Source organism: Stegodyphus dumicola, chromosome 6 (assembly GCF_044657685.1).
Source record: "Stegodyphus dumicola isolate Sdum_Otavi_A_Nest chromosome 6, ASM4465768v1".
NCBI lineage: Eukaryota > Metazoa > Arthropoda > Arachnida > Araneae > Eresidae > Stegodyphus > Stegodyphus dumicola.
Genome location: NC_140773.1, coordinates 86,924,612 through 86,985,559, shown reverse-complemented (window position 1 = coordinate 86,985,559; position 60,948 = coordinate 86,924,612). Strand labels below are relative to the sequence as shown.

At 33.7% G+C, this 60,948-nt stretch overlaps 1 protein-coding gene across 1 annotated transcript; it reads left to right on the top strand.

Annotated features, from left to right (window-relative positions):
• Window positions 1–18,761: 18,761 nt before the first annotated feature.
• On the top strand, window positions 18,762–53,699 carry LOC118194147 (uncharacterized). The gene is made up of 4 exons (XM_035365336.2): window positions 18,762–19,216; window positions 39,411–39,513; window positions 41,988–42,069; window positions 53,409–53,699. The coding sequence occupies exons 2-4, from the start codon at window positions 39,411–39,413 to the stop codon at window positions 53,611–53,613; spliced, it is 390 nt and encodes a 129-aa protein (XP_035221227.1). The 5' UTR covers window positions 18,762–19,216; the 3' UTR covers window positions 53,614–53,699.
• Window positions 53,700–60,948: the final 7,249 nt, after the last annotated feature.

The window sequence follows — 60,948 nt, the reverse complement described above, 5'->3', positions numbered from 1 at the left end:
ACTAACATAACAGCGTTCTAAAATACAGCTGAGATTCAGCAAGCTTACTGATTAAGCAGTTGAAAGATTCTATGAACTGCTGAGATAGGCACACAGGCCCAAACGCGCGGTTCTTAAAATTTCTACCTAGCAACCTTCACGTTCGCGATTCAAGAAGCACACATATAATCTCGTTTCCCTTCTATTTAAACTCAACTTACTTCTGCTAAAATTTGAATATACTGCGCGTTCTACTACAATTTACATACTCTGGCATTGGCAATTCTAGGGGAAAGTAAAGGCTTGACAGGAAAGATAGCTTAAACTTTAAATAAATGTTAGTTAAAATAAATATAAACCCTACAACCATTTCCAGAGCTTTTTGTTGAAGGAATTAAACAATTGATTTTCCCACTTCCGTATACTCCTTCTTTCATTGCTTCATTACTAATTACGTTTCCTTCTCTCATTAAGTTTTACACTGTTCACATATGTAGTAAAAATGATTAAAAAATAGAAAGGTCCAGGAGCATGATTTAAAGCAAGCTAAAATGCATCGGCAAAGAACCGACATTCATCAGACTTACGTTTTCACTTATCGACTCATGTCACAGAAAATTTGATCAACCCCCTACAGAAAACGAAAGATTAATGGCTAACTGCTTCATAATGCATGAAGGACGGGGGAAAAGATGTTTTTCTTTTTATAGAACAATTTTATGAACAAAGAAAATTTTATCTGTATAACATTTGGTAAATAAAATTTATATTCAGAAATAAATGTTGTAAGAATAGTTATAATAACAATGAACAAGATTGTAACCCAGATTCTTTGCAAACTGTTGGAAGCTTGTCTAAAGTATTTCAATAATCTTTAAGATTTTGCTTCAATAAAGTGTTTGAAATACGATTATAAATAAGATTTTGTCCAAACCTGACTCCAGAAAAAGTACGTTTTTAACAGCTATTAGCTGTTGATAACTGAAAATAATGTCTTTGCTATTATTTTGGGTTTCATTCTAAAATAATGCCGAGTCTCAGATTAATTTCTTTGGACTGCTTAATATAATGATATTACGTAGAAATTGGTGGTATTATTTGAAAGTTTTTAACGTCTTGGAATTTGTTTAAGGTATTGTATATACTCGCATAAAATTCGTTCTATAGACCCGAAACATCGATCATACCATCAAATATCCATTTATACTAGCTTTAAAGTATAAGATATTTTTTACATAGTTTTAGACATAGGTGCCTAGATAATATATAAAATTGTTATTTTTATTATAGCTACCAATGCAATTTCTCGAAAACATTTTAAGTTAAAAAACTGTATAGTTATCACAATTGTACTATATTTTAAAATGGAACAGAATATAAATTTACATTGCCGAACAAACAAAAAATAAATTGTAGTTTCTAAATCAATTTGTAAATAACTTCATTTTAAAAATCAAACAAAAATTTACTTTGTTTAAGCTTAATTTTATCATATTTATCTGGCATTGGAACCTCATCCTTTCTATTTACTATTTCATCATGAGGATCCCGATCATTTTGTTCATGCCCATAATGTATCGCATAATTTTCTTTTTATTGCTTTTGAAATTCCACAATTTTGAAACTATTTTATTACAGTTTCATTTTTGATTTTAACCATATGTTTAAAATGTATTGTCATAAGTTAATTAACGTTATAGCTCCCAATTATTCAAGATTTGATGCATGATTTGTCAACTAATAATACATAGTTAGTTAATTCTTTTGGTGCATGGTCTTGAAATGTTTTCACTTGTTAAGAGACAGAAAGATCAAATAGTTGTAAAATTAAGGTTAATCCTACGTGCATGACAACTGCTACATTTTTGTTTCTTTTAATGGTTTTCTTTCTTGGTTCTGTCAGTAGGGAGACTGAGAATTATGTCTATTAACTAACAAGCATTTACTGACTTCAGTGTTCTGTCATTCTTTCACACACTCTGCATCCATAAATTTATCCTATTTTCATCCACCCAACGGTTTTCATAAATATGTACACAGATGCCAGGAAGAAATTAAATTTCTTTTGTTTTCCTCTTAAATATCACCATAAGAATCAATTTTTTTCAATCTGCTAAACAGAATAGCACCACCGCAATGTCTTGACCTGTGCTCTCCACCGGAACCAGTTTTGTGCCTATGCAATTTTCATGTTTGATAAAACTAAAGGTAGTTTAATACTTTACATCTACTTTACATACTTTTTTGGACATTTCAAATATTTTTAAAGTCTTTACAAAAAGTTATGGCAAGAAACGTCGTCTTTAAAATATTCTAATAAAACTTTGGAGTGTCCGAGCTATTATGAGAATTACTTATTAACACTCTTCGAAGAAATAAATTTATCGCAATAAATATAGTGAAGCAAGGTTAAATAGAGAGAACAAACAGAATATACCAGAAAAAACATTGAAACTTATATTTCAATACAAGATCTATACGATAAATTTTAGAAATGCAGGTGTCCAAAAAGCACGTTTGAGCCACTGTAAATTCATTTAACAGTAACGACGCTAAAGTCTTCCAACAGCGAAATTCAATTATTTTCAATCTTGTGCGAGTGACATAATTTTGGTACGAATATTTCAAACGGACGAATGTCATGAAAAAATATAATTTAGAATTAAATGATTAAGTAACATCTCTGCGCTATATATGACGGTTCTAGCAGTAAAACACCATACACAATCAGATTAAAAGCAGTGCATTATTGTACAGTCCTTTAACTAATAAATTTATCATAAAAGCAAATTCTAAATAAGAAGATATAATAACTGCTTCGTAACATAAATAGCTCAAATATTACATTCGGTTTAGTACAATAATTCGTACAACCCACTTCATTCTAGTTTGAAATTAAGATAAAAAAATTACCAAAATTCCAAAATGCAAAAGTATCTTTCGGTAGAACAAAATCTTTAGAAATTGTTACAAATGTGCTTGCTAAAAAATATTAGGAATACTTTTGAACAAATTAAGAAAAGTCATGATCTCCCTCTACATTTTTTTATACTCGTGCTTCAAAAGAATTCTGAAAGGATTCATATTTATACTGGAGGGCTTCTTGAGGTTTTAACGCTTTTGTTGAGCCCGAAAGTTCCGCAGTTTACCAGTCCGCTCTTAGACTTACTCCTCTAACGCAAACTGTTTGTCTGTTTAACTTTATTATTAAAATAACTGAAGTTACCGGCGCCTAAGCGGTTTTATTCTGAACAAAGAGTCTTCATTTAAGGGGATGTAAGTAAGCTTCTCAAAATCTCAAGTAAACAAGAATTTTCGTCCTATTCTGATTCAAAAGGAATTGCGCAAAAGTTTACCAAGCTTGAATAAATCTGTAGATCAGTGCATAACTAACAAGGTTACATGTGATGATTTTAATAAGAACTGATAAATGCTTTGTTATCAATTACCCCGGGCAGACAGCATTAAAAAAACACACTAAAGTTCATTATTAGAGCAAAAGACAAGCCTAAACTCAAACTTTGATGGGGTATACCGGCGGTTTCGATTGCTCCCTTCTAGTGAGCCCCCATCTCTTGCCTCTCAGTCGCCTCTCCACCTCACTCCTCGATTCATACGGAGTCCTTATATCGATGACCGATGACATACTGTACCTACCGCATATATTAGAGGACACGACTCTAGCTGAAGTCACGCCACCATATGGCAATTTTAGTAAGAACTGTAACTTTCTTTGTCATCAATTGTAAATTCTTCGGAAATGTACTCTCACTCATGAAAATCACCATCCACGTTTCCCGGTTTCTTCGCCATTTTCCAGATATTCACGAAAACATGATAAAGAGGGCACTAAAAAATTTTATACTGTTCTAAATTAGAAACGAACGGGGCGCAATCTAAAGGTTTTAGTAAGAAATGAAAGCGATAACCTAACAACGGCAATGTGAACGTAAAACGGGTGTTGTATACACAACATCGGTGTCGTAACCACAACGCCTTGATATAAACACCTTGAGTGCAGACCCCTCGGGTCGTTTTTCGAATGTGGACAATCAGCTTCTTGTTTTGACGGTAAAGTTTTTAAAATTTTATTAGTTCTGAATAAAATTGTAGATTTATATGAATCATCCACACACAAACAAACGGACATGCTTCTTTGCTTATATATATGTAAAATATAACAAAATATGATAGCTGTTTTAAAAAAATAATTAGCGACCTCAAAATTAACATTCTAAATTTGGTGATCTGCCCCTAAATTCATCTCTTCTCACAGGTTCCAGATTTTTCTATCTTACGTAACGTTTTAAAGCAGATGCCTCTTGTCCAATCAAATTAATTGTAAACCAAAACTCTGAACTGAAACTTTCCCACTCCCAACCTTCTTCCTCTGAAAGTATTATAACTCTTCCCTTTTCCGCATAAGCTCTTCTGCCGGTAAGATGCTTTTCATGTATGCTGCTGCCACTTACTTGCTTAAAACGACGTCGTACTTCAAAATGCAAGTTCTGTATTCAAATATAACTAGGAAACATCTTGCCTGAAAAAAGGATGATTTGATATGCGTTAAAAAATAAAGATTGCGATATTTCAAGATACGTTGTGCTAAATTGCGTCATCATGCTTCCCACTCTGCCACCTTCAAGCCACTAAAGCCTTCTCGGTCATCTACGCAGTATAAGCTGTTAAAGTTCCAGTGTCCTTCATCTATGCATTTTGAAATCATTCATATATATATTTGAATTTAACAAATATTCTCTATTCGTATAAAGCAAATATAAAATTAAAAATCATTCATATATATATTTGAATTTAACAAATATTCTCTATTCGTATAAAGCAAATATAAAATTAAAATTAAAAATTTAATTAAGAAATTTTAATTGCAAAGAAATAAAAAATAAAAGTATTATTATTGCTGCGAACTGATTTACAATATCATTTAAATTCTAAGAGCATATGTAAATTAATTGCACTTATCTAAAACCATGAAAAAATAAATTATTCCAAAAAATTAAATTGCATAAGTGAATAACTGTTGAGCAGGCAGGAGACAAACTTATCAAGGGGAAGTTGTCCCCATATCTAACTCTTCAATTACTCAATTCGTGTTTCGTCATGCATATAGGCAAGGGTAAAAGTAAAATTCAAAACCAAAAGTAAAATCAAATGTTGTGAATTACAAAAAAAAAAAAAAAAAAAAAAAAAATTTAAATAGTGGAATTTTGAGAAAATAGCAAGTAAATGACTGCAGTTAAAACTAATTAAATTAATTCAGAGTAGAAAATCAAATTTTTTAGAAAACCAGAAATTAGTAATTTAAAAACTCTTGCTTGCAGGAAACGTTTCCAACACGAATTATGCATGTAACCTAAAATAAACTTATACAGCAGTTAAATTATATAAAAATAAAAAATAATAAAAAGACTAGTAAATAGCAAGTTTTAATTTAACTTACTTAGTTACATATTATAATTTCTGAGCTGTACCAGCATTTGCTAAGCATGTATATATATATAATGTAAATACGTAAATATATATGTATATATATTTGATGAATCTAGTTATTAATTAATAACAACTGAAATCAATCTGCGTTTATTCATTTTAAACCGCTTAATTTGTTAATTAGTAATAGAACTAATTTGACAGATAAATTAAATTTCTCTCATTTTGCTTAGAGCCAGTTGCGTGGAAGGTAAAATTACCTTAATTCCGGTAGTAGTAACACATTTCGTTTAAAAAAGATGAGTTTTTATATTAAATTCGAGAGACAAAACATATCGCGTTTCGCCAAGTTGTAAGACAGTTCTTTTATATATCTGAGATTTTTGATTAAATTTGGAACACAAAATTCTTGCGCCAACAGATCAGAATGGTAACTCAAAGCTTTTGACCTGCTGTAGTTTTAATAAAAATTTCATTAAATTCTCACAAAATTTACCTATCTGTCTCGTATATAAAGATTCTACGGACTTTTTTTTTTTAAATCTTTTGTAGACAGTGACCTTTCAATTGTTTTGAAGGTCAAGTGTGCAAAAATTCCTCAAATTCCTCAAGATTGGAATAAAACGGGAAATTTGTATAAATTACACGCAAACGAACGGGCACTCTTTGAAAACATCGTTTCCTTAGCACTTGTGCCACATAAAGTCAGCAGGAAAATATTAAGATATTTAAAGATAACATATTTTAGGTTCCCCGGTAGAGTGTTACCATACTTTTTTTTAATATTGGCTATGTTATTTCTTTAAAAATCATACATGACAATAACATGTAACGCAAACATTTGGAAAGTGATACTGACAGAAAAGTGAGATCTGGGATTAATAGCAGCTCTGGTGGTGAGAAATGAAAATATTTCGAGTGCGTGTTCAGTATATTAATATGGATTTCGGTATAGTGAATTATATACAATGGCTACATTTTTTTAGCTAATTGTATTTTAGAAATTTATTTACCTAGATATTCTACTAGGTATTGAAACACTTATGATTTTTATTATTTTCCCTTTATTATTGCAAAATAAATTTCATGAAAATATTCCTTATAATAAAGTAATTTATTTAAAAAGTGTTAATCAGTAACTCCCCTAATAATTCGGACCCTCAAAAATTTTGTTCAAATGTTTTGGAAGACGATTATTTTAGCTCAAATGGGCGTTAGCCCAGACCGGCTATTAGTCTCGAAATGACATTTTGCGTCGAACCCCTTTAAATGCCCGAATCACTTTTCAAACCGTTTCAAATAAATATTATCGCCCTATATTATATTTACAGAAACTAAATAATAAAGAATCTACATTAATGCATGTGTGTTTCTCGAACTGTTAAAAAACAACGTTACCTAGTGCCATCAAAGTTTGAGTAACATATTCCTCCACCCGAACTTGGGCGCCTGGAAGCCCTAATTTGGAATTTGGAATTTGTTTTATTGTCTATTTTATATTTTGTAAAATGTAAACGAATTTTTGATTAAAAACTCAACAATTTCAAAGTAAACTCCTCAGAGCATAAAACATTTTTATCACCAGCATACGAGACTATCTATCAGAAATTCTAAAGATACGCTGCTTTTAAATATTTTTAGTGCTACGTGGCGTTAGCCCAAATGTTCACGAAACGTGCACGTGTCTGTTAAGTGAAAAAACGCCCGTTTGAGCGTAATATAAAATTTGAAATCTTTCAGATCGTTTTCGTCATAGTTTCTTGTTTTACGTGAAAATACAATACAAGAATTACCGTATGGATTTAAAAATCATCACTTATTTGGAAAAATATATTAACAGTTCCCTACCTGATTTTAACAAGATAAGAGGTTATTAAGTTTGGCTGGATTAAACCTCTCTACCACGTTTTCTGACTGGGGATGTAAAGGTGTCGTTTGGGTTTTGTCGATGCCGAGCAGCCTGAAGAGTTCTTTACAGCCGAGGTAAAATTTCTTCCTTTATTGGAATGCAACTGAACAGCCCCTCAGAACCTGAAAATCCAGAGCTGTATGTAACTCTGCTATCGTTACGGTCTGTTGATCAGGAATAGAATGTACTTCAGGCCACTTTGTGAAGTAATCAGCAACAACGAGGGTACATTTGTTGCATCAACAGTTCGTGACAGAGGTTCCAGGATGTCAAAGCTGCAGTAACAATACTGGAGCGCCTTTTATTCAAATTTCTGCAATGAGTGACGGTAGTAATGAACTGTTCATCATAGGACATATCAATGGCGTTCCTTGCAATATGACCATCGACATAGGAGCCAATGTTATCATCATTCGAAAAGACTTGACTCAATTAGAAAGTAAACTCATCTGGAAGCTGCTCTTCGCTGCACTCCAGGTTGTGTCGAGGAATAAAATCGCTATTGACAGAAAATTAAACATTAACATCACGTTTGGAAGTGCCGCTTACTATCACACCGCATATATGCAAATATAACAGACCTTGCATACTCGGATTAGACTTTCGACGAAAATATAATTTTCCTTGGACTTTAACGAACTGCATTTTGCCTCTGAGGACAACCATGTTTAGAATCAAAGATAAAGGAGTAAATTCGTCCACCAAAATAAAAGCTCAAAACGATATCCAGGTACCAGCAGGAACAGAATGTTTACTATCCTAGATCCATAGCTGATAATAAAAATTTCTGATATGGCATAGAGAACATTCTAAGAACTGTAACAGCCCGAAAGGAGTACCGGTAGCCTCGGCACTCGAGTATTTAACGAGGACCGTCATTACATTTTTGACACCAAAACCTGTTGCCTGAGTACGGGTTCGGAATAGATTGTATATATGCATAACTAATGATAAGTAAAATGACAACTTTACAGTTTTAGAACTTCCCTCAACAAATATTCGTAGAGTTCTACTTAGTATCGCAGCACAATTAGTAGTTACGCTTAAATTGGATAGAGCGTTAAAAACATCTCAATGCAAAGGGATTTTAAAAGGTGAAGTTTTCACCGAAATCTCAGTACTCCGAATTCAGCTCTCAACTAACAACACTTGAGAGCAGATGCTCTTAATGGTCTTACACAGTTTTCACACGGCCGCTGATAAATCTCTAGTTCCTTCCATTTCTCGAAATTACTGGAAGACATATCAGATCTGGATCAGGTTAGTTTCATATCTAGATTACTTACATTTATTGAGTCACAATATCAGTTAAGAGTTATACAACCACCACACCCAAATGTCGCCAAATGCTTGCTAAGGTTGACTACTTTTGATGACAAATTTCGTGACAAAAAATAGTCGGCAAAAGCATTGCCAGCTTGGCAATATCTCGCCAATTTAGCGAGATAAACATTAACTCAATAGACGTGCTCCTGTATTCTTACTGTTCAGGCAAAGCTTCATCTCTTAAGATTTTCATATTACATTTACAAAAAAAATACTGCAATTTCACTAAAATTATTTACACATGAAGGAAAATCGTAACAATATATTTGGGTTCAGTTGAACGAATCAATGTGACTCGAATGAAACTCGATTGAATCTGAAAAACTTCTTTGTTACTGTTAAGCAGGGGAGTGGAGGTGCAATGGTTTGGGGATATTTTGCTGCCTGTGGGATGTGAAATTTTGGTTTTAAAAAACGTGTGAGTAGTATAAGGACATAAATATTTTTATTAAATACCTGAAAGCATATGCAAGAAAGCCTGAAGCGCAAAATATGTTCCAATTCTCTCAGGATATTATTTCTAAACGTTAAAAACACCCAAATATTTGCTTGTGGTTATTATTGGACAATTCTGAAATTATCAAAATTCCTCCATATTCCTTGGAAGTAATTCCTGTCGAGCATGGATGGAGTGAGTTAGAGAAAAAATAAAGAAACATGATATTTCTTTGAAAGTTCTATTAAAATCAATTCTGAAGGAGAAATGGAACTAAAGGTAATATTTTTACTCGAAGATATTAATTAAATCAATGTCAAATCGCATGAAAAATGTAATTTTAGCTAAAGAATATTAAAGAAATATTGAATGGTTTGTTGATTTCCAAGTTTTAGGAAACTGTTCGTTCACAGGAAGGTCAATTCTAAAACTTTATTCGAATAATTTAGAATAATAGAAGGAATTAATATAAATACATGTTATAGTGTTCTATATTGTGACTCGATTAAGTTGGCAAACCTAAGTACAGCATACATTAATCACACAGAGAATAAACAGAAGGTTTTACAGGACTGAAAACATCTTCATTTTAAAAATCATTTAGGATTTAACTCAAATGAAAATAACAATAAACACATTAAAACTTAAATATAAAGATTGTGTAAGTTGAGGTCAGTGAAAATGTTTAATCTGAATAAGAGAGATTCTAATTTTAATTATTTTCATATGTGGTTATAAATATGTTGCATTTCATAAATTAATCAAAATTTGCATTGCAATCGTCGCATATCTGTAGCTATAAAATATTTAATAGCGATTTTCTGAAGTACAGCAACCGATTTCAAATTATCAATAAGAAAATCAACACTGTGAACTATCACAATTAATGACTGTATAATGCCAAATACAAAGAAAGAAATGATAAAGGAAAGTCGCAATCACCAACTGATGTTTCAGAGAAAAATCAATCTCGAAACGCTTCTGAAAATGTTATATTTCGGTCAAAAATGTCAGGAAAGAATTATTCTTATAGCGATTTCTCTTTATTCGATTTCCAGCGCAGTCTTGATATATAGATAAAATTACATCTCACTGTGTAACGATTCGAAGATGCGCAGTCTTGATTTTTCATCCGTTGCCATTTTTCATCGATGAAAGACAAAGAAAGCTGAACGCAGACGAATGAAAAAGAGAAACAATTTTAAGAAAGAAGCATTGGCAGCAGTCCAATCCACCATCGCAAAGATGCAAGCGAATGTACAAGAAGGATGAAATTCACTCTATGACAGATGTTGCATTTTGTTTCACAAAGAAATAAGAGAATGCCATTTCGTTAAAATATTTTTAAAACTAAAAAAAGAAAGCAGAACAACTCTTCGATGTTTTGAAATTTTCAATTTCTGTGAGTGGATGAACATCGAAATGGAAGATATATTGCTGTAATATTGGTTTATACGAATAGCTACTATCTAAAGGTTTATTCTTTTGACATTTTAAGAATGGAAGGGCTTTGTAAACATTTGAATTTTATTTGGAAATATATATATTATTATCGTATAAAACCAGTTTTTTTCATTATAAATTATTTTAAATCGTAACTTGCGAATATAATTAAAGGATAATACATTTGAATAATAATTATACATTATTAAGCATATTAATTATTTAAAATGAATTAAAATTGTTCTAAATTTGATGTAATTTTGTGGCTTACAATATGAGGTAACATAGCAATTATATAGTTAATATTTTTCAGACATTGTGTGAATTCTCAGAACATATTTCGGAAATTTATGAGTATATAATGTTGTCTAAGGGTAATTACCATTTAGACGGATGGCCATACAGTGGCTCCCAAAAGTGTTCGCACAATTTAAGAATTTGGAGAAGAAGCGCTGTAGCCCGGAAATTAATTCGAATATAAAACCCAATATTTTTTAATATCATCTCCATGTGATTTGAAATAAAACTAAAATTTTTTTCATACTGATTTATTTTCTTTTTCTAAAATTGAAAACTTGAAGGAGGCATAGATAAAACACGCCACAAAAGTGATCGTACACCGAAATAGTTTCGTAAAATTTCATAAATAAAACTATCTAATGTCACTTTTTTAATTTTTGCATTTTGATGACGTTTAAAAATTCGCTTGGCTTTAGCCTTTGCTTGCTTACTACATTATATTTTATTTAATATTTAAGAATGGGTCGTAGTCTTTCGGAAACAACAAATATCATTGAAAAACTGATTATATTTTTATCGTAAGGTTGGGAAATCGATTCGGGGATAAAACTAAATTAGTAAATTTATCCCATTTTACAGTGCAAGTATGTGATAAAACGTTTTAAAGAGAAAGAACGCTTTAAAGAGGTGGTTCGGCAAAGTTAACTCAACGTGATCAGATATTTATAGTTAAAATATTTGAGTGCTGTAAAGATTTTTAGAGAATTTACGGAAATATTTTTTACTTCGGTTTTACCTGAACCTGTTCGACGAGTATTCAGATTAAATATTTTAAAATCATCCGCCCAAAATTTGAATATTGGAAACAAATTCATTTTCATCAGGAAAAAGATGCTAAGCACACGGCCCTCTACGTTCGCCTTTGGTGTGTCCACAAGTTCTGGAAACACCACATCAGGCACTATCCTAAAACCCGATAGAACACATTTGGAGAGAATTAAAGTACGAAGACACAATATAAGAACAAAAACCGAACTAAAAGCAGGAATAACGAAAGAATGGAGGAATATTGATGCAGATATTACCGGAAAAAACTGGTGAACTCTTGGACCAGACGTTTGAAAGCTGTCATAAGTTCTGGGGATTTCCAACAAAATGCAAACTAACATAATAATACAACATTTACTAAAATTCGCAGATGTTTTTAAAGTGTACGAAGACTTTTAGGTAAATTTTCTGTTACTTTTTTATTATTGAGCTTTTGAAAAAACTTTCACTATATTCATAAAACAACTAATGTATTTTTCCTAAAAGAAATTTGCAGATATCATTAAAATTTCTCATTCTCAAATATTAATTTTTACTGATGAATAAATCAATATTTCACCAAAAGTCGTAAGTGTACGAACACTTCTGGGAGCCACTGTATTTATGAGATACAGTGTCTCAGAAAAGTTACAGGACATTTTTCTGTCAGAATATTTAAATGCATTAACCTGAATTATAAAATAAAATTTCTTTGAAGTAAGTGTTTACTTTTATTCTTATTAAACAAAAAGCTTTCAGCTCAAAAATTAATATTTTGTTTCTGAACTGAAAACATTATGTAACAGAAGTCTTCGGACACTGTTTTGGACTGCAAACAAACTTATGTGTAACAAATACAGTATGCATCGAAACTTAATAAGCAGTACATCGGTTTGAATTTTTCAATAATGGTTTTCTGCAATATATTAATTTGTACGGACTATTAGGTTATTTAAGGAAAGAAACAGGAGAAAGTTATTATGCCGTCGATGGAATTATAACTACGGATCTTTCAATAGTGGGACTGATATGCTAGCACATGCACTATCAGAGGATGCAGAGAGAAATGTGAAAATTCCTTATGATTTGAATATTTTATTATCATGGCCTCTTTATAAAAGTATGTGTAATTGAAAATTTTCTAAATTTATTTTAATGTTCAGATAGGAATACGAAATATATTTGAAAATTACTGAAATGTTTATTTAAGGAATTTATCAATTTTTGACCCAATTAAGGATTACCTAAAGCATGTGAAAATTCAGAATGAAGGATCACTTGTGAAACCATGCAGGATGTCCTTTCGCTTATAGTTATACATTGCTGTACCCTTTGTGCAAGCACTTAAACGTGTTTTGTACAATTTTTTATTGTATTGTTTGCATGCTATTTAGATCTTTTGTGTAAAACATTAAACATTTATTTACTTTATTATTAAAAATATTATTAAAAATTAATTATTATTAAAAATTAAATTTATTATTAAAAATATCCCCAAACTCCTCTTTTCTATGCCTGGGAAGACTACATCACTGCTTGGTGGCTCCAGTCTCACACTGGGATCATCAGCAGTGAAGCGTAAGAGGACCTCGCAAAGCAAGATTCAGTCCTGACTTCTCCATCACACAGTGCTTTCAATATACTATTAAAAGCATCCTATATGAAGGAACACACAATTCACTGTGCTAAAAGTGACAAGAAAGATAAAATTCAAGCTTGACTGGTCGGAATACTTACATATAGAAATATGTAAGTACTCCGAGTCCGAATTATAACCTAATGTTTTTCCCTCTTCTTCTATTATTAATTTCAACTATTGTTTTAAAAGACACTGGTTATTATTAAATAAGGAACAAACATAAAGATTACGGTTACTCAAAAAGTTACACTTTAATAAAACTGACCCATAGTATACAACACATATTAAAATGTAAAATTATATGAAAAGGATTTACCAGACAGTTATGGTACATATGTGTAAAATGAGCAAATAAGATGTGTCAATTTGGTATAGGAACAGTTTCTACAATGTGGAGATTGATCTTCCCTAGGAGCAACGCAGCACATACAGCAACGGGTGATGCTGTCAATTAATTATACGGTCTATCAGTTCCGTATGAAATGACAGCCATTCCTCTTGCAAAGCACTTGCAAGTGCGGCAAAGATCTTAAGAAGAGGGTTGAGAGCAGCAGTAATGCTCCTTAAAACATCCAATTATGCTCGATAGGATTCAGGTTAGATGATCGAGCTGGACACTCCATGTGCTGAATTGTTTGCTGCTAAAGATAATCATCCACGATGGTTATCTTCAGTAGCTTACAATTTAGCCACGATGCAAAACATCATCCACGATGACACCTGTGCGACTAACATTGTCGTCCTGTAGCAGGAAATTATCACCTGTTGCCCCGCCATAAGGACGCACATAAATATCAACGTTGATGTCTCTACAGGCCTGAGCATTCATGGTTCCACATGTAAAGACACGGGGATCTGTGTATCCACCCAAACAGATACCACCCCAAACACAAACATTGCCTCCTCTCTTTCACGAATGTTTGATAGATGACAATAGGTTCTACGTCCTTTCCCAATCAAATAATGCCTACTATTGCTTTGGAAGATAAACCTGGACACATCCGTAAAGAGAACAAATCTCCACTGATCAGCTGTTCAGAGTACATGTTGACATGCCCACCTCAAATGTTCTCTTTATGACATGAATTGAACGGCACGGCAAGTGGCTGGTGTTCTCGCGCACCGACCTCCTTCATGAAGCCTTCTACGAACAGTTGACGTTGATAACAGCCTTATGTTGGTTGCAGCATGAGAGGATCTGAATTGAGTCGGAAATGCGGTTTTATTTTTTTGTGCGCATAAAAACAGCTGTTGGTCATCGGCTCACGTCGGAGCGGTTGGCCGTCCTTGGCTGAACCTCTTGGATGCTAGATCTGTGCTTAGAAATTTTTACCAAAGTCTATGAACAACAGAACGACTCACATTTAGCCATCTGGCTACGTCTTTCTGACTTGTCCTGCCATTCACCCAGTAGTTCTCCATCGCAGTTCTTCAGGCAGATGATGCCGGGTCATTTGCGCGAAGGTCATTGTTACGAAGAGGCTATACCACATTTCGTATCTCTGCGAAATTTACATGCTTTCTCTCAAACATACAATTTTATCCTCCTTGCAGATGACGCAATAGGATTTAGACTTTGCATGCTGCAGTTTTAAACAACAACTCTTATTTGACAACATATTAAAATTTTATACGGATTGACCTAATTTTGAACATGTTTTCTCTAATTTTGTGACTTTTCTGAAATTTTTGGAAATCAGTGTATATATCTTGTTTTGCAATTTTATATTTCTTTTTAGCCAAAGGTGCTCGATGGGGTATACTTCTGGCCGCCAAGGAAATGGTTGAGCATTTTAAGAACTGCAAATTTGTAGCTTTATCCTGAAAAACCTCAAATATACACATTTTCAAATGATTTCCACAATTTTGGCCGCTACTGTATTTTTTGTTTGGGAAATGGTTCTAGAACCCTTGCTTTTCTTTGCATTTTATTTAATTACACATACGTTCGGAGAAATAGCCCAAAGTATTCTTGTTCCTTGAAGAAGAGAAGCCTGCTCTGTCTCTCTCCAAATACGCAGAACTTCTGTTTAATAAATCTAACACGAATAAAAGGTTAAACTTCATCTAATTTTAACATGATATTGCTGTTCTCTTCTGATATTTATTAGTATCTGTATGAAATAAATATTTATTATTATCAAACTTTCGCTAGAATGTGAGAGAACGCCATTCATTTGTACTAAAATGTGTATCTCTAAATATTTCTAAAATGAAGTAAACAAATCTTCCTTCTTTCTTCTTTCTTTCTTTCCTATTCATTTCGAGTCACTGCCTGTTTCTAATATTAAGGTAGCATTTTCTAATTGATATCGAATTCCTAATTCAGACTGATTAGCAATAAATACCTAAAATGTTACTGATTTCACTATTTGTATTAAACGTCAACAATTATTGTTGCCTCAAAATTAATATTACTCGGGAAATTTAAAATCTTTTCAAATAAATTTACAATTAAAAAAGTGCATAATTTTTGAGAAAATAAAAAATACAAGAAAGAAACATAGAATTTTGATTACTTTTTCCTGATCCAGTATGAAAAAAGAACAATTATTCAAAATCGTTCCTTTCCCTTTATTTGGATTTCTTTCTATATATGTTTTTCCTTCCACCTAGAGCATGAAGCCAAAACTCAGATTTAATGAAATTATGCAATGAAACTGCTGACGAGAAAGTGCAAACAGCAATTTTGCGAATAAAACAATTTGATTGATGAGAAAGGTAAATGAAGTAAATTGATTGATAAAAAGTATTCAAACAATCGGATTAAAATACAGGAGCACGCGCATTTAATAAATATATATCTCATAATTGATTTTGCTTTCCAGAAAACTCGAGAAATAAAAATTATCAGAATATTCTCGTGCATGATTGAAAAGCTTACAAAAGCCGGATAGAACATCTCAGTTTTGTTGTGTACTTAGTGCTGCTACTGAATGTAGGGAATTCGCGGTATCTTTTGCAGTGTTTTGAATTAAGTTCTATTCAACGTTTTAGAAATTTATATGAATTAGTTCACAGGGTTTTTTACTTGGTAAGCTGGTCAAAGAAAGGGCAATACGTTTTTCTAATGTGTTTAATACACTTTCTTTAAACATTGCGTAACCCAAGAAAGGAGTAAATATGTTTTTTTTTTAATCTTTAATAGAAGCAACATTTGTTATATCTAGTAATATTTTGCTTCTGAACACTAGAAATCCAAGATAATTAATTTTATTTTGAACTAATTCATATTTAGAGGAATTAATTTTTAAAGCAAAATTAGCTACTCATGTAAAAATAAATCCACTTTGTACAAAGGGGTGATAAAATGTTTTTGAAGAAATAATCACATCCTTCGAACAGAGAAATTAAGTTCCTTTAGTTCAGTTAAAATCTTTGGTATTCTTTTAAAGGAAGAAGTGGCATTTTTAAATACCTGTGGTAAACTATTTCAATGGAATAACCGAAATTCAGCGCAAAAAGCCGTTCTGTATCTGTCACGAGGATCAAGCTCCATCTGCCAATATCCTTCTACAAAGATCGAATGACGAAAATAAAGTAGCACTTTCTAAGGAATCGAACGGATCCGAAAATAAGGAGAAAGGTAATGGCTCAGTTTTGACATCAAGTTTAGTATAATCCCGCGCTAAACGATGTGCATTATTTTTCTTCTTGATATGAATTACATGAGGGGCATATAGTGAGTGAATATTTGGCTGAAATTATTTCTATGTGTAAAAGCTGATTTATTTGTGTTCAAATGATGTGGGGTTCTGGAAGATTCAGAACGGACGGGTATATATCGTGAATCAAAAGTATTCTGTGGTGAATTTATTATAACTTAAAGCTTCTAAAATTGAATAAGCAAAAATGTGAGAATGCTGGTTTAATAATTTAAGCATTTTAGTTATTTATGTTAAATTTAAAATTACCAAATCATATATACCGTCAAAATGCTCATCAATATCCTTAAATGATTCCTCTTAATGAGTGTTAATTTCAGTACGGTCAACGCATTAGACTTCTATTTTCTCTAAGGATAAAGGTTGTAGAGACATTAAGTTTTTTGTTTTGGAAGCAAGAGAGATAAAAAATTAGCCACGCCTTCACGGGAATCGAACCGCGGACCTCTGGAATACGCGCCCAGGGTGCAGACCACCACACCAGGAAGGCATGTCAAAAAACCGGAGAAATAAAAGTTTAGCGTTTTTAATTGATATGAATTAGTTCTTAAGCAAAATTTTTAACTTTTATAAAACAATCATTATCTTTGTTACTTTGTAAGCCTCCTCTATATTAAGATACATATATATACAAGATATTTGATGTTTTGGATCTTTACTGTAACTTTTCTCTCCCGTTTTCACGCCAGAATGCAAATTAGTTCGTGTGTATTTAAGGTTAGTGTTTTGGATTGTAAGACAGAATGTCTAGTTATCTTATCTAGCAGCCTCATAATGTTGCCTCTCGAAGCAACGTTACTAGGTTGCTAGATAAGATAGGATTTGCATTATAAATGCAGGTAGCTGATATCCACGACAGTTACATTTTGATCCATTTTCGCGTTAAAATGATCTGTGTAGCGTTTAGCCACTAGCTTATTTGAATTTAAATTTTACATTTGAATTTTTAAGTTATCGTGATTGGTTTAGTTGCAAGCACAGAATATGCCCTTTATTCTTATTTAGTTTTAAATAAGAATTAGAAGGGTCTTTTATACTCTTCTCAAGTCGTTACTTAGCGATAATTCGCTTAACGTCTATCAAGAGTCTAAACACTTTGGATGATTGCAAGACACACAAGATGTTATAATTTTACTGCAAAAGATACTAATCAAAGGCTGACTGAAAATGATTAGGTAGTTGTATCAAAACATTCGTAGAAAGCGTTAAGGACACTAGTTTCCTCAAGAGTAAGTAATACTGATTTGGGTGGAATTACGTGCTTACATTTTATATATTACAAAAGAACCTCTTCGCTAGACATCACCTTTATTCAGGAATGGTTTCTTCATGGAAGTACAATTTGCATTCCGAACAGCTTGACCATCAATAGAAACATTATCCTTAATAAAAATCCAATCCTGAAATTAATTATATTTAGATTTGTAAATGTTTTCAAAAACAGAAAGATCAGTATCACTATGAAAGTTTTAAAGTGAGCCTTTGCATTTTTTATAACACCTGTTACCTCAACTGTACAGTTCTATGTAGTTAGAATTAAAGATTTGTCTTTTAGTGCTGCATCTACTTTATCTTTATTGATCTTGATGCTTATAGAAAGAAGTACCAGTATCGATTAGAACTGGAAGAAAATGATCACGTATTTGTATAACTGCAAAGGGTAATCTGTAGTTCTCAGTAAACCGGACTGAGTATAAACGCACTTCGGGGGAAATTCAGAGATGTTTGTGCGTCATAGGCCTTTTGCTCTGTCTTTAAGGGGTTAGAATTGTGTTTAGATCTTGGCGACTACTTTCTGTCTACGAGAAGAAAAGCCCTCGCCACAGTGTAGTCGCTATAGTAACAGGGCTAGTATATTTCAAATACGAGCGAGCTGAGAGTTGCTTTATTGTTATTTTGTGTTTGGTGACTGTTGGCTGAGGGGAAACGAGTTATTCGTCTTCAAGGCACCCCTACGGAAAATGGGTCAAGGCTTGTTTCTACGGCAACAGACAGTTGTAGACTAACTTGCGAGAGGTTTTCTTAAGATAGACAGACTGTAGACTGATGAATACATTAAGCTTTTTTACTTACTGTGTTATTTCTGAGATTTTTATCACTATCTATATATGCAGTTTGGACAAACAGTTTAAGATCTAGAAATTCTATCGTGATTTCGTTATTTAACATGAACATAGCTCCGGCTACATTGATTAGTGCAAATTCCTTTTCTCACAGAGAGCATTGCTGAGCTGAAATTATTAGTTTCATAACTCGTCGTAGAATTTAGGTTTTTGCATCGTTATGAACCTTCCAAAGTCCCGCTGCAATCCAGGCAATCACTGGTGAGTCAAAAGTCTTTCTTTAGAATAATTCTCCTTCGATAAATATTTGTGCAATAGTGCTAATAATTTAGATAAAAAAGGAGGTGCAGGTTCTGCTCAACGTTGCACTTCCGTCATGAACTAAAGCAATTAACTTCGTTTCAGTTTTGAATGTCAAGTCTGTATATTGGTATCTATTCAAAACGTTTACAATCAGATCCAGCTGTGGCTGGGATTTAATAGAATTCATATTTTCAATTTGGCTATAAACAGAGTCTACTAATATCATTTCATTCAACATATAAAGCAATTTCCGATACCTTATGAAAAAATCTTTAATAGATGCATCAATGTCTTCACTCGAAAAAAGAGAAATAAGATAGATATATATATAAATTATTGTTCGTCATTTTAACGATTATTTCTTTCAGTAATTATTAATGCTAACAATTAGTAATTTAAGGAATCACTGCCTTTCATATATAGTTATATCACATATAAATAGGCTTGTAACTCTATAAGGCATAAATATATGCATTTAAAGACAAATTTAAAAACAGCCGTAAGTTCATCAAAATAATGTTTTTTAATTCACTGGCGGGCACTTGCCTATGCAGCATTGGCCACTCCTAAAGGCCAGAAAGGCCAGAAGATTTGTCCATTTTACTGTGGAGGTGTGGAGGCACCTATTAAGCCACCACCGTTGTCTCCTATGAAAAGATAAAAAGATCGACAGTTACAACAGTGCCTTCTCCGTGATTCGAACCTTGGCCTATCGACACCGCAGTAGTCTCCCCTAAACACTAAACCATCTGAGAGGCTTCAAAATAAAAATATATGGCAAGAAACAGTAACAATATATATATTTACTTTTAATAATTTTTAAAACACTCTAAGATAAAAACTAAAATTATTTGTTTTGTAATTCTATAACTTATATATAATTTACAGATTTAATTAGAGATCACATTTAATCAGAAATTTAGACACACAAATAAGTTGATCAAAATAAACATATATGGCAAGAGATAACAATATGTATGTTAACTTTTAATAATTTTTTAAAACACCCTAAGATAAAAAAAAACTAAGATTATTTACTATAATACAACCTGTAGCAAGTTCCGGATTATTCATATGCCAGCAAAACAGAAATAAATTTTTGTTCATTAATTTAGAAAGTTTAAACTTTTGTTTAATGTCATTTAGTTCAAATATTTAACTGACAAACAGAAAAAAAAAAAAAAAAAAAAAACTACTGCTGTTGTTAATTTCACAAGCACTAACTGAGAGAAATAAGACAGCAGCACAAAAAAATAAAAAGTAGTTCTAATACTAAATAACATATTTATTATTTTTGAATCATTATTTAAAACTCTTTATAATTCTTAAGATATATCTTTCCCGTCCAAAAAAGGACTTTATTTCTGATTAAACTTTTTCACAAAGAAATGAAGGAACATGCTATAGTTTGCAGAAACTAGAAGATAAAGCAAAAGCTTGGAGATGAACTTCACTAAGCTTGCATTTTATTCAGAAAATAAGCTCATAAAATTAAGATACCTCACTTAATAGAAAAACTAATAAATTTAATCTCTGCAGATATGATGTCAGCTGTGCTGTAGAGCTCAGACATTGAAATGGCCTTTAAAATGCTTCAGTCCAAACCTATATCGTCTTAACTCTGAAACAGAAACGTAATATTCGTGGATTCAACGAATTACCTAAGGCATAAAAAATTAATAAAACTGATATTATTAGCAAAATCAAAAGTCACTAAAATATATATCGCAGTATAAACACGAAATCTAAGAACTTACTCATATTAAGATCTCAATAAAGTAATTATGTGAAACATACTTATACGCAAGCGTAAAAAGTAATTAAAAATATGTTCCGCGCAAAATAGTTGAAGTTTAAAAAAGAAATGCTATTTTAAAGACCCTATTTGTTAACGAATTTGCTGTCAAGAACTCTTCAACTACTTTATGGAAACTATTTAATAGCTCATCTGTTGTTTCATGTTTCGTTATTAATTTTGCAGCTAGAAACAACTGTGGGTTATTTTGCTCATTTCTTTTGATGTATTATATTTGATTACTGTAACACTTGTTTATGATTCACATCCTTCTGTCGTGCGAAGCATAATATCTTTCATTTGCAATTGACGTAGCCTGAGGAGGAGGAGTCATTTAACTTATCAATTATATTATTTCACTCAGTATATTCTTCTTCATACGAATGAATGTGATATAGCCTAGATCAGTTTTAAGCTAGTTTTAATAATAGATTACGAATTAAGACGAATGTCTTCCCTCAATTTAATTAATATTTATTAAACATCCTCAATCCTTCAGGTAAATTATCACCATAACGTTGAATTAATCACGGCTATAGAGATCTGTTAATCACTGCTAAACATTCAGTATGTTTTATCATTGTAAGGTGTAGGGTTTATATTTATTTTAACTAACATTTATTTTAAGTTTAAGCTATCTTTCCTGTCAAGCCTTTACTTTCACCTGGAATTGTCAATGCCAGAGTATGTAAATGTTAGTAAAACGCGCAGAGTATTCAAATTTTTAGCAGAAGTAATTTTGAGTTAAATAGAAGGGAAATGAGATTTGTAGGTGAGCTTCTTGATTCACGAGCGTGAAGGTTGCTTGGTAGAAATTCAAGAACCGCACGTTTCAGCCTGTGTGCCTACTTCGGCAGTTAGTTGAATCTTTCAACTTCTTATTCAGAAAGTTTGCTGGATCTCAGCTGTATCTTAGAACGCGGTTAAGATAGTTACAATTATAGAGCCTCGTATATAGTGACTTCGTTAGTTATTCATCTTCTCATTCATTTTTAGTTGTACTTTCCTATTTTTGTTTAACTGCCGGGTCGGCGTAGTTTGTGAGCGTCAACTGAACCCAACTGTAATTTCTAAAGTGAAATAAAAAGGGATTAAACCCTTCTTACGAGTTTGTGTAACTTCCAGTTCATAGCAGTCACTACTACTGTTGCGGACAAGTTGGGGCCACGCAACATCACATTGGTGCCCGAAAACGTTTCGAATTGAAATGGCCGAAAACTGGATGGAAGCTCCTGTACAAGTCCAACAACAAGAAAGGGCGAACCAATTAGAAGGATTTGGATACCTGGTCCAGACGATGAGAGCATCAATCAAGCCAAACGTCAATTTCGACGGAAAAAAATCGGTAGCGATATTCTTAGAAGGCCTAGAAAATCATTTCCAGCTATACGCTGTGCCTGAAAGACAAAATGTTGCCATTGCCACGTCTGCACTAAGAGGACAGGCCTCACTATGGTGGAAGAATATAGGGAAATTTTTATTAGGGGAATTCGGAGGCCAAACATATACCTTTCAAAATTTCAAAAGATCATTATTAAAGGCCTTCCCCATAGTGAAAGACCGAGAAAAGCTAGAAGCCGAGCTATACAATTTTTATCAACGGAATATAGAAGAGTTGACGGACTTTATTCTGCGAAAAATTAAGCTGACGGATATGCTGTATGGGAAGAAACCCGACGCGGAGATTATTGAAATAATCTTACCAAGATTGCTACCTGCTGTCCAAGATTACTTCGAAATTCGAAATCCAAGCACCTTGCAGGAACTCTTCAAGTTGGCGGTCAAGTTCCAAAATCGCAAAACAGCGGAAAAAGCTAGAGGGGCATCGTATTCTCAAAGTTTCCGAAGGCAATCCTCAAATCAACAGACCAGAAACACAAATCGCTCTTATGGGGGAAAGAGCTATCAAGCTAACTCATCGAAGCTCGAAGGTCAAGGCCCAAAAAGGAAATTTGAAAACAACCGTCTGCGTACCCAGAAGACAGAAGTTGAAAGGTAAGCTTTAAACGAGTAGAGGGGCCTGTAAAAGCGAGGGTCCAGACCCCGGAAGTCTCGAAAAAACCCTCAAGAAGATACCTAAATACGGTCGTGGTAAAGAACTCACAATTACCGATTATACAAGTCCTGGTTGGCGATGTACCAGTAGAAGCCCTCATCGATACAGGGGCAGAAGGTAATTTTATGAGTGATACATTTTTAAGAAGAATTTTAATAGGTTACGATTATTTAAAAATAGAAACACAGAAATCATAGCAGCGTAAGGAAAAACTTGTCAATGCATTGGGAAATTATCATTACAAATACAGGTAAATGATGAAAGCCTCAAAGTATTAATTTTTGTGGTCAAAAATTTGCAGAGTCCAGTCATTTTAGGCATGGAGTTTTTAAAGGCCGTGAAAGCCAAACTGAATTTTCAGGAAAATTCAATTATGCTGGAAATGGATAGGAGGGTGGAGCCAGTGAAACAATTGCAAGTGGACCTTAGCCATTTGAATGACCATGAAAGCCAAGCCATCCAGCAAGTGGTGAGTACTTTTTTGAACTTCTTTTCAGAACGGCCTGGTAATTGTCAAATTGTTACGCATGATATACAGTTAACTGCCGACAAACCCTGTAGGACTAAACCTTACAGGTATGATAAAAAGAAAGAACAAATAATTGAAGAACGCATTAAGGAAATGTTGAAGAACCAGATAATAACGCCCATAAATACTGAGTACGCGAGTCCAGTCGTACTATGTAGGAAAAAGAATGATTTCCCTCCCTCGGAGAAAAGGGCTTGGAGGTTTGCTATCGATTACAGAAAGCTTAATAGTGTTACTAAATTCCCAGTTTACCCTTTGCCGGTTATAGAGGAAATTATTAGAAAGATTAAGTCTACGAGATACATGACTACGTTGGACTTAACATCTGTCTACTACCAAATAGCTATGAGACCTGAAGACATACATAAAACCGCGTTTATCACAAAATCGGGCACTTATGCATTTTTACGCATGTCCTTTGGGTTGTGTGGGGCTCCGTCAACATTCCAGAGAGCTATGGACATTCTTCTAAAACCTGTCCTAGGAAAATCGACTTTAATCTATCTAGATGATATAATTATAACGAGTAGTACGTTTGAACAACATATTAAAGATTTAGAAGTTGTGTTTAAATTATTAAAAGAGGCCGGTCTTACAATTAACGCATCAAAATGCAAGTTGGCGACTAAAGAACTTAAATATCTGGGTTATAAAATTTCGCAAAAGGGTATAGAAACTCAGGATTCAAAAATAAAAGCCATCAAGAATTTCTCACCTCCCAACACCGCCCGGAAACTTTCTTCTTTCCTTGGGTTATGTTCTTATTATCGGTCGTTCATAAAAGAGTTCGAGAACATTGTTGAACCGCTGTTAGCAATTAAAAGAAAGAAAAGTAAGTTTACGTGGACAGCAGAAGCAAATACTGCATTTGAAAGGTTAAAAGAAGCACTCATCAATGCCCCTGTTTTGAAATTCTCGGAAGGGGACGAAAACCTGGAAACTGCAGCAGATGCGTCGGACTATGCCGTAGGTGCGGTTATCATGCAAAATGGCCATCCTTTGGCATTTTTTCGTAAAACTTTAAACTCACGCAGAGGAATTATACAGCTACAGAGAGAGAAACATTAGCCGTATTAATGGCTGTACATAAATTTCGAGTTTATTTCGGCAAAGCGCCAGTAACAGTCTTTTCGGATCATGCGGCTTTTGGTAGGCTTTACTCGGGGAAAAACCTAACGCCCACGTTAATGAGATGGGCTTTAAAACTTCAAGAGTATAACCTAATAATTAAATATAAACCGGGTAAGGAAAACAATGTTGCTGACGCACTATCTCGTATAAAACTGGGCGATGAAGGCAATGAACTGAAATGTGCTATGTTGATTTCAAAAATTTTAGATTCTAGAGAAACAATTATTGCTGAATTGAAAGCTGATCCTGAATTTGGAAGTATCTATGCGTATTTGAAATACCCCGAAAGCTTTGAACACACAGATATCGTTGCAATAAGAAATAGAGCAGAAAACTATGAAATAATAGATAATTTGTTTTATACGAAAGCAACAAACGAAAATTTCGAATATAAACCAGTCATCCCAGCCTCGCTTCGATTAAGCATTTTGAAGGAATTACACGACGCGAAAACAGCGGGTCATTTAGGGTAACAGAAAGACTTTAAAAAGGGTACGCGAGGCGGTATATTTCCCGCAACTATACAAAATAGTAATTGCGTATGTCAGGTCCTGCAATCAATGTCATTTAATAAATGATATTAATTACAGCCCGGCCGGGTACTTAAATAGCATTCGCGCTACATTTCCGAATGAAATTTTAGGCATAGATCTTCTTGGTCCTTTTCCCCAGAGTGAGTTAAATAAAAATCGTTTTCTTTTAGTAATTGTAGATCATTTTTCAAAATGGACAGAAATTGTTCTACTTAAACGCGCGTCAGCCAAAACAGTCGCAGATGCATTCTTACACAGATACATTATAAAATGCGGTGCACCGATAAAAGTCATTAGCGATAACGGTAAACAATTCGTTAGCCAAATATTTGAAAACATTTGCACTGGACTTGGCATACGCCATATCAAAATGGTTCCGTATAGACCACAGGCAAACATTGCAGAAAGAGTTAATAAAAATATTGTAAAAATAATTCGAAGTTATGTTAGCACACATCACAAGCGCTGGGATGGCTACATAAATGAGTTAGCTTATGCTTTAAGAACAGCAACTCATGATACGACGGGAAAAACTCCAGTAGAATTATTTTTAGGACGGAAGTTAGTTACGACACTAGATAAATTATTCTTTGTGCAACAAAGAGAGGAAGAATTCAAACAAAAAGATATACAGAAACTCATTGATCAGGCGGTTAAAAGTTCGGATACGGAAAGAAATAGGCAGAAACTGTACTATGATCGAAAACGCCGTGAAGCAGATTTTTAAATTGGGGATAAAGTGTTAAAGCGGAAATTTTCTTTATCAAAGTGAAATTGTATAATTTCACTGCAAAGTTGGCTCCGAAATTTGAAGGCCCCTATGTAATTCAGGAAATCAAGGGAGTCGTATTGTACCTTAAGAACGAGAGAGGGAAAATCTGTAAAGCAAGTCCCGACTAGGTGAAAAAGTATTATAATCAAAATGATTTTGAAATCCTTAAAACGTTTTTGCAGGACTCAAGCGCAAAAGAAGTGGAAGGTCCAGAAGTAACGCCACCCGCTCCACCACCCAAGAAGCAGAGAACAGAAGAAGAACCTAGCCCTTCTACAAGTCATGCTACGGTCCCAAAAAGAAGAAAGGAAAATGGTCAGACTCCAGCATTCAAGAAATACAAGAAATCAACGCCGCCGCGTAAAGAATCTTTGGTAGATAGGAAAAGACTTACAACGTCCCGCAGTAGAAATTCTGCGTCGAGGAAATCACTTCGAGGGCCAGATAGTCAGGAGCAAACAAGGCCGCCGTTCACGAGAACAAAAAGACAGAAGGAGGAACGAAAAGACTGCCACCAGCAGAAGAAATTCAAGCAAGATTCCAGACCGGAGGCCGCCAAGACCAGCCGTCCAGGGGCAAAACGGAAAAGACAGGAACCCGAAGACTACCACTCCAAGAGGCTGGCGTACAGAGGGCGAAAAAGAAAAGTCACCATGGACGAAACTCGAAGAACCCAAAGGCGAAGATTGACTTCTGTGAATTCCATAACGTGGGATCAATTCTGCCAGAAGAGGATGTCGAAGTTTCAATCATCGAAAACTCAAAGATGCTGGAAGGAAGAGAACAGATTGATTGCTGAAGTCCAGGAAAGGTTGCTGTAAGAAGAGAGGGTAAAATAAGTATCTACAGAAATTTATTCTCACTTTTGTGAGAAAACAGTTTTTTTTTTTTTTTTTATGTAAACGAGGCTCTTAAATTTTAGCTCAGAATTGTGGAAACTTTTCAACAGGTCGTTTCTAGGACCTGTTGTTTTACCAAATTCTGGCAGCGGCAAATGTAGGGTTTATATTTATTTTAACTAACATTTATTTTAAGTTTAAACTATATTTCCTCTCAAAGCCTTACTTTCTTCTGGAATTGACAATGCCAGAGTATGTAAATTTTAGTAGAACGCGCAAAGTATTCAAATTGTCAGCGGAAGTAATTTGAGTTAAATAGAAGGGAAACGAGTTCGAAAGTGTGCTTTCTTGCTTCCCGAGCGTGGAGGTGGCTAGGTAGAATTTGAAGAACCACGTGTTTCGGCCTGTGTGCTTGCCTCGGCAGATAGTTGAATCTTTCAACTTAATATTCAGAAGTTTGCTGAAATATCAGCGGTATCTTAGAACGCGGTTAGGTTAGTTAGGTTTAGAGAGGCTCGTAGGTAGTAACTTGTTATTATTCATTTTTAGTTTCTTATTTTTATTTTACCGCAGGGTCGGCGTAGTTTGTGAGCGTCAAGAGCACGCATATGTAATTTCTAAAGTTGAATAAAAAGGGATTTAAACCCTTCTAAAGACTTTGTGTACTTTCCAGTTAATAGCAGTCACCACTATTGTTGCGTGCAGGTTGGGGCCGTGGAACATTACAAGTTGAATCTTCCAACTTCTTATTTAGAAAGTTTGCCGAATCTCAGCTGTATCTTAGAACGCAGTTAAGATAGTTACAATTATAGAGCCTCGTAGATAGTGATTTTGTTAGTTATTCATCCTGTCATTCATTTTTAGTTGTACTTTCCTATTTTTGTTTAACCGCCGGGTCGGCGTAGTTTGTGAGCGTCAAATGAACGCAACTGTAATTTCTAAAGTGAAATAAAAAGGGATTAAACCCTTCTTACGAGTTTGTGTAACTTCCAGTTCATAGCAGTCACTACTACTGTTGCGGACAAGTTGGGGCCACGCAACATCACAAGGTAACTAAATGATATGCCTTCGTGCTTTTAAAACTTATACGATTAATATTCTGGTTGAAGCCAACGGAAAACATATGGATTGAAAAGAATTAATGTAAAAATTTCTACATGGGAGCAAATGAATTTTTAGTCCTATAAATCTCTGCACTATATTGTAATAGAACTTTTGAAAACATACGTATCGGATAACAGTATATTTCTTTCTATTGAATTGTCACTTAAAACAGATGTTGAGAAAAGTTATGCAATAATGATTCACATCATTTTGAGTTTTTTAGGATAATGTTTTTAATCTTTTAAAATCCGTTCGAAATTTATAATATCTTAAATTGACATATCAATTTAAAATGTGACATTCATAAAAATTGCTGCAACAGATGTACAAACACGACAACAGATGTTAGCTATAAAATCATTTATCGTATAAAAATAACGGTAGCCGCTTTTTATTATTACTTCTTATCCTCTGAGCATCAAGTAGCATTTCAAAGGTAATACGCCTTATAATATGAATCATAAATCACAGTTATTAGCCACTTTATATATAACTGTATTTATATTTATATTTTTACATATTGAAGTTGCGAATGTTAAGGAAAATCTTCTTCAAACTTTCAACGTGCACAGATTGCTTGCATTTCTAAACAATTTGGTTATTGCCTTTAAATGTTTCGAGCTATCTTCTTTCTGCTTATAATAACTAACTACACATATAATGGATTCCGGCCTGTGTCCCAGAGAAGAGTGTATTATAGTGACTACAGCGCCTTTGCTGATATTATCATTATAGGTAATATCCGTAGGGAGCCTTTCAACATAGGAAACCGTTCGAGCCGTTGTGGTAGCATGATGTGTTGATATGCGTTTAAAACTTAAATTGCCCACAACGTGATTTATAGTTATTTAAACAATATTCTAGTACAAGCCGCAATGGACGAAGTAATTTATACTCAAAACATAACTAGAGAATGTTCAAAATGTTCTGACCTCGGTCTTCCATTTTGTGAGTTGGTCACCAATGTATCATTTTCGCTGTTTGGTAATAACGGCAGTTCTGAGATTCTTACTTACGCTGACGACTTCATGCTAATGGTTAAAAGACACTCGCGGAATGCTTACGAAAACAGATCACAATTAGCATTAGAGAGGTTTTTTTAACTTGGCGAACGAGCACAAACTAGTTACAACACCCGCTAAAATAAAAGAAATGCTAATATACGCTCATAAAAGACACGAGCAAAAAATATACAAACTGTCAGGCAACATTTATATTTAGGTGTTCTCATGAAGGACAACAAGTCATGGATTTCCCACATCAAAGTTCTTTAACTGCACACAATCTGTAGAGAAGATAGCGGCATCTACGTAAACATTACCTTCATGGATGTTGAAGATGTGATATATCACGACAACGGAACGTATTTAATTCATATTTCTCTATTGCGGGGTGCAAACAGCACCATAAAATTGAGGAACTTTCCGTAATTTGCAAAAAGACCATTTCTTCCGAGCATCTGTGGAGGATACCGAACATCGACGACAAATGCACTTAATGCAACAGCAGAAATTCCACTACTTCAATTCACGGCACATCATAAAAGCATTATAGTTTTCATATTAAGATTAATAGAATGCACCACAATATGGAATAGCTCATTTGCTTCCATGGACTATGAGAGCACTTTACCCAATCATCTATGATAGTCTGCCGAATTTGTCATAAATGTCATCTGCAGTTCTACAACCAAATTGGATACCAAAGCCGTCTATACCAAAGAATCTACAAGAAAGCAAGCGGCGGGTAGCGACTACTGTGTTATGAATGTTGATACAATGATAAAGTCCTAGACAAGGAAATTCAACAGCGGGAATTTGGTTTCTAAAGATGAACTCTGATCCTTCAAGGTTGCATTAAATTTCTCATAATAATAATACAGTACATTAATACAGTACACTGCAGTGGGATTCAGCTGCTACAGGAATCGTTGGAAATGAAAACGCGGTTATGATAACGAAAAGAGCAGTCACCGAGTAACGGTTCTTGAGCCACAATTTGCAACAATTCGGTCTTCAAGATAATGATCAGTATGCTCGTAGAATGATGGGAGATCCCACCACTGTCCTTCAGTAGTCCAAACACCTACAAACATCGTTCCCGGAAACCTATAAATGCAAATAAAAGCATAAGCATACATTACATTTCAAAACATTCATATGTATACGAGAACGCCAGTTCTATTTCCAGAGTCTAGCCAGTTCTTTTTTCAGTATTCTGTATTTAAATTATATCCTGCAAACAATCACTGAGTATATACGATTTTTATTTATATCTTGTTTAACTACTAGCAATACGACACAACATCCCCACTGTATATTTGTATAACTGCATTGCTGGATATTCCTATTCATTCACTTTGTATAATTTATTTTTATTCAAATTCAAGCATTTATTTATTTATTTATTTCTGTCGTATTTGCTCACCCGCCTTTTACGACCATTATTCATTAGAAAACTTGTTACAGCTTTGTTTACTTGACTACTCTATCTTCGACATTTAGAGTACATAGAAAATTCGGCGAGGAATCTGTTCTAAGTATGTACACTGCTCAAAAAAAAAAAAAAAAAAAAAAAAAAAAAAAAAATGGGACAGTGCTATATCTTCCGTTCTACTGGGGCGATTCACGAAATTTAAATTGCGTTCTTCATGTCTCGAAAGCGCAACTTAGGATATATATTAGATTTATATATAGCACTACTCTAACATAGGTATTTTGACACAAAATCGGACTTTTTCTGAAATAACATACCGATTGTTTTACATATTTCGATTCTACAACTCAAATTATGCCAGAATACCAAGTTTTGTAAAAATCGTACGAGTAGTTTTTAAAATATTAGCTCTCAAAATTTTAGCTCCTCAATGTTAATTGAATTTGGCAAATATTTATTTATATCTCTTTTTTTATTAAACTTTTTTGATTTTTTCTCTCAGATTTCGAAATTTAGGTTCATTCCAAATAAAATTTACCCATTTTTTGTGTTTTATTTTTTAAATTTTTATTTTTAAATAATTTTTATAAATTTTTCGAAAAAAATTTTGAATTATAACCTATAAAAGTTTTACCATCATCTTAAAGTAGGTATATTTTTAAGCATATCTGCAAAATATTAGACTTTTTTATTCAAAATTTTCTAAGATATACACAAATTTACATATTTTCGCGTTTTGAAATTTGGCATCTTTTTTTTGAGCGATAATAACGCCAAATGTGATCTATGGATTTTTGTTACATTGTATTGCCACAGCTATTTTTAACCTTAAATTTCAAGTAAAATTTTAAGGAGAATTAATTATATGACATTTTTTCCCTAAATGATGCGTAATAAATATTTATTAATACTACATGAAAAGCTATTTTTTAAATAAATTGTTTAATATATTTTTTACTTTCTGACTATCTTTTTTTTTTTTTTTTTTTTTTTTTTAAATAAGAGTAAATTTTTACCTTCGGCGTTTTATCGTCTGTCACTTTACTTCGCTTAAATCGAATTGTCGAAAACTGAGAATTTTCGTTTGATGTTTATTTGAATTTTAGGACATTAACTGCACAATTTATTTCTAAACAAACTGATGTTTTTGAAGTGGCTGAAAGAGCGGCTGGTACTATCATCTATATTTTTAAAACAGTATATTTTTATAGAAACATAAGATTTAGAATAATCATTTTTATAAAAGTCAAATTATGATATAAACATACAACCCTCTAGAGACTGAATTAATGGAAGTTCAATGGTTATGTAGAAATGATCTGCATCTACTTAATCACTGGATAAGTCAGAAGATTCCGTGGACAAGTAAGAATAATTATATAAACGACACCCAACATTCTGAATTCAATTAACAACGAGGATACGATGTTTATTAAATAAATTCAAGAAGATTTAAAACAAAAAATCAACTCATTTTTTATCCTAAAATGTATTTTTGTGCGTAGCGTATTTTCATTATTCTAATTTAAAATTCTAATAATTCTTAAAATTCTAATTTAGAATGTAATTGTCAAGAACTGATTCCTAATCATCAGTAATATAATAAGTAATTATTGCGGTTATTAATAAATCCTTCTTATAAAGTAATTGCAAATATTTCAAAAAACTTTCTGTCTGAATGCAAATATTTTTAATTTTATATTAATCAAGAATGCACACGATATTATTTATTTGCATTTCAATTCTTAACGTCAGTTCTAGTAGAAGTTACAAATCAATTATATTTAATTAAGGATTGGATTGGATTGGATTATTTAATTATGGCAAAGCACATGAGGGCTATCTGCCTAAAGGAAGGGACGCCTTCGTGGAGGACTTTCTAAGGGAAACTGGCTCGTATACTTAGTATTGGTATTTTTTTTTTTAATTTAAAATTTTTCAATATTATGTTATTTGATTCTTGCGATTTCAAAAATAAAATATTTGACTAAAATATGAATAACATTTTAAGAAACCAAATGTAGGATAAAATTGTGTAAAGCAATGTGCACAATGATAAAAATGTTTAAAGGAGTCATCCTAAGTTAAAATGTTGGTTATACATCTCTCTTATTTATGTACATCTTTTCTGAACGGAACATTGAAAGGCGTGTAAAACTGTGCTTTACTGTATTTTCTCTTTTAATATAGTATGCAGTTTTTCAAACGCATCGTAGTCTGGGTTACAAAGTATTCTTCCGAAAGAAACGCAGTTCAAATAAATAAAATCAAATTCTGGAAAATAGATATTAATAAATATATTTAAAATACTCAGTTCGAAGGAATAAATGGCCCACCAGCGGCCGAGCGGTAAAGTCGCTGAACACTGGTAGTTCGGTCCGAGGTTCGAATCCCGCGAACGGGCTGGCTGCATGGGCGTTTTCGTGGTTTTCCCCATGTGTAACGTGTATACGAGCCAGTTTCCCTTAGAAAGTCCTCCACGAAGGCATCCCTCCCCTTAGGCAGATAGCCCTCGTGAGCTTTGCCATAATTAAATACACCACCTTCGAAGGAATAAATAGAAAATTTTAAAACAATTATCTGAAGAGACAATGCAACACAAACAATTAAAATAAAAGGATAAAATTTAAAAATTACCTAAAATAATAACTATGACAAAAAATATTCATAAAGAAAACTATTTGAAAAAAAATAAAAGCTGCACCTTTATTTACGCAGTTCGAATAGGTAAATAGAAATTTTTAAAACAGTCATTCAAAAGAAAAAAAAAAAAAAAAAGCGTGCAACTTAAACAATTAAAATGAAATTCGAAAAAGAAAAAAATTACCTAAAATAATAAGTTATAATTAAAAATATAATATAAAGAATATTATTTGGAAATAAGGAACGATGGTGACTTTTTTTCCTCTCACGGGAAAGGAAACTAGGTTGCCATATATTAAGAAGTTCGCCAAGTGAAGTATTCTTGGCGCAAACTGACAAAAAAGTGCCAACATAAATTTGTGAATTTCTCCGTTAAATTTCGCTTCAAATTTTACAAAATTTCAGATTTAGGCGTAATTTGAGTAGTAGAATCGAAATATGTAAAAAAATTGGTATGTTATTTCAGAAAAAGGTCCGATTTTGAGTCAAAATACCGATGTTAGAATAGTGCTATATATAAATCTAATATATATCCTAAGTCGCGCTTTCGAGACATGAAGAACGCAATTTGAATTTTGTCAATCGGCCCAGTAGATGGGGAGATATAGGACTGTCCCATTTTTTTTTTTTTTTTTTTTTTTTTTTTTTTGAGCAGTGTACATTTTAGGTATTTAAAAACAGCGGTGCTCTTCGGCTAATATGTTAATGCTCTAGTAGATCGGCAGTCGTTCGGTTGGCGAAAAGAAAAAGTGTTTTTTGCTGTATGAGGCATTCAAAATCTACCAATTTGAAAGCCTTTTTGAGATGCTGATAGTAAATAAATACGAAACAAAAAGAATAGCATCTCTTTGGAAAGCAGCCCCATCAGATTATAAACAGCAATATCTCCTGAGCGTTCTTGATTGAAACTGATTTAATAAATAAATAAATAACTTGATTTAAATAAATAACCATTCCGTATTTTTCTTAATACAATTACTGATCCTATTTGCTATAAACATATATAAAATACTTGAAACTAAAAATCTGGTTAGTTCATTCCCAGACTGAAAATTAATCAACTGAAAAACTCAACAGACAAGAAGTATTTTTTATTTTAATTTTAGATGGCAACTTGCATTTATATAGAATAATTAAATAAGAAGATTTTTAATGTCTTACTACTCTTCTTTCGAGACTGGAATGGTAACGTATAGAAGATCGTCGAACTCATTTAAAATGAAATACTCTTTAATTTTAATAAGCCGTAATATTTTACTTTTTCTAAAATAATTATAAACATCGGGCCATTTTTCTTTACTGTGGAGAGGGATTCTACAGATATTGCAGATATTATTATAGTTTTATTATTGTAGTTACTAACTTGTAAATAATCTAAATTTAGAAGTTTTAATTGTGAGTGATAGATGTAGCTCAAAGTAGACTCAAATGTATTTCAGTAAACGGAAGTATTGTTTGTTTAAAACTTCATTTCGGATTCAGTTTCCATTAGATCGAACTTCATAGACTTTTACATGATAAATTGTTAATTAAGCTACGAGTATGCTATAAAAGCCCTCCATTCTAAAGGTATCAGCTCGTTTATAAAAGTTGGTTATTATTTGGAAAGACAAGAAACTTTCATAAGGGTCCGCAGCATAAAGGTATCCGCATTCTTATTCATTTCATTTTCTGACTTGTAAAAACAACATTCAAATTAAAGCAATTTACAACAACATGAGCAGAAATATTTATGGCATTTGAAACACTTTTGTAAATGGAAGTAGATGTCTATGGCCAACAATTATGAAAGTAAAGGGAGGGTAAGGACTTTTATGTTCACAGTGAATAAGCAATGGAAAACAAATATGTATTTAAGCTCTAAATATTGACTGAAAGATCTTAAGTGTTGATCTAAATTATTTAATACAAATGTTCCATTATCTAAGGAAAGTATAGAACGCTTAGCGCATTAACTTAATGCCCTCTTGTAAGAATAACAGTTGCAAAGCACAGTATCTCTCAAGAATCTATCACTCAGGAATCTTCCATATCTAATCATCTCTACGTTGCATCTAAAACTGAAAATATTAATATTGCTGTTATTGTTAAAAATAATGAAATGAAATTAAAGGAAATATTCAGTAGTATCCAGTTTGTTAAGATTAGAGTAGAAATTCATATAGTAGTGAAAAAAATTCTTATTTTAATAGTCAGTAATTTCCAAATTTTTACTTCAAGTCTCACACAACTAACTGTTAGAGTGCAACAGCATAATGCATAAACATTCGACGGGGTGGAGATAGAAAAAATGAAGAAACAAGGGCAATAAACCAGCCATCTATGGCATTAAAACAGAAGCGGGTGTCTGTATTAAAACGCGTTCCCCAAAATGATCATTATTATCTCCTGATACTTGAATTTATTACTATTTCTCGAATTTCTTTATGGGTACGGAACAGCAATGAAATATTCTTTTGATTCTTTGAATGCATACGAAGACGAAAAGAATGATTTTGCTTTTCGAGTACAAAAATTATTAACGATTTTCTATTATTATTTAAATTCAAGAATATTTGCCATTCTTCAAAACTGTTTTTGTGTTGACATTCAAAACCCGGATCTTGTACTTCACACATTTTTTCCCTTTCTTTTCACAATATTAAAACTTTCACGAAAGACTTAGATGTGTCGAATAAGGAAGTAAATTATTCCAGACAGAGTCACTGTATGACACATTATGTAAGATTTGAGAGTGTTTGTGGTAAGTTTTTGTTCCGTTGGTTGTAGTGGCAAAAGTATATGTCACATGTTGTGAAAAAGATGAATATAGTGACAACTTATCTCAGGACAAGATCAAGGTCTACAGCCCGTCGCGACGAGAGAGTGGCAAACACGTGAAAACAGATTTAATTCTTGCTTTATTGAATACTTCTAATTTTGAAGAGATATTCCTTTTTTTAATCCGTTGTGTCACATGGCGATATGAGGCCTCCTCACTCAGAGAAATAAGTAGACCAATGCTTCCACAGAGCCCTTCGAAGGCGTGGTATATTGCAGCTCAATCACATGCAGATGCTCCTCATCGGGATCAAATCGGTTGCCGGGCGAAAACGCCAAGCCCGGGAAGGAAGAGATCAGCTAAAATTTTGTAGCTACAGCATCAGAAAGAAAGTAAACTCGCTTCGTTCATACACACAGGGAGACCAAGAAAGTTTGCACGATAAATTCCAAAAGTTTGCATTTCACCCCACTCTTATCGCCTTTTTCCACGCACCATCTCCATCTCGCACCTTCACAATCTCCTACTCCTAAGGTGGACGAAATTACCGGTTTTAATAAAGTTTCACAGTTAAGTTTTGCATCCAATTGAAAAAAATCTAGCGTCAGAAGGCAACCAATCTAAAAAATACCTTCAGCTACAGAGGCAAACAGAAGTGAAGTGGCTAGCTGTTTGATGCAATTCTTTCCTCCGCTTACAACAGTTGTCTGATGAAATCTGTTCCTCAGCTTACAACACAAGTTGGCGAAAAAAGAGAAACTGTCCCCAATGGAATCTGACGCAAACATCTAAATATTGCCATAACGTTGTAAATAATTAATTCAATGTGACCTCGTCACAGTGTTGGTTTTTGTAACCCTTACATGTAGCTCTGTGGGTTCTAATCACTAGGTACCACAGATTAACTTTCACGAGTTATCGTGACAGAAGAAATATGTATAGGTTCTTGCAGAAATCATCGAACAATCATCGATAATATTAAACTTGTAACTTCAATGAATCTCGACTTAAAAAGTAACATAAAAGTACTGTTAATAGTCCACCTGACTATGCTAAAATTCACATTTCAGTTTTACTGTACAAGGAACCACAGTTCTAGTGTTAACGTGCTAAGCGTTAAACCGTACAGTTTGGGACAGGATTACACTGGATTCAGCTAGACTGGCTAAGATTTGAACATCAATAATCATCAGCTGCTACTTTGTCGGGGCTCCATTCTGCGGCTTGCTTAGGCAAAACTAGACTCCCGACTCGGAATGACGTTCTTAAGATCAAAAAAATTTCAACTGACAGCGTCAGACGTCTATCCAGTTCTATTTAACAAACTTATACTCCTACGCTCGTCTCAAAAGTCTACATAACCATTTGCGTGACATTTGGAGAGAAAGATCTGCGTGATTAAGTCAGAAGTAAGAGAACAGATGCAAATTATAAACTCAACTTGTTAGTTACAGTTTCATGTACAGTTAGTCTTGTTAGCACAGTTTCATAATAAAATAGTAGAATGATTAAATACTGCAATCCATTTTCAAATTTTTAATTCTGGTGTTAGATACAGATAACGAAGAAAACTCATTATGAGCAAACGTGAGTTATCTCCAAGCTTTGTGTAAAAGTTACCGAATAATAATTTTCATTTTTCATTGCATTTAAAATCTCGAATGGATTTGGATTTACTAGATAATGGTATAGCACAATAAAACTATCTAGGAGGATTGGTAACTTCCTGTAAAACTTTCTTAGATAATTCTATTCATGCTGAAAATCACAAAAACTGTAGAAATGCTTATGTAGTTAGACCGTTCGAAGGGAATTAACTCTAGGTGGATAGGTTAGAATATCTGAATATGATGAAGCACATGGGAGATATCTACCTAGGACAGAGAATCTTTCGTGGAGGACTTAGAACTCGCTGGTCTTTAAGGTACACATTGGGATAACTGCCCATGCAGCCAGCCTGTTCTCCTGGAAAGAACCTAAGTCGAACTGCCAGTATACAGCGGTTTCACTAGCTCAGCGTCTGGCAGGTTGATGTCGAGTTGAACTAAAAAGGATCTGCGATTTTATCTGCTCGCCCACAGGTAGGCCATTTCGAAATCCGAAAAATATCTGACTATTTTAAAGAGTGTTTAAGAATGGAAAGAAAACGCATTTGCCTAGTTAAAAAAGTATATTTGAAACTACTCGTCCCGAGCACTATAATGGTTAATGTTCGTGGCTGCTATATCGTTGGTCTTGGGTTGGAATCTTGCAAAAACCGTAGATTTTTGTAAGTGTACATTTTCTGCGTGACATGGGAGCACTCAAAATACACGGTATAAAAGAGTGGGAAAGAAACTTTTGGACCATCTTGTGGAGTGTTTTCCATCAAAACAAGAGTGGAGCTTAATGGCTAGAGTGGAAGCTACAACTGTACGAGCAATGGTGAATTTCTGGCGTTTCTACTCACTTATGCTTTTACCTATTTAAAACTGTGTACTGCCAAAATAATGTCATATTTATATTTACGAATATAAACGATTTAATAATTCAATTTTAATAAAATATATATTTAGAAGTATTTTTTTAAAATAAATTATATTAAATATATTACAAAATCTATTACCAGACACTCTTAGGTATTGTCTAATAAACCAATTATAAATGACCTATTAAAATGGCCAATTTAACATTGTCAGCATAGGGGTTTCTGATACCCTTTAATTGTTGAATGGTTAAAAAAGTACAAAATGTATTTGATAGATTATGGCAAAAAAGTAAGGTTATCTGCCTAGATAGAAGGATATCTGGAAGATTTTCCGAGGGAAACTGATTCGTATGACGTAACACACCAAGAAAACAACAACAGCAACGACAAACTGCAGCCGGCTCTTTCGCTAAAGTCTGATGGCCCACTGTGTTTAGCGGTTTTATTTTCTTGCCGGCAGACAGGGAAAATACAGAAAACCAGATCATTAATCTCATTATCTTTAGAAAAAACTGAGAATAATTAGAAGAGATTGTTGAGAACACTGTTTGATGGTTTAACATGAGAGTTTTCTTTTGACTCCTATTTGCTACTGAATGCTTAGTATACGAATACCATTTTAAATTCGAAAGAGATAAAGACTACTCATAAATCTATAAAATAATTTTGGCTCTCCTAAAAATTGTTATTTATGAGTTATTATCGTTAGAATGTTCTAGACATTTCATCCTTTATGAAGATAACTCTATCGTGCTTTATTATTCTACGAATATTTCAGGTCTAATTAGTTAATTATCATGTAATTAAATTATATTTCTTCTTTTGTAAAGAATCCGATGGAGCGCATAGCGAGAACAGTAACATTAATAACATAGGTATTCTAAAGGAATATTACTACAGTTTCAGAAAACAATAATAATGAACGAATTTACAATTATTTTCTTTCTTATATGGTGCGAAATAGCTACGGATTGATTTAAAATTATTTATTATAAATTTTGTACGATTTGTGGAGACGTTTTCATCAAAGTGGGAATATTAGTTGTTTGCAATTTAAATAATCTAATTATTTATCACTATTTCCAGATGAAAGTCTTTTTGATACTTTTAGTAGCCAGTGCTTTTACCATCGCAACCTGCGATGACGAGGACAACACTACACTACTTATCGATCCCAGAGATATATCAGGTGAGTAAAATTTAACAATCATATAATTTAAATATGATTCATAATTAACTAAAAATTCTCCGTGGATACTAGGGTATAAATAATTATTATCTTTTTTGTATGTGTTTAAATATAAATATTTTAATTGTCATAGAGACTGATAGTGTTTCAGTTCCAACTGATCAAGTTACATTTTTAGTTAATTAGTGATTCAATGAATATTAGGCGTATAGTGATTGGACACTAACAAAAATTTTCTGAAAGGTACAGTTAAAGACAACATGTAATTCTTCATTTGCTATTCAGAAAGGTATAAAAATGAGAAGTTATTTCTCGAAATATCTCTGTAAAACGAAGCGATTTGCTCTTAAATTGCTCTGATAATTTTGCATTCGAAAAAAATAATATATATACTGAGTTTTGATGCCTATTTCAAAAGACATTTAAATGTCAGTAATGAAATTTAATCTTTCTACTTGTTGTGTAATGCTATATTTCGTTGTGTAATAAGGGCTTGTCATTCACGCGAATTGTTAGATTTTTGACGCAAAAGGTATTTAGCTTAACTTTCAAATTATAACAGCACGTCTCTTATCATTGTAACCAATCAAGCTATTTACAAACAACATGCATACATATAAAAATGTTTTTAGTTATTAATGATTAAATGTATTTGATAACATCTAATTCTCCATTTAAAATATAGCATCTGTAATTTTCATACAGATTGACATTATTGTGGAATTAAAACTATCATTTTTAATGCTACATACACTTACACTCCGCTATAACAAACTTTAAGAGACCAAAATTTTAGTTCGTTAAATCCGATGTGTAAAGATTGAATGAATAATAATAATAGTAAATAAATTAGATTTCAGATTTTACATTACGCCCAAAGCGGCGTGTTTTGAACATTTTGTGTGTTGCCTTTGTTTATTAATATCGTGTTCTTCGCACTTAAACCATAAAATTTAATTCGACAGCAATATAGCAAAATAATTTTTAAATGAGGATATCTTTAGATTTTCCGATACACAGTCTCGCGCGCTGTTAGATAAAAACTTTTACCCCGTACAGTGTTGCCATTGCTCGCTTTGAAATCGTTGAGTTTGTTAATCAAAAATTCGTTAAGTGTTACAAAATATGAAATCGATAATAAAACAAATTCCAAATTAGGTCTTTCAGATGTCCATATTCGGTGGAGGATTACGTTATTCAAAATCGGATGGCTCTAGCTACCGCTATTTTATCAGAATGCAAGATACATACATACATTTATTCATATTCTTCATTATTTAATTTCTTTAAATATAATACAAGGCGATATATTTGGTGACAACAATTTGAAAAGTGATTCGCTATTTATAGTTTTCAGCCCAATATGCTGAATAGTCCTTCAGGGTAAATTGCCTCTTTGGACTAAAAATCTGAAGGCTCTCAGATTTTACATTACACCCAAATGGGCATATTTTAACGTTTAGAGTGTTACCTTCATTTATTAAATTCAGGTTCTTCGCACTTAAACCACAAAATTCAGTTCAACAGCAATACCGCAAAATAGTTTTAAAATGAGCATATCTTTAGAATTTCCGATACACAGTTTCGTGCGCTGGAGATAAAAATATTTGTTTCTCCCGTATAGTGTTGTCATTGCTCGGTTTGAAATCGTTGAGTTTGTTAATCAAAAATAAGTAAGCAGTAAAATCGTTGAAGTAGTTCGGTCCAACTTACGAATCCCGGCGAACGGGCTGGCGGCATGCGTGTTTTCGTGATTTTCCGCATGTGTATAGTGTATACAGTATCTTCTGGATGCATACGTGAATAAAGCGGGCGCAGCCCGTGCAAAACCGCTGAACACTGGTAGTTCGGTCCAACTTTGGAATCCCGGTGAGCGGGCTGGCTGCATGGATGTTTTCGTGATTATACGCATGTGCAACGTATATGCAGTATTTTCTGGATGCGTATGTTAATAAAGCGGGGGGGGGGGGAGCTCGCGCAAAACCGCTGAACACTGGTAGTTCCGTCCAACTTTTGAATACCGGCGAAATTTAAAATGAAAACTCGAACACACAAACAATGAAACACCAATAATGAACACATGCACACGAACAATGAAAAGCGGGCTTCAGCCCGCTAGTCAAATAATATTAAGTGCATATTAAATTGGAAGGGACACAACGATTCGTTCGTTATAAGCCAAGTTTATTATAGCGGGTTTATTATACAAGTCATATAAACAAGTTTATTTTACAAGTATATAATGTAGTTTATTATATTAATTTGCTGCAGATTTGTCATTTAAACACTGCCTAGCAAGAAATTTGTCGCATTTTCCTTTCGGAATAATTCTTTAATACTCTTGGCACATGTTTTAAAACGTAGTTTTTAATTTACTAAATTACTTTTTGTATGTATGATTAACATCCAAAATAAAGTACGCAATATACATGTGTCTTTAATTTCAAGCGATGCATTTTTTTTATTATTTTCAGCTATCGAAGACAAACTGACAAGAATGGATTTTCTAGAAAAAGTTGTTGTAGTAGTATTTGGTTTTAAAAAAGAAAATGCAAGGTAAGCAAATTCAGACTTTTGTAGTATTTTGAAATATAGTTGAATTATCTCTTGAATGTGTAATTGTCAATTATCATGAGAAGTGGAAGAAAATAAATGTTTTACACAATTATCCTTACTTACCTTATCAATTATCTCTCAGTGCAAATTTGCGTAGTGTACTTTGGGAGGAGAGGCCAACTCTAGTTGATAACACTAAATGTTGCAAATCTCAGGGCTACAACGTGCAGGTTACAAATTAAATAATCACAGCAGGATTATTCATATAAAGATTTAATATGGATATCTCACACAAGCTGAAAACGTTACATTACTCTATCAAGTGCATGCATATAACTGATTGAAAAGGGAATTTCCCCGCTTAGTTCGCAGTTAAAGAATAATAATAATAATAATAAAAAATAGTCCAATCAGATGCGGCTCTCGACTTCGCTAAGCCGTTACGTAATCGTCTGTCTGCAGCAACCTTCTCCAACATTGTCCCCCCTCTTTGAGTCGACTTCAGGTTGGCAAGACATACAGTACCTGGTCGAAGAGATCTAATCTCTGAGGCACCTTGATCACACGTCCAAATCTTGACACTTTAGCACCTTGCAGGATGTTACTAAAGTCATTTGAAGAGTCATTAGAATCTGAATGCTCATCACTAGAAATAGAAGAAATACGATTAGTAAAAGCGTTATCGTGTATGGGATCAGTGGGCGTGTCCGTTAACTGCAATTCCAACGGAAAGACTTGCTGAATGGGACGAAGCAGCGTACCGGCTTGAGTCTTCAGTTCTACAGTTCTCACCTTGCCATCTTTCCCAGGAATTAGTCGAATGACTTTAGCTAAAGGCCAATGCATCCGTGTTTTGATGTCATCTCCTATTAGGACAATTTCACCCAACCGTAGCTCTGACGATGGATCCTTCTTATTTTGGACCAGAAGGCCTAAATATTCTTTCCTAAATCTAGGCCTTAAATCATTAAGTAGTTTTTGGCGATGTTTAGCCCTTTTTCGAAGACCTTTCGAATCGCAGAAATCAACATCAAGAACACCTAAGCTACGATTCTCGATGAGAAACATGGCTGGGGAAAGTGGGATTAAATCATCCGGATGTTCCGACAGATAGGTAAGAGGTCTAGAGGTAATTATTGACTCGCAGTCGCACAATACTGTGTACAACTCCTCGGTTGTAAGAAACGCGTTACCGAGTGTCCTTCTCAACAGTTCCTTTACTACACGAACTAACCTCTCCCACCAGCGTCTTGAAAGCATATCTGCCGGATTTAAATCACCTGGAATATGGCGCCAACACTGAGAAGGAATCAGACTGTGTATTTCTTTTACTCTATTCGCAACGAACACTGACCAATCACCACGGTTTTTAATCCACCAGATTGTACCATAGAATCACTCCATGCAATAATTTTCAAATCAGGCAAGTCTAAGGCGACGTATACTGAGTGAACCAGTCTCGCGCCAATGCAACAGGCCATCAATTCTAACCGGGGTACTGCCAGAGTTAACGGCGCTACCCTGGATTTGGCTCTGATCAATGGAATTTTGACTCCAACGGGCGTTACAGTTCTAATGCAAACACATTCACCATAGGAGCTCTTACAAGCATCAACGAATAGATGCAGCTCTGAATTCTCATTTATCTCTACATATCGTGGAATACTAATTTTCTCAAGATATTTAATTTTATCCTACCACTTCTGAAAAGTTTTCTGAATGTTATCTGGTAAGGGATCATTCCATTTTAATTTCATAGTCCAAGCCTCCCGTAATAGTAACTTAGGTAACATGGTAGGTGGACTCAAAAAACCCTGCGGATCAAAATTTTTATGTACCATAGCCAAAATATCACGCTTACTTATCTCATTATCCATTGAATAATTAAGATTACATTTTAATGTATCGTTATCCAAATCCCATAAGATTCCAAGAAGAGAAGTTGTACCTGAACTACGGGAAATACAATGACCTGGAACATTACTTTCCCAACCCCGTAGGTTAAAACATCCCCGAGCCATTACTTCTGTAGCCTTAACTATAAAATTTTCTTGCTGTTTGATATCGTGAACCCCAGTGACACAATTGTCAACACAAAACGAATGCTTTAATTTTTGGGTCACATCGTCAAACTCGGCAGGACAATTATCCAAGAGATGCTCTATTGATGCAAAGAGTTGGAACGGAGACGAACAAATGCCGAACACCACTCTGCAGTGCCTATAAATCATAGGTTCTTCAAGAGTTGGGAAAAAAAACCTCAAATAATCTCTATGTTCTGGGATAATACTCAGCTGAAGAAATGCTTTTTCTATGTCCGATGATAAACCAACAGAATACAATCTAAACCTGTCAATTATATCAGGTATGAGTTCAATTAAGTTCGGCCCTCTATTTAAACAATCATTAGGGGATGGCTGATTTCTCTCTCGGGCTGAAGCGTCGAACACCGGCCTTTATTTCATTGTCTGGCTAGTATGCTTTATAACAGGTCTATGGGGCAAATAATAACTCAAATTATCAATTTCAGTTTCAAGAATCTTTTCTATTATTTTTAGGTCTTCTCATTGCTTAAAAACTACCTTATAGTCATCTAACTGATTTTCCTCATTAATTCGTTGACACATTCTTTGATGCATTTTAAAAGTCATAGACTTATTGTTAGGTAAAAGAATTTCAGATTTAAAAGGTAGTGGCAATTCATATCGGCCATCAGGAAGAACATTTAAATTCTCTTTAAATTGCTTAACGGTGTCAGAGTGAGCAAGTTTACGTTTAACATCTTCAGTTGGATCTGTTATGCCAATGGCATCTAAATTCCAGAGTTCAGTTACGCTAAGATTAGCACAATGCAACGAAACTACATTATTCCACAAATTATTTTCTAGTAATGCTGGAATAGTAGCTGAAGTAGGTTCTTTAGATAAGCTGTTTATTTTACCAATCACAGTGTATCCGAATTTAGTCTCAACTACAGTTACACCCGAGTTCAGTTTCAGAGAACTGCTAGTAATAATGTCCCCAATGGCATCTGCTCCTAAAAGCAATTCAGTGTCATATTCTTTAGCTTGCAAATCAGACAAGGTAATATTTCTTTCTTTTAATTCTTTTAGGGTATTGGGATCAACTTCTTTTGGAACACATTCACATATTTTGTTCTGAGAAAGTACGTCAAAGTTATGGTTATAAGTGCCCTCAGAATTTCTTAAATTAACATCAAACACTAAATGGGAATGAGGATTTGTCTCTCTCCCCCCAAACAAACCGTGTATAATGGTTTCTCTCGATTTAGGACGCAGTTGCAAAAACGCGATAACCCTTTCTGAAAGATAAGATTTCTGAGAACCACTGTCCAAAATCGTACGAACTGTAAGTTGTCTACTCTCAAAAACTATTTGTAAAACAAGTGTTTGCAAACACACATTTGCATTAACAGTTGACTGATTAGACAATGCATTACTTGAAATAACAGTACTGTCAGTTTCATTTCGCTTTACAGGTTCACCATTTGAGCACATAATGGTATAGTGAAATTTAGCACATGTTAAACATTTTACTTTATTTTTGCTTGCCCGTGAACTATGTCCAACTCGTAGGCATAGAAAACAGGCGCGCTTTTGCACCAAAAGCTTTCGTTTATCTTCTAAAGACATTTTGCGAGCAGAGAAACATTCGGCAGAATTGTGGGATTTCTCACAAAAAGTACAACGTAAATTTCGCCTACCTGTATTGTCTTGAACATTTACTAAGGCAGCAGCTGTAGAGCAACCCAGATCATCACAATGTGGACGCGAATGTGCAGAACGTGAAGCTCCCAACCCGGTACGAGCGAGCTTAATCATTTCCTCACTTTGCACTTCGTTTCGAAGAAAGCACAAACGTTTATCCAACGAACGCGCACTATCTTGCTGTGACGCAGTATCTTCCATCGAGCGGCTTCTTTCCCACGCACGAAGAACAGTCTCTGGTAAACAGGACTCAACAAGTGGCTCTAAAAATTCTGCAAATTTTTCCTTAGTTCTACCGAGGCTTTCAAGTTCCATAAGCTTGCTCACAAGTAAATCATAAAGTTCAGCTAACTCTACTTTAATCCTACCAGCAGCATTTTTCATTACTACGGAAAGTAGATCCCGTACATAAATCTGAACCAAAAGTTCAACTCTCCCGAAGCGTTCTTTAAGTTGTGCAATGACCTTTGAATAGTTTTCTTTAGTTGGCGGAAAACTGGTTACCAGTCTTGATGCTGTAGAATCTGCTACCACACATTGTAACAGATTTTGAAATTTGTCTTCATCGACAATAGTGTTATCCATGTGGATTTTCTCAAAAGAAAACCAAAAAGCAAGAAAATCTTTCGGTTCTCCACTAAATTTCCTCAACTCAAGTTTCGGAAGTGACGAAGTCAGTACGTTGTTTCGGCAGATTCAAGACAAATTCACACGTTTGGAAACAACTCAAGAAGAAGTTTCGAGTTGTTTCCAAACTTCTTCTCGAGTTGTTTCCAAACGTGTGAATTTGTCTTGAATCTGCCGAAACAACGTACTGACTTCGTCACTTCCTAAACTTTTGTTTTCGATTTTCTGAGCTATATCGTTGCAGCATATCGTAAACGCTGTTCTCAGCAACTTTCGTTTTGCTTTCAAGACTTTTATATCCATATTTCATCCAAAAATATAAAGTAGCGGACGCCAAAATTTACTATGTTGCAACTCTCAGGGCTACTACGTGCAGGTTACAAATTAAATAATTACAGCAGGGATTATTAATATAAATATTTAATATGGATATCTCACACAAGCTGAAAACGTTACATTACTCTATCAAGTGCATGCATATAACTGATTAAAAAGGGTATTTCCCCGCTTAGTTCGCAGTTAAAGAAAAAATAAGAATAGTAAAAAGTAGTCCAATCAGATGCGGCGCTCGACTTCGCTAAGCCGTTACGTAATCGTCTGTCTGCAGCAGCCGTCTCCAACACTAAAAGATAAAATATGAATGAAAATTACGTAATTAAAGAAAAATTTAAAAGAACAAGCGTATTCATTAGAAACTTAAATGGCAGTTAGGCAATTTACTGAACAGAAGTTAATTATTTCATCAACAATGAGCGTAAAATCCACCTCGAAATCTTCACTCATGAAAAAGAACGAACGCGACATTAATTGAATCGAGGAATGCTTAAAATTTGAATTTTCAATTAAATATCTATTATTAAACATTTCTATTTTTCAAACCAACTTTTCAAGAATTAATATGTTATGAGAAAACGTCCAGCTAAAAAAGGACAAACATTCGCGATGTTCTAGCTAAATGTTGGAATATAATACCTATAGCGCCATCTATTCGCCGAGCAGTGAAATAAAGACAACTAAGAAACTTAGTTTTCTCAAATTTCTCAAAAATTTTAGGAATTACGCTTGTTATAACTTATCTTAAATACTCTCGAAATAGTTTCTCTCCTTCTATATTTACTATTGTTTCAGGTTTCATTTTGTTAGTTTCAATCTCGAAGTAGAAGATGATTCTTTTTAATCTTTGAAATTACATTACTGAATATTTACACATGTTTTCTTTAACTTTTAGTTCTTTAATGTGGTCTTTTTTTAAAATTCTACCTCCCTTATTCACTAAGTTATGTAATCTATCGAGTATTCGAATATTCTATTGGGGATTTCCTAACTGTTTTCCAAAACTCACGTCATGAACTCGCCAAATAATCACCATTTGCTACTAATTGCACAAAGCAAAAACGAGAAAAGACAAAAGCATCTAAAGGTAATCCTTCTTCCTTCCGCCGCAAGGGAAATGATCTCTGGAAGATGTTCCCGATCTACGCAGCTCAAAAGTTGGAAATTCTTTTCAATATTAACAATAATACATTTGCTAATCAATGTAGCAAAATCAATCTTGACTACAATATAAACTTCAAATTTCTGCTGTTACTTTTCAATAACAAAGAAGATAATGGAATACTTGTTTTGTGAACAACAATTTCCGTACAGTGATTTTGTTTGTGAATATAAAATACTAATTGTTTTATAAAACTGTAGGGTATTTACTGTGAATCATACTTTTTAATTATAATAAACATTAGCATTATTTCAACAAATAAAAATGAAATCTGAAAGCTTTCAGATTTTATATACTTTTTTTTTCATTTATAGACACATACATGTTTCGAGAACATTTGGGCTAATACGAGATTTCGAATACATAATTTAATGTAGTTAAAAACAGCATATCTTTAGAATTCTGATAGACAGTGTCGCGCGATGGAGATAAAAATGTTTTACTTCCTACAGTGTTGCCACTGTTCGCTTTGAAGTTTGTGAGTTTTTGTTTTTGAACTTCGTTGAAGCTTGACAAAAATATAAAAGAGATAATAAAATACATTTCAGATTCGGGCTTCCAGGTGTCTATGTTCGGGTGGAGAACTATGTTATTCAAAATTTGATAACTCAGGTACCGTTGTGTTTTTACAATACAACAAACATTCAAATAGATTCTTCATTATTTAGTTTCCTGAAATATAATACAGGGCAATACTATTTTGTGGCAACAATTTGAAAAGTAATACAGCATTTTATAGTGATTCGACGCAAAATGATGTTTCGAAATTAATAGCCCTTGTCGACCAACGCTCATTTGGGCTAAAAACACGATCCTAACGTCTCACATTTTGTACCCAAGCGTCTCTCATTAGACATACTTGCACAGAGATCTATAACACCAACATCAAAATGGAATTTTATAGTAATAATGAAATTATACATAGAGAACTACTGACTTAGTTTAGGTTATATGTTTATGAAGAAGCACAAAATGGTTTTCTGCCTAAAGGGATGGATAACTTCTTGGAGAACCTTTTTAGGTAAAGCCTTTCATTCACACTAACCATGTAGAAAATAGCAGAAAGTAACCAAGCAACCAGTTAGCTTAGGTGGAATTGATTCTGAGTCAAGATCCCAATGTTCAGTGGGCATAACCACTCGACCATTGTTGAGGCCAAAACCGCTGACAGACTAATTAACTGGTTCCATGTGAGGCTGTGAGACGAGTTATGACTCCGTCATTGTAAAGCAACTGTACACAAGCTTTAAATTAACTTTTTAGTTCAAACTGAACAGCGCAACTCGGGCTTACAATCAGTCTCCGCTACTTACGGTATCTAAACTGACAGAAAACTATTTATGCAAAGCTTTAGTATTTAATGTATAAATTTACAAAGCAAAATTCTAGCAAACTTTATCTTTAAAAAAAAAAAAAAAAAAAAAAAAACCGCAAGTATTTTAGAATCGTAAGCAAAAGGCTGAAGCCGAACTAAATAATTCTAATGAGCTGGGCGAGATTAGCTATTAGCTCAGAGTCCCTGCCAACAGCTCTTTGTCTGAAGAACTTCGTTCTTATATACGAGTTAACTCATTTATATCCTGACGGGAGATGACGAAAATATAACTAACAGTAAAGATAAAATGATATGATAATAGGTCATTTTACTTTTGTACATCACATGTTTCTCTATGTTCCATATATTTCAAAATTTTACTTAAAGGTTTAAAATTTAGCTTTTTTTTATATTAGCAATGGACATTTCTTTTAAGTAAAAGGAAATAAAAAAAGTATTTGTACGTTCTATATTTGGCTACTTTTGAGCAAAGACTTTTGTCAAAAATCCTAATCCTGAGAATTTCTATTTATTTAATATATCAAGTTATGTGAATACGGAAAAACAAGCTAGAACTCTTTACTTTAAAATATATACTTTCGTGAATAAACATTTAATGCAAATGGGCTGGTATGCATATTGCATGAAAAAAAAAGTCGCGAAAATTCTTAGGTTTAGTTAATTATGGAGAAGTACACTAGAGCTAGCTGCCTAAGAGACGGGAAGCCCCTTTGTGGAGGATATTCTGAGTGAAACTAGCTCGTATACCCCTTACACATACAAACCACGAAAACGCCCATGCAGCCAACCCGTTTGCCTAGAATCGAACTTAGATCGGAACTATTACTTATCATCGATTTTCATCACTCGGTCGTGATGGCCCGCGAAAATTTTCCACTCAACCTGTTTACCGAGATCCGGATATAGGAGGAAATAGCAGTATTTAGCAGCTTTTATGCAGTCGACCATTGGTGTGGCAAAATATTAGAGGAAGCTACAAGTAAAAAGTCAAATTATAAAAATAAATTGTTTTTCAGTATTTTACGAGGCCATACAAATTAGTTTTGAAAGGAAGTTCAAGGATTAAGATACTGTAAATGTTAATCTAGGATATGAAAGACTACCTCGCAAAACTTTGCTTTTGAATAAAATCTACAGAGGTTCTCTCAAATTCTGACAGAAAGGTTTCATTGTTTTTATGGCAAAAAGCATATTATTAAACCTTATCTTAAATCTGCGATTTTGTAAATTTTGCTCTGCATTCGAAAACAACATTTGACATTACAGTTTTTCTACGCAATGGAAACTTATTTAAATATTGGACTTCATTAAAAATGTTTATTTAAATCTGTATCAAAGTCAAAAATATATTGTTCCTTCAGTTTATTTAATGTTTTATTGGACGTACTTATGTATATGAAAGTTGGGCTTTTATTAACCCTTGGACAACTGCAGTTCGTAAGTTACCTTTTCCATGGTCCAAAGCAATGTTTACAAACGTTGCTATAAGTGATTGAATATTCTTGACTCCTTTGTGGTTTCATACTTCTGATCAATACTTGCTGAAAATACAAAGTAAAAATTGTATCATTAAAAATTTATTTTCGTGAGTTTGTTGCTTTGCACTCGCACTCGTACAGATCACAACAAATCCTTCATTAAAAATGCATTCAAATTTACATTTTTAATTTTGTTTCTTGTAATCCTACATTTTTTCTGAGTTCTGTTCAATTTACGAATATACCAACACAAAAACCAAAATTTGAAGTATTTATTACCTGCTATTTTGAAACTGTTGTATTTATATTCCAACATGTATTGTTCAATATTGTCAAAATAAAGCACTCAGCGACTCGTGGCGCCTGCACGCACCTGAAAGCTATTTTCATACGAATAAAAGTTTGTCATGCCTGGTGTATGTTATTTCAGTTTTTGAAAACACAGAATGAGACTAACAGTATGTTGTTTGAGTTCAACAAGTATTATACAGAGGCAAAGCAACCATATTCGCATGCTTTCAGTTTCATACAGTTGTATTTTAGGTTTTTGACCTTCTTTAATGCAAATACGAGCCAGTTTCTTTAACGAATAATTCAGCTAAGACATTTCTTTCTTTTTGAAGTTTTACAAATAGTCCCAGTATACTGTACCTAAAATAAAACAAGATTTGGCTAGAAAAGAAATTCGAAACTCAAAATTTGAAATTTAATGCAAATACGAGCCAGTTTCTTTAACGAATAATTCAGCTAAGACATTTCTTTCTTTTTGAAGTTTTACAAATAGTCCCAGTATACTGTACCTAAAATAAAACAAGATTTGGCTAGAAAAGAAATTCGAAACTCAAAATTTGAAATTTAATGCAAATACGAGCCAGTTTCTTTAACGAATAATTCAGCTAAGACATTTCTTTCTTTTTGAAGTTTTACAAATAGTCCCAGTATACTGTACCTAAAATAAAACAAGATTTGGCTAGAAAAGAAATTCGAAACTCAAAATTTGAAATTTAATGCAAATACGAGCCAGTTTCTTTAACGAATAATTCAGCTAAGACATTTCTTTCTTTTTGAAGTTTTACAAATAGTCCCAGTATACTGTACCTAAAATAAAACAAGATTTGGCTAGAAAAGAAATTCGAAACTCAAAATTTGAAATTTAATGCAAATACGAGCCAGTTTCTTTAACGAATAATTCAGCTAAGACATTTCTTTCTTTTTGAAGTTTTACAAATAGTCCCAGTATACTGTACCTAAAATAAAACAAGATTTGGCTGGAAAAGAAATTCGAAACTCAAAATTTGAAATTTAATGCAAATACGAGCCAGTTTCTTTAACGAATAATTCAGCTAAGACATTTCTTTCTTTTTGAAGTTTTACAAATAGTCCCAGTATACTGTACCTAAAATAAAACAAGATTTGGCTAGAAAAGAAATTCGAAACTCAAAATTTGAAATTTAATGCAAATACGAGCCAGTTTCTTTAACGAATAATTCAGCTAAGACATTTCTTTCTTTTTGAAGTTTTACAAATAGTCCCAGTATACTGTACCTAAAATAAAACAAGATTTGGCTAGAAAAGAAATTCGAAACTCAAAATTTGAAATTTAATGCAAATACGAGCCAGTTTCTTTAACGAATAATTCAGCTAAGACATTTCTTTCTTTTTGAAGTTTTACAAATAGTCCCAGTATACTGTACCTAAAATAAAACAAGATTTGGCTAGAAAAGAAATTCGAAACTCAAAATTTGAAATTTAATGCAAATACGAGCCAGTTTCTTTAACGAATAATTCAGCTAAGACATTTCTTTCTTTTTGAAGTTTTACAAATAGTCCCAGTATACTGTACCTAAAATAAAACAAGATTTGGCTAGAAAAGAAATTCGAAACTCAAAATTTGAAATTTAATGCAAATACGAGCCAGTTTCTTTAACGAATAATTCAGCTAAGACATTTCTTTCTTTTTGAAGTTTTACAAATAGTCCCAGTATACTGTACCTAAAATAAAACAAGATTTGGCTAGAAAAGAAATTCGAAACTCAAAATTTGAAATTTAATGCAAATACGAGCCAGTTTCTTTAACGAATAATTCAGCTAAGACATTTCTTTCTTTTTGAAGTTTTACAAATAGTCCCAGTATACTGTACCTAAAATAAAACAAGATTTGGCTAGAAAAGAAATTCGAAACTCAAAATTTGAAATTTAATGCAAATACGAGCCAGTTTCTTTAACGAATAATTCAGCTAAGACATTTCTTTCTTTTTGAAGTTTTACAAATAGTCCCAGTATACTGTACCTAAAATAAAACAAGATTTGGCTAGAAAAGAAATTCGAAACTCAAAATTTGAAATTTTCTATAAAAGCAACCAATTTTGTTCAAAAATTTTACAATTTCGCAAAGTTTTGTTACATTTTTTCATTTAGATGATATACTTTCATTCGGTCTGAGCTACACAAACAACTATTTGTTGCAGCTCTTAAGAAGATGAACATTTGCATATTTACGTACAGCAATATATTTATATTTCTATTTAAATTATTTACTTATCTCAATCCAATTTGGTGTCGTTTCCAACCACTTTAAACTATTACATTCGGAAACGCTTTCCATAATTTGAAAATTATGATGTTTTTCATTATACAACCAATCATATATTTACGAATTTTGCTTTATCCAATAGGGATGACAAATGCATACCAATTGGAGGAGAATGCGCATTCTGGAGTGCGCCAAACTGCTGTGGTATAAGAACTCGATGTAATGTCTTTGACACACTGCGTCCAACATGTAGATACTGTGCCGGGAGAGGATATATTTCCAAATGCCGTGAATACAACCTAGGTGTGTGGCTCGATATTGTCGGAGGTTGGTTCTTGGGAAAATAGACCAAGTACACAATAGTTTGTAAATGAGTATTGGAGCGATCATAAAGCTCGAATTTTTAGTTTCCTTATGAATAAATGCATTTTAGAATACATATATTTGTTCTTTTTTTAATCACCGCAGTCTGGCAGTTTACTCTTGATTAACTATGAATGACTGTTGATTTTTGCATAATTTGAAAGTGAATGTAGTTGGAAAGAAAACGTGCTAGGCAGTGTAAGAAATGATGATTTGAACCTAAATAACAAATTATATATTTTCATAGCAAGCACGAGTATCGAAGTAATACTCTCTTTGATGCAAAATTCTATTTACTGTATAATGCGTTACTCCAAACTATCTTCTAAGAAAGGTAAAATATTTTCTAATTGCATCTTTTTTCCCAATTCGACGCATGAACGAAAAATAATAATGGCTTCCTAATGTCTATAATAATTAAATTAATATGAATAATGTTAACTGGATTATTAAAATGAGATGATTTTTAGCAATATTATTACTGCGATGAATGATTGAACCTCGTCGCTAATTTTCTACATGAATGTAGGAAAAGAGGATACCAGAATAATATTCGTGACGTCATTATACTTCTAAGAGAATGCGCTTGCTATACAAAATTTTATATAAATTATGCTTTTTTTAAATACTTGCCTCTTAAAACCACATGAATATGAATTCATTTCTTGTTCTGTATAAAGGAAACTTTATTGGAAAATGTGAATATGCTATAAAGAAAACTGAGCTTGTATTTTCTGCTACATTGTTACATATCCGTACAAATTAAGCAACATTTTTTGCATAACTTTGCGAAGTTTCACCGATAGAGGAGAAATCGTTTCAATTAATGATAAATTGCCCCACTTAGTTAAAGATACATAATTCGAGATACAGTATTTCTTCGCATATTTTTGCATTTTTTAACTAATTTTAGCGTTCGAAAATCGAGAGAAGAAAATTATGCGTGTAATTTAATCCTGAGGAACCCGGTTACATTAAGAACATAACAGTCTAAGAAGAATATTGTTACTAAGAAGAATGTCATCATTACATCGACGCATATTGGGGCGATAACTGATGGTAACTATAAAAGGTATTTCTCCCGCCTTCTTAGGATGCCTTCGTAGCGTAGTGGTTAGCACGCTCGGCGCGTATTCGAGAGGTCCGTCGTTCGAATCCCGGCGAAGGCGTTGCTCATTTTTCATATCTCCTGCTTCCAAAAATCCTAATGTCTCTACAACTGAGCCCAACAGGACGCGCTTATGGTGACTTTTCCGGTTCAATCACCTTCTGAAGGTCCAGGGGCACCTAGCATCAATGAGTCTTTACAGTTCTCAAAAGGAACATCGGAGGAAGGTAAATGGGCGAAACAAATATCCGGATTTCGAAAGATCGAACGCATCAGCAATCGGCTGCAATAGATAGTGCTACAACGAGGTGGAATGTAAATAATAAGGAAAAATCACATGTTTGGAAAATTTCTTAAAGTTAACAACACCTGCCACGTCTAGGAAACTTAACGAAGAATCTGCATAAAATACGTTTCAAATAATAAATGGAAAAAAAAATAAATACTATTAAAAAGGCAAATACGAATTTAATACACTAAATAAAAATAAAATTAATCAAGGGAATACAATTTACAAACAAACTAGCAGTCAGAAGGGATTCCAGCTGCCCCTGTTCGGGTGGAGAACTACTCTATTTAAAATTTAATGGCTGTAAATATTGTCGGTTTTTCACAATGCCAGAAACGCACATCCCTCCATGCAGATTCTTCATTATTTAATTTCTTTAAAAATAATACATAACGATAAGATTTGGTAGCAACAATTTGAAAAATGATTCAAGGCTTTTAGTGATTCGACGCAAAATGCCGTTTCGAGGCTACTAGCCCTTCTAGGCGAACGCTCCTTTGGGCTAATTAGAGCCAAACTGTTACTAAATCAAGGAAACTATAATTATGTTGTATTGCAGATGGATTTGTAAAAAATGCAGAAAAAAGAAATGACTGTGAGTTCTTTAAGTGGTGTAAAAGATTGGACGTAGGAGTGCGATCATAGATTTTTGAGCGTTTTTAAACATGAGACAAACGTATTAATTGTTTTCATTACAGGAGGAAGTAATTTAGATTAAGGGAAAACTCGAATTAAAAAATAAAATATGTTTACAGTACATGGTCATGCAAAATTTAGGAACTCCTAATATATACATTAAAGATTTCTAAAATTAAAGAATATTTTTGAGCCTTTATTATAAGCGTTTGTAAATAGTGCAGTTTGGTTTTTAACCCGCCAAATAATGTATCTGAATATCTAGAAACAGATTATACCAGATGATTTCATTATGTATATGTATACAAGCAAGAGATAATAGTTAAATCAAGAAATGGGTCAGCCTTCTAACCGGAAGTATACTCATCAAAATTGGAAAAAGTAATTAAATTAATAAAACATAAACACTAATAAAATTAATATAGCATAATAAAATTAATATAAAAAATACTGTTGAAAATTCCTTGTCTTTTTCAATGACTAGCCGAAGAATTTTCAAAAGGGTCACGTTTCAACAAGTGAATTAAAGCCAGATGTTGCGAAAGCTAGATGAATAATGATGATAAAGCCAGATGAATGGTATTAATTAATTTCGAGTCGAATATTTCTAAGATATTACTTAATCGCCAAGTTCAGACCTCCAACTCTTCTTAAAGAGCATGATTGTAAGATTTATACTTAATCCTAGAGTTTGCGTTTTTATAATTTATTTATGCGTAAGAGTAACTCTAATGAGAAACGTTATATAATTTTCTTCTGTTTTTGTGTATTTAGCCTAAATTATGATATTTTATATTACTAGCATTTAAAAACAATTTTATATTGATTGTAAGTTATTTGTTGAAACTGTATTTAATAGGTATAATATTTTAATGCAATGGATTATTATAGCTTAATTTTATGTTTGTGAAGCGACAAATAAAATTAGGTAAAAAATATCTAAAAGGATCTATCATTAACGAAAAATTCAACATTAATTTAATAAAACCAGTTTAGTTTGAAAGGCAGATGGATGGGTGCATTTTATTCTTGAGAAAAATAATGGAAAATGTTGGCAAACCTTTATTTAAAGCCACATGAATTTCACCTGGTACAGAATATATCTCTTTACCATAATAAGCTTACCCCCCTCGATGCTTCTGTACATGAGCGGGAAAATGCAATGTTTTATTTTTTTTGGAGGGGGGTAGTTTGCTGTTTTGCTGAGATGCGTCGAATTATTAATTATATATTACCGTTTATGAATATTTTGGGAATATTTTACTAGTCTCTGGTTTTATACCGATTTTTCAAATATTACTTAACACACAAGCAAACAAGAAGCGTGCTCACACATATGTATGTGTTTATGATGCTTACGGTGCATATATAATATATATTTCATAATTACAAAACAATTTTTTAAAAAAGCAAAATATAATCATGTTCAGAATTTTCGCAAATTAAGCTGCTGAAAAATTATCAGCAAAGGAAAGTAAGGAATTTAGAACCAATTTATTTTTCACAAAGACCAATAATTGAAATTCATAAGTAATAAATTTCAAATAACCCTATAAATGCAATAAAGAATTAAATAAATGTTAAAACCAAAACTCATCAAACAAGCAATACCCCAATTAAAAACTCAACGAAATTTAAAGAAAAAAGAACATAATTGAAGAGGAATTCAATCAACCTCAATGCCACTTCGTCAGGAGGAGGAACATTGAAATCAATTGAAATCTCTCTTCCACAAAAAAAAAAAAAAAAAAAAAAAAAGCCTTGCTTTTCTGTATCCGGAGTCAGCTGATGGACCATTTCAATATACACTGGTGTGCAAAAATTAAGGACGAGACGGTTTTTTCAATATAACTTTGTACAAAAGCTTTCCAAATCAACACATTTAATACCGTAAGATCCCCAATACGTAAGGACATGAGTAATGTAAGCAACACTTACTAAAAGAGAAATCAGAGGGATAAAAAGAAGCTTTATTGAAAAAGTAGCATGGAGCGCAATGCGACTGAAGGCCGAAACATCCCTGTGATGGGTGTCCAGCAAGAAACATCCGGTCTTTAATAGGGGATATGATCTCCCCTGACTACTAGGCAGGTTTCACAGCGTCTGCCCATGCTGAGAATGAGGGTGTCAATGAGTTGTTGAGGCATTGCTGCCCATTCGTCTTGCAGCGCCAATCGAAGCTCCGGAATCGTTACTGGTGGTAAGGTACGAGCTGCCAAGCGTCTGCCTAGAAAATCCCATACATGCTCGATGGGATTGAGATCCGGAGATCATGCTGGCCAATCCATACGTTCAATATTCTCACTCTCTAAGAGCTGTTCGGCAGCTACTGTGCGATGACATGGTGCATTGTCGTCCGTGAAAAGGAACTGCGGACCCATAGCGCCTCTAAAAAGACGCACATATGGAAGAAGAATCTCGTTACAATAACGGGTCCCGTTGACTGAACCTGCGTCGAAGATGTGAACGTCTGTACGCCTACCAAGCATGATGCCTCCCCAAACGAGAACACCGCCACCTCCATACCTGTCCCTTTCAATGATGTTCGAGGGATGTTTGCGGCTTCCCCGCTCTCTCCAGATGAGTATGCGATGAGAATCGCTACTCAGACTGAATCTGCTCTCATCTGTAAAGAGTACTCGTCCCCATTCATTGTCTCTCCAATTCCGGTGTTCCCGGCACCACAGAGAATGCCTTCTCGGATGGGCAGGCGTTAGAGGTACACACCGTACAGGGCGTCGTGCAAACATACCACCACCGTGCAGTCTTCTAGCCACGGTAAAACGCGATATCGGTCGTCCAGTCGCCTGTGTCGTGTGTCTAGCGATTTCTCCCGCTGTCTGCCGCCTGTTTCTTCTGGCCTGTAAGGCAATATACCGGTCATCTGCGGGTGTGGTTCCTCGTGGACGACCACTACTAAACCCCCGGACAGCTGTTCCTGTAGTTTGAAATTGTCTCCAAAGTCGTGAAACGATGCTGTGAGCAATTCCGAACTCTGCAGCCACACTTGTCACACTGCGGCCTTCTTCCAACTTCCCAATGATTCGACCTCGGATAAAAGCATCCAGATGTCGTCTAATAGATTGATTATTCGCCATTTCTTGCTGAGGCAGCAACTCGGTGTGATTTTAACTGCTATACGGCGTGCAATCTCTTTGCCAGAAATACTGATCTTACACCGACAACATGCTTTATACTACTCAGACACTCCCCCATTACGTCTACCTGCATTTCTGCGCATGTGCTACCGTACATCACCTTACTTAATCTCCTGATTGGTCTTTCTGTCCGCTCTGCCTCTTCGTTCAGATAATATGCTAATATTTCGACTTCGTCCTTAACTTTTGCACACCAGTGTAATTAGATGAATCAACTTCTTCGAGTTTTTATTTCCCATGCATTGGTTTCGATTCATTATCACACTACCCAGGTAAGTAAGTAAGTTTTGTCTTTTGTTTTCTGGATTGCTCTGTATCTTGGATGAGTGAAAGAAATCTTTTTATTTTAATGACGAGGGTATGTGTTAGTAACAACAGGTATCATAAGTAAATAGTATCCTGTGTAAAATAATATTATAACCAAATTTTTCTGAAATCGTATCAATTGTATTTACGGTTAGGGTTTTGGATTGTAAGATTTGCATTTGAATTGTGCATATACGATATACGTATATATATAGATACGTGATATCCACGCCAGTTGCGTTTTGATCCAACTTCGCGTTAAATTGATCTGTGTAGCCTTTGGCCAGGGCCGCCGCTACCATGTGTGCTGTGTGTCCAAATTACACAGGCGGCCGATTAAGAGAGGCTGCCGCGGACCGCCGATCTTTAAGCACAAAATCATATTCACCGAGTTTTATTGAAAATAAATCTTGCATAATATAAACTCATCAAGCTTTAATAACGAAAATAAGCTGAACGTATTTCTTCGCAAATTTGTATTGTATTACAGTATTGTAACAACATAAGGAAATAAACACTTGAGTCGTCAAATTTTGTTCTTTATTGGATTATGGAATATCCGCCGATGCAGCAACGAATTGATGATTGAAAAATATTACAGCGGACCAAACTAATAATTGGGGTTATTAGTTCGCGAAAATAACCAATTGTTGATTAATACTTGCTGTGGCAAACAGATGAAATTCCCCCTATACGAGGAGGGCGTTCTCCCCCCCCCTTTCCTAGAGACTCGACAGACGAAATGGAGACATCACCAAGCGCATGCGCAGATATATTTAGCTGCGCCTTAATTTTCTTACAGTTGCGTTGCAAATTTGTAGTAGATGCGAAGAATGGACCACTGCAAGTCTGAGCTTTGTATGGTTATAGAAAATGTTACGTTTCGCAAAATGCAAAATTGTATATATCATTTTAAAGAGAATTTATTACTGGATTCAATACAAAACACAAAATTCAATTATTTGCAATAGAAAAAAGTTATATGTACTTTAATATAAATAAAAAAACACAGTTATGAAGTGGTTTGTAATGTCTAGCTTTCCTGGCCAATCACTGTTCTTGTTCTGAGAACCAATCAAATGTTAGTAACTGCCAGTAGAAGCTGACGTCATGTTTACACTTGAAACAATTCATTATTTTGCTTTGTTCTGTAGAAGGAGGACCTGTTTCTTATACATTGAAATTACAAGTAGGAATTTTTGTAAACATTTTTAATATTTAGTCAAGAAGCAATGACATCAAATAAAAGAGTAGATTGGACACCTAGAAATAGATGTTATATTATTGTGTTACGAGAAAGTGGTCTTTCCGATGCTGAAATTGCAAGACAGGTGGGTGGTTCAGTGACTACATCTGGAGTCCGAAAGTTTTGTTTACGATATCAAGAGACAAATTCAATAAAAAACAAAGAAGGAAAAGGCCGAAAAAGGTGCACCACATTTATTGATGACAGAAGAATAAAAAGACTATGTCTCCAAGATAGAAAAATATCAGCAGCCATCAGAAGTGACCTGAATGATGCTGGTGTTTCTGTCAGTTCAAGATCAATCAGGAGAAGATTAACAGATGTTGGACTGAGAGGTAGAATTCCACGAAAAAAGCCTTATCTTAATTTTCAGCAACGAAAAAAAAAGACTACAGTGGTCAAAGAAACACATTAATTGGACAGATGATCAGTGGTCACAAGTTATATGGAGTGATGAAACTAAGATATCGTTATTCGGTTGTGATGGGCGAAAATATGTAAGACGTAAAATAGGAGAAGAGCTACATCCTGACTGCATTCAAGCAACTGTGAAGAACCCAGTTAGTGTTATGATTT

Coding starts and splice junctions, on each gene's coding strand:
- LOC118194147 (XM_035365336.2), top strand. CDS start 39,411: ATGAAAGTCTTTTTGATACTTTTAGTAGCCAGTGCTTTTACCATCGCA. Junction 39,514..41,987: donor CGATCCCAGAGATATATCAG/GTGAGTAAAATT, acceptor TATTATTTTCAG/CTATCGAAGACAAACTGACA. Junction 42,070..53,408: donor TTTAAAAAAGAAAATGCAAG/GTAAGCAAATTC, acceptor TTTATCCAATAG/GGATGACAAATGCATACCAA.